This window comes from Capricornis sumatraensis, chromosome 8, assembly GCF_032405125.1.
Source record: "Capricornis sumatraensis isolate serow.1 chromosome 8, serow.2, whole genome shotgun sequence".
NCBI classification, from domain to species: domain Eukaryota; kingdom Metazoa; phylum Chordata; class Mammalia; order Artiodactyla; family Bovidae; genus Capricornis; species Capricornis sumatraensis.
In genome coordinates, this window is record NC_091076.1 from 104,560,089 (window position 1) to 104,628,894 (window position 68,806).

Below are 68,806 nucleotides of genomic sequence, written 5' to 3' on the forward strand. Positions count from 1 at the left end.
CCAACACCTTGAGAAGAGGAAAGAACGTTGCTGCTCCAAGTTGAGGAGCCAAGAGAGAATCAGGAGTCAAGGGCGAGATGTAGCAGCCGGGACGGCCCCGCCGCCTTGCCCTGACTCACCTCAGGTCAGGCGACTCGGTCACCTGACCGCAACCGAGACGCCGGCCGCTAGGCTCGCTGGGAATTGTAGTCCAGGGCGGCCGGGGAAGCGCAAGCTCGCGGCTAGGGCTCCCGCATCCACTCGGAGGGAGCAGGGAGGACCTCGAGGGCTCCGGAAAGGCGGAGGCTAAAATGTGGAACCCAGCGAAGGAGTCAGGAATTGAGGAAGGAGGCCTGGAGGCCGCGAAGCCGGTCTGAGGAGACGGAAACACAGAGGGGCAAGGTGAAGGAATACCCCTTAACGGAGACGGCGGAGGTTCCAGCCGCAAAACTGAGAGATTAGAAACTGGCACGAAAAGAAGGCGGAGCCCAGCAGGGGAGCCCCTCCCTTTCCTCCTGTCACAACGGGCCTCGCAGCCGGAAGGAGCGTTTCGCGGGCTTTCCAACTGTCGGCCAATCCCGCTCCCCCTCCCAGCAGCAGTGACTCCGCGCTTTTCGACCCACCCGCCGACTCTGCGCAAGCGCGCCGGACAGGGGCGGGGCGCGTGGCAGGGACGTTGAGGGGCGGGGTGAGATGAGCCAATCAGAAGATTCATTTCCGGGTGGCGCGGGCGCCATTTTGTGAGGAGGGATATAAATGGGCGCTGCAGCCGCCGCCGGCCCAGTTGCTTCTCTGGTGGAGTCGGTTGGCCCTTATCTTGTAGACGTTTCCAGTTCGGCCTTTCCAAACGTTTCCACGCGGAAACCAACCGCCAGGAAAGAGGCGCGGCGTCGAGCCGAGCTAACCTGAGGAAACCGCTGCCGCTGCAGCCGAGCTCGCGGGCCCGCCGGGGCGTTAGTTCGTCGGCGCGCAGCCCCGGCCCGACTCTCCAGAGCCATGAGTTACGGTCGCCCGCCTCCCGATGTGGAGGGCATGACCTCCCTCAAGGTGGATAACCTAACCTACCGCACCTCGCCCGACACCCTGAGGCGCGTGTTCGAGAAGTACGGGCGCGTCGGCGATGTGTACATCCCGCGGGACCGCTACACCAAGGAGTCCCGCGGCTTCGCCTTCGTCCGCTTCCACGACAAGCGCGACGCCGAGGACGCCATGGATGCCATGGACGGAGCCGTACTGGACGGCCGCGAGCTGCGGGTGCAAATGGCGCGCTACGGCCGCCCCCCGGATTCGCACCATAGCCGCCGGGGCCCCCCGCCCCGCAGGTACGGGGGTGGCGGCTACGGACGTCGGAGCCGCAGGTAAGCACGCGGGCGTCGCGGCCGGGGCTCCGGGAGGCCCTGGCTGACTCACAAAGGCCTACGGGGACACGTGGTGGCGGTCGGGCCGAGTCGGCGGGGCGCGGGAGGGCGGGGACCCGGGCTCGCGACCAGGGAAATGGCGTCTGGCGGCGAGATAATGGCGGCCTGGGCGGGCGGGGCCGCCGAACCCTGACGCGCCGCTGTCTCTGTCCGCAGCCCTAGGCGGCGTCGCCGCAGCAGATCCCGGAGTCGGAGCCGGTCCAGGTCCCGGAGTCGATCTCGCTACAGCCGCTCCAAGTCCCGGTCCCGCACTCGCTCAAGATCGCGATCCACCTCCAAGTCCAGATCGGCGCGAAGATCCAAGTCCAAGTCCTCGTCGGTCTCCAGATCTCGCTCGCGCTCCAGATCCAGGTCTAGGTCCAGGAGTCCTCCACCTGTGTCCAAGAGGGAATCCAAGTCCAGGTCGCGATCCAAGAGTCCTCCCAAGTCTCCGGAAGAGGAAGGAGCGGTGTCCTCTTAAGCAAATGGTAAGGTTCGTGCGACTCCGAGACTTCACGGCCCGAATTCAGAAATGGGGTTTGGAGTAGCTGTTTTGTTCCGTATTAACATAAAATTGGCTCCTGATGTTAGGAGTACTGCTCTGAGCTAACTCGGCTTTGGGAGTTATACTGAAGAGGGGTCTGCAGAAAGGATGTGTATAAAGCTTAGATAATGGCTGTTTCATGAACTGTTTTGAGACCTATTAATGAAAATGACTATTTCTTGCTGTTTTTATCCAACGTCTGCATTTTCCCCTTTAAAGCTGCGGTCTCCTGTTTGATAAAAGAATATTGGCCAGTATTGCAGATTTTAACTGATTTGGCTGATCCTCCAGGGACCAGTTTCTGTGGGCGTGTATTGGAGCAGGTTTGTCTTTAAATGTTAAAGATGCACTATCCTCTTAGAGAAAACAATCAGTTCAACTATTGTTGTACTGACTGGGACTTCATATTTTAATGGATGTGGCAAACGAATTGTGAAAAAGAAGCAATGAACTTTTGGAATCAAAAGTTTACAGGTATTGATTGCACTGGGTGGGGAAAGGATAGTGTGTCTTTAACTCTCAAATTGTTTGGTCCTATTTTTTAAAAGGAAAGGGCCCTAAGTAGCTCAGATGTTAAAGCATTCTAAAATGCCAGTGGTTTCATTTGAAAACTAGAAACTTAAAATATACTGACTAATTGTTTTGTTTGGATACAGCCCAACCCTCCCCCCTCCTTTTTTTTTTTTTTTCTACTTTTTTATCCCCCCTTACCATTTTTCACCTTGGTGATTTGGCCAAGAATACATAACATAAACACACATTTTTAGTGCTGATGGTAACCTTTGTGAAAGTTTCCTAATTGGGCCTTAAAAAAAATGGATAATGGCTGGTTGGAACCTTTCTGTAACCTACTGGTTTCACCAGATCCTTAGTAAGTACTGAAATTGAAACCATGTGCACTTTTGGTGATTTTGTTAATGGAAGGTAAACTGAGCTTGTTTCTTTTCAAACCTAGATGTGTCGACAAGCAACATAAAGAAGGACGTGGGGGAAAGGACCACTTACCTGGTAGTACTCAGTCCATCAGAAGAGTCCTTGGAACAAGCAACTGGCTATTGAAAAGGTTATTTTGTAACATTTTGTCTAACTTTTTACTTGTTTTAAGCTTTGCCTCAGGTGGCAAACTCATTTTATGTGCCATTTTTTTTTGCTGTTATTCAAATTTCTTGTAATTTAGTAAGGTGAACGACTTCAGATTTCATTATTGACTTGGATATTTGAGGTAAATTTTCCTTTTTGTTTATATAGTGCTGACTTTTTTTGTTTGGAATTAAACAGATTGGTAACCTAATTTGTGGCCTCCTGACTTTTAAGGAAACGTGTGCAGCCATTACACACAGCCTAAAGCTGTCAAGAGATTGACTCAACATTGCCTTCCTACCTTAAAATTAAAAACCTACAAAAGTTGGTGTAAATTTATTTGTATATGTTATTTACCTTCAGGTCTAAATGGTAAACAGAACCCAAATTTGTATAAAGACTTTTCAGGTGAAAAGACTTGATTTTTTTTTTTTTTTTTTTTTGGGAAGGATTGTTTACCAAACACAATTCTAATCTCTTCTCTTATGTATTTTTGTGCACTAGGCGCAGTTGTGTAGCAGTTGAGTAATGCTGGTTAGCTGTTAAGGTGGCGTGTTGCAGTGCAGAGTGCTTGGCTGTTTCCTGTTTTCTCCTGATTGCTCCTGTGTAAAGATGCCTTGTCGTGCAGAAACAAATGGCTGTCCAGTTTATTAAAATGCCTGACAACTGCACTTCCAGTCACCCGGGCCTTGCATATAAATAATGGAGCATACAGTGAGCACATCTAGCGATGATAAATACACCTTTTTTTTTTTTCTTCCTCTTCCCCCCAAAATGGTAAATCTGATCATCTTCATGTACGAACTTAAAATATGGAAAATGTTAAGGAAGCAAACAAATGGTTTGTAATTTTGTAAGTACTTATAACATGGTGTATCTTTTTGCTCATGAATATTCTGTACTATAGCCATTGTTTCTGTAGTTTAATTAAAACGTTTTCTTGGTGTTAGCTTTTCTCAGAATATGTGTTGATCTTTTTTCCCCTCATTTATTTGAAAGACCTGTGCAATTATCTTGTGAATGTTACTGACTGTATAGAATGAAAGTGAATGTTTGGTAGTTGATTCCCCCCCCCCAAGTTAAAAAGTGGAAATGCCAGGTCAGCACCTACTCTCCTCAATGCTCTAAGGTAGCACTTTGTTAAAAGTTGAATAACCCCCTTCTTATAACCTAATTTATGCCCTATTTTAGTAATTTAGGAACAATCCAGGTCCTTTTTATTATAGTTATAATTTTTTGTCTTAATGGTTATGTGACCCATCAGTCTAAAGCCAGCAGATCTGACCATCTTCAAACCCACTGTACTCAAGAAGCTGAAGTGGTCTGAGTCACATAGTTGGCTTGCCAGGTTTCTGAGCAGTATTGACATTGTCCCAAAACAGTTTTTAGGTGTAATTCAGATTGTCCTTTGCAAAGGAGATGACCAGCATTTCAACAGTATGTCTTCCTGGAAGGGCAGATTCTGCTATATCTTCTTTGTCTGCACCAAAAGACTCCAGAGGAATATGGACACATTTCATGTCCCACTTGTAGAGCAAAGCTTCAAGTGACCAGTCAGCACTGAAAAAAATAAATTACTTTTAAAAAACCAAGCTTTTCTTGTTTTACTTTAGATATGTTCTCATTTTATCCTTAAGTTAGACACTGAATGAGTAGTAAGGCTTGCGTTAACTTTAATAAAACTGGGAGTAAACCAGGATTCAGGCTTACCTTCTTACCTGGTAAGTAGACCACAATTTCACTTTAGGGTTCTTCTGCATCAAAAAGTAAACTGTAGTTAGAATGTCCTCAAAGTCTGGGAAGAAAAGACTTCTTAATAGACTTAATTTCATTGTATCTGTGGTTAAATTGACTTGAGAAGAAAAAAAAGATTTACCTTCTGGTTCAAAGAATACATCAGATGCAAGAATAATGTCTTGTGGTGGTAGAGCCAGAAGATCCCGAGATACATGACCCCAGGTGAGTCCTACAACATGGACTTGAGGCAGATTATTCATTTGGCAGCTTTGCCGACAGATTTCTAGGCAGTGAGGCAACTCTGAACTGTCTGACAGTGTAACTTCAGCACCACATTTTGCAGCCACAATTCCTGGAAGGCTCACTCCAGCACCAATCTAATAAGTTTAAAGGTTTTGCTTAGAACTGCAACAAGTTGTGGATCTTGGCAAATGATTTCTCATTTCATGTTTGCGTTGGCCTTTTAAGTACAGGGTCTGTGTGTAAATTTGAATTTTCCATGTCTATTAAAACACCATTCAACACTGCTTTACTTCCTTTAAACTTAATGACAGTTCTAACTGGGTCAAAAGAGTTGGTCTATTTCACCATTTTAAAGGGCCCTCAACTGCAACTACAGGTTTGAACTGGGAGGTTCTGTAACTAGGACTCTGCAGTCCAGTTTGTTGAGTCGGGATGTGGGAGCAACCACCTGTTTTACGTGGATTTTGAGTTTTGTGGAGGGTGGGTGCTCCAATCACTGAGCTGTTTGAGGATCGACCAATTCCAAATGGGACCATATCTTGAGCAGTTCCATTGTTTAGGATGTCCAGGGCATTATAGCACTATAGTGACCTTCAGTCACTTTAGTTCTCATGATCTGTAAGGAGCTCCTAATTATACCAGGTCTCTAGAAGCTCAGTGGGTGACTTGAATGTACAACCAGCCATTAAGTTACTACCAATTTTAAGTAACATGGCTAAAGTCTGACAGGTCTACAGCATGACTTTACTTGGGATTTTTCCAGTTGGGTCTTTAGAGCAGCAAAGAACTTAAGCATACTTTGCATAATACCAAGAAGTCCCTTCATAAACATTACTATTGCTATGGATTGAAACATACTTCCTGTTCAAGGATCAGCACTGATTCCCAACCTTTTTTGAGTAGCTAAAAACCGTCACTACTTTGAGCCCGAATTATGCACCAAATGCCTTCATTTCATTTATATGCTTTTGCAAAAGATAAGTGTCCTTAAGCTTCTGATTTGTCTTCAGCCTTTGGGTTTAAGCATAGTACCATTTCTGCAAATGACTTAAGTTTACTTCTGTAAGCCTTCAGCAGTTTTAAAGCCAGGTGGAGTAGTGAGAAAGCACTGGATACATTTTAAAACTAATCTCAAGATTTCCAAAGATGAAAGCGGTTTTTCAAGAAAGGCTGCAGTGGTATAGTACAGCCTGGATGACCCTGTTGGGACACCCTAGAAAGATGGCCTCAAAGACTGCTTCCACGCCAAGATTCCTTAAGATTAGTCAATGGTTTTCACTTACACTTGAAAAAGTGTTTTTAACTCACCTGCCATGGAGACTGGCCACATCATCCCTGACTTAAAAATATCTAACAAAACCCAATAACCAGCATACAGACTTATAATCTAGGATTTTTGCAAACCTCAAGGGCACTTTTACCTCTAGGACAGCCTTGCCTGGCAGAGATCCTCTGTGAAACCACAAGTACTGGGCCAGGACCACAGCACAGGGCCAAACATACATTCCATATTGAAGATGCAGGACCTGAAAAGAAATTTTTTGTATCCCATAAATAACAACATAAACATGCTGGAAGTCAGAATATTTATACAACAATTACTGACTGCCTGGCACTGGCATCCATTACAAAAATGACAATTCTTTGTTCTCTAGTTTACCTCCTATGGGTGGGTAAGTGAAGTGAAAGTCGCTCAGTCATGTCTGACTCTGCGAGCCCTCGACTATAGTCCATGGAATTGTCCAGGCCAGAATACTGGAGTGGGTAGCCTTTCCCTTCTCCAGGGGATCTTCCCAACACAGGCCTCCCACATTGTAGGCAGATTCTTTACCAGCTGAGCCACAAGGGAAGCCCAAGAATATTGGAGTGGGTAGCCTATCCCTTCTCCAGTGGATCTTCCCGACCCAGGATCTCCACTGAAGCGACTTAGCAGCAGCAGCAACTCCTGCAGTGCAGGTGGATTCTTTTACCAACTGAGCCATCAGAGAAGCTCCTTGCGTGGGGGAGAGGGAATATAAAACTATAATACAATGTGATAAGCACTTTTTTTCCTTTTTGTGATAAGCATTCTTTTACTCAACTAGAATTTATCCAGGGCCTGAGTGGCTTGTGGCTTAGTGGCTATTTTAGGCTAAGGATGTAACTCATGGAATATGTGTGTATATATATATGTATGTATGTGTGTGTGTGTGTGTATCTTACTGTGAAGAGACAACAAGCAAATATTTTCAGTAACAATGCTACCAGCACAGTGTAACAGGGTGATGTGAGAGTAATGGGGGTGGGAAGTGACCACAAAGTGGTTGCTCAAGATAGGGAGAGGATGATTCAAGCAAAGGCCAAGGCCTCTCCCAGGGCCCTCTCCCTGGCAGTGTGGGCCTGAGGGCTGGTGGCAGGGTTGCATAGTACAAGCATAGGTCAGAGAGGAAGCAAAGACCAGACTTGGGGTGTCTTGTAGGCCACGAGAAGTTTAGCTTTTTATTTAAGTGCAGTGAGAAGATACTGGAGGGTTTTAAGCTAGGCATAACCTGGTAATGGGGTAATGGGCTTCCCTGGTGGCTCAGGTGGTAAAGAAGCCACCTGCAATGCAGAAGGCCAGGCTTTGATCCCTGGGTTGGGAAGATCCCCTGGAGAAGGAAATGGTTACCTATTCCAGTACTCTTGCTGGGAAATCGCCTGGACAGAGGAAGCTGGCGGGCTACAGCCCATGGGGTCACAAAGAGACAAAACTGAGCAACAGCACAAGCAGGAACGTGCTAACGCTAAGGAGGAACAGGGTGGTTCTAGGATGGCATCTCAGATGAGGTCTGAGTAGAGCTGTCCTGGAGTTAGGAAGGCAGGCAACTTGTAAAGCCTTTGGGGAGGCACTGAATCATGAGGATGGTATTTAGGGAGGCAAGGTAACAGCTCACAACTCTGGAATAAGCCTGCCTGAGTTCAAACTTGAGAAAGGTAATTTATCAATACTAGCTGTGTGACCTCACTCAAGTTATTTAACCTGTGCTTCAGTTTCCTCAACTGCAAAACACTATCTTCATAGAATGTCAGGAAAATTCAATGAAAACTAGTCAGTACAAAGCATACAAAGTTAGTGACTGTTAAACTGCAAAACTGCAAGTCTGTTTGGTAAAGGGTGCCCCTGCCAGGGTGATAGGCTGAAAAGGTAAAAATATCAAAGGTGAAGGAACTGAAGGTCTAAACATAATCATTCAATACACTCAACAAAAATATTAGTGTCTAGGCTGCACTTGCCCACTGAAATGGCCCACTCTTGTCTGTGGAGTGTGTTTCTAAATAAATACACTTCTTACCTAAAAAAATATACTAGGTGTGAATAAAACAAAAATGCCTGCCCTGGTGGATTCTACCCTGGAGTACAATGAAGGAGTTCTGATCTCAAGTGTGAGTTATCCAGATTTAGGTAATTAAAGAAAAAAGACATATCTTCAACAATACCCCATTACAACATTTTTTTTAAATTAAAGATGTATCTTTTCACAAGGTGTATCTTCACGCACTTCCTAAATCTGGGAAGAAATCCAAAGGAGAATTTTAACACGAAGGATTTTAAAGACTGCCAGAAACGGATTCCACACCAGCCTTCAACTCTTAACCTGTTTCTCATATTCAAAACCGTTACTGCCAATGTCTACCCCACCAGCTGCTGTTAAAATCAAATGAAAAGCTGCAACGTGAAAATGCTTTGAAAAATCGGACGCATAAGAAATATATAATTGCTATTGAGAATTTGGGGGCAGCCATGAGCTGAAAGGAAGCAAGGCCAAGCCCCAGAAACTTTATTTGATCAATGAGTGTTGGAATCCCCTGTCCCAGATAAACCTCAGTTAACACGCCCTTCAACAAGATTAAAAAAATTAGGTGTCAAGAATGTCACTTTCCCAGCAAGAAGCATTAGGTATGGAGAGGTTCCCCTTCAAACTGTTTGGCTCTGCGGGTTCACCCGAAGGCTGAATGAAAAAGCCCCTGACTCCTTCCCCTATACCCGTCCCTACCTCCCCAAGGCGATTCCCGCCGGGTGCCTTGGCACGCACCTGCGGGACGCACACCTCCAGTATGGCGCCCCCCTCATCTTCCAGACCCGGCCCCTCCGAGAACCGAAAGCGCTGGGCCCGGACCACTTGCGCTCGGAGGCCACCTTCGTCCGAAGAGGAGTCGGTGGCCTCCGTGCGGGCCGGGAGCAGGGGAGTGCGCCGGGCCGCCAGGCTGCCAAGCTGCACGCGCGAGGGCCCCCGGGTCGGCTCAGTCCTTCTCCCCGTAGCACGTCAGGTCGCTACTACCCGACAGCAAGCGGGGGAAGCACCCCTCGAGCGACGAAACGACCACGCAGCCAGAACAGACCCCCACACCAGGCAAACGAGACACTGAGAACAGGTGGAGCAGGCGGCTAGCCGGCCGGAAGAGAGCCAAAAAAGACACCTAGGGCCGCCGGAAGTGACCAACCGGAAGCGGGCGCGGGAGAGGCGGGGCCGCAACGAAGAGTTAGTTCGACTGGGCTGACCTTCCCAACATGGTGGATATCCGGCCTGTGTGAGGGCTGGCCCCGGAGACGCAGAGGCCAATGGCTTATCGCGAGAGGCCGGAGGGCAGGGAAGACAGCAGCCACTGGTCCAACCGGAGGCTCGGGAGGTGGTTACGGAGTGAATCTTCTGGAAGGCGACTTTAAAGGCGCCGGGCCGGAGCGAAGGGCGTTTTGGTGCTGCCGTCGCCCGAGTCTGGGAGTGTGTGTGTGTGGGGAGGGGGGCGGCGCATTGGTGGCAGGAAGCGAGCTGCGCCGAGGTCGTCGCGGAACCAGCTGGTGGTGACCCTGCAGGATGAACCACAAGAGCAAGAAGCGGATCCGCGAGGCCAAGCGGAGTGCGCGGCCGGAGCTGAAGGACTCGTTGGACTGGACCCGGCACAACTACTACGAGAGCTTCCCACTGAACCCGGCGGCTGTGGCGGTGAGCGGGCCGCGATCGCGGGCAGGGCGGACCACGGGCATCCGCCGGGGGCTGTGCCCACCTCTCCCGGGACCGAGTTCCGATGGCCTCGCCCGCACCCAGCGGAGGTCGGGGTCTTCGGCGCCCGTTCCAGGGCGGGCCTCCTTTCTCCTCGCCGCAGCCGCGCCTGCCGGGGGCATCTGGAGCCCCACGCCCTTGACGCCCTCCACGAGGCCTGTCACCCCTGCACCCCTTTTGGGCAGCAGGGCCATAGGGAACCTGGGTGTTCAAGGCCACAAGTGGGAGACGCGAAGCCCCGCTTCCTTGGTGGGATGGCGGTTTTGCTGTGCCCGAATGCACGCAAGTCCTTTCCCCTCCCTAAGAGGAGCCAGAACTAGAATCTGGCTCCTTGGGCATATGATTGCTAATTGGCTTTGGGGAACACCCTTACCTGCCACTGGGCTTTTCTTTCTCTCTCTCTCTCTCTTTTTTTTAAATTTGATGGGTCTTTTCTGATTCCCTCAGGACAATGTGGAAAGGGCAGACGCTTTACAACTGTCGGTGGAAGAATTTGTGGAGCGATATGAAAGACCATACAAGCCCGTGGTTCTGCTGAATGCCCAAGAGGGCTGGTCTGCGCAGGAAAAGTGGACTCTGGAGCGCCTCAAAAGGAAATACCGGAACCAGAAGTTCAAGTGTGGCGAGGACAACGACGGGTACTCGGTGAAGATGAAGATGAAATACTACATCGAGTACATGGAGAGCACCCGCGATGACAGCCCCCTTTACATCTTCGACAGCAGCTACGGGGAACACCCCAAAAGAAGGAAACTTTTGGAAGACTACAAGGTGCCCAAGTTTTTCACCGATGACCTTTTCCAGTACGCAGGGGAGAAGCGCAGGCCCCCTTACAGGTAAATACTGGGCAGTGATGTGGTTATAATCTTGTCTCTGGCAACTAATCTTTTTTCTGAAACAGTGAATGGTTCTGCCTTGGTTGCATATGGAACTTAGAGGGCTTCCCATACCTGCCCAGGGACTCCTGCCTGATGCTGCCTGGGCATCAGATTTCTGAAAGCTCCCCCACGTGATCCAAGCATGCAATTGAAGTTGAACCAGTGATCTGTAAGGGACATTTTATTTTACTTAAATATTTATTTATTTTGGCTGTGCCAGGTCTTGGTTGCGGCATGCAGGCTCTTTTAAGTTGTGGCATGCAGGATTCAGTTCCCTTTTGTTGTTGTTTAGTCGCTCAGTCGTAGCCAACTTTTTTGCCACCCCAGGGACTGTAGCTCTCCAGGCTCCCCTGTCCATGGGATTTCCCAGGGGAAAATGCGGGAGTAGATTGCCATTTCCTACTCCAGGGGATCATCTCAGTCAAACCGCCATCTCCTGCATTAGAGGCGGATTCTCTACTGCTGAGCCACCAAAGAAGCCCCTAGTACCCTGACCAGGGATCAAACCTGGGCCCCCTCCATTGGGAGCTCATAGTGTTAGTCACTGGACCATCAGGAAGGTCTCTGTTAGGGACATTTTAATAGCTAAAGTCCAGCAGTAAGCCACATCAGTGATTTTTCTGTTAGGGATCAGCCCATGTCTCATTTACTCAGCATTTCTGTATATCAGAATTTGCATAGTTTTCAAAATAACATTTGTATAAAGCTGAAAGCTGCTTTTGTGGCATGTATGTAGTTAAATTACACTGCACATCTTGGATGCTTCCATCCTTTAGGTGGTTTGTGATGGGGCCACCACGGTCCGGAACAGGAATCCACATCGACCCTCTGGGAACCAGTGCCTGGAATGCCTTAGTTCAAGGCCACAAGCGCTGGTGCCTGTTCCCTACCAGCACACCTAGGGAGCTCATCAAGGTGACTCGAGAAGAAGGAGGGAACCAGCAAGATGAAGCTATCACCTGGTTTAACATCATCTATCCCCGGACACAGCTTCCAACCTGGCCACCCGAATTCAAACCCCTGGAAATCTTACAGAAACCAGGAGAGACTGTTTTTGTACCAGGTATACTTTCTTTGATTTCAGTAATCTGTCATTTTGGAGCACAGTTTATACAGTGAGTCAACGAAATCCCTCTGCATGCTGACTCTGGGTGAACTGACTGGGGCCTGCCTCTGGCTGTGACGTGTTGCTGTGTAATCACCTGCTCAGGGGGCTGCTGTCCAGCTTTCTTGTAGCCTGTGTGTATAATGACTATTGAAAAACTTCTTATCTGCTGGAGAGCGTATTCATTTTTATTCCTACTAGTTACCCAGTGTCTTTGTGTGTGTTCAGTGACTTGTGCTTATTTCCATAAATGGGGTTTTTGACACAGTGTAGCACTGGGTGGATTGAGGCAGGAAACAGTTACTTAAAAGCCAAGAGGCGGGAATCCCACACTTGAAAATTACGCTTTGTTTTGATAGGCTAAGTGTTAGAATTGAGGGTATTTAAGATATGCACCCTCTTCCTAGAAACCGAAGAACTTGCTGCCTTTACAGTTTTGGTCACAGCTTTGGGTGGACAGGGCTGGACACATTTGTTCTGTAAAAGAGCCAGAGAATAAATATTTTAGGCACTGCAGGCCGGATGGTTTCTGTCGTAAGTGCTCAGCTCTGCCCAGGGGGCAGGAAAGCAGGCGTGTCCAGGCTCCAGTGAAACTTTGCACAAGCAGGTGGTTGGTGGCTCCTGCCTCAGGAAGACTGCTAATCACACCAGGTCCTGGCTTTCTTAAGACTCTCCCTTGTGGACAGGAATCCCCAGTTTCTGAAGTTTGTGTTACATGTTATGTGAAATTTGTGTTGTAGGGCGATTGTGTGTAGAGCCCATTCCTGTTTAACCGTTTATTTGTTGGATTTCAGGAGGCTGGTGGCACGTTGTCCTCAATCTTGACACCACCATTGCCATCACCCAGAACTTTGCCAGCAGTACCAACTTCCCTGTTGTCTGGCACAAGACGGTAAGAGGGAGACCAAAGTTGTCAAGGAAATGGTATAGGTGAGAGACATTTTTGTTTTCTTATTTTTTGCTTTTGCTCCAGCTTCTACCCCAGAGATACAACGGCAAGAGTCCACTGCTGCTATAACATGTGCTGAGTTTAAGTCAGGCCTGGGAAGCACTGGGGCTGCAAAACCTCATGGGTAGAAGAGAGTGGGTCCAAGGTCAGGGCCAGTTCTCAGGATGCTTGCCAGCCTCGAGGTGACAGGCTCAGAATGCATGTTTGATCGAGGCCAGCCAGTCCCAACAAACACGGTCATAACTGGGATTGTTTGTCATTTTCTGTTTTCGTTTCTTTGGTTTTCGTTTTTTTTTTTTTACCTCAAAGCTAGCTTTAGCAAAGGAAGCTATTTTTGTTTGGGTTTGATTTTGGTTGTTTTCTTTTCCTTATTCCAAAAGCTTTACCCCCATTTGAACTTATTACCTTCAGTTCTCGTGAGTGAGGTGACTGCCCTGGAGACTTAGCTCCTCTGTTTATCCACAGAACAGATACAGCACGGGCAGCGGCAGTGCAAGCCACCCCCAGCCACCCCGTGCCACTGTGTCCCAACCCTGACGTGGAGGGACCAGCTCTCGGGGTAAGAGAGGGATCCCGGCTTGCTCAGTGCTCAGCCTCCCTGCTGAGAGGGCCAGCAAGGGTGGTGGCTTTGTTCTCCCCGGACTCTCGGGCGTCCGAGGCCCACTGACTCCATCCCTCAGGCCGCTGTGTGCTGCCATCTGGTCCTTCCGAAAGGCCTTCCCGAACAGTGTGTCTTTTGTCCCCGGTTGCAGTGGCCGCCAGACAAGGTCCCTGAGGGGCGGGCTGGCGGCTGCCCCCCTACAGTCCCGTCCAGCTTTACCTTCCAGTGAGGGGGGACCCTCTCTGTTACCCGACGCTTCTTACCTCTCACAAACCTCGTTGTTTCTGCTCTTAACAAATAGAACATTAACCGAGCCCAGCTCCCATCACTGAGCACTGTGCTGTGGAAAGGAGAGGTTAAAAAACATCAGCTAGGAAGGTGCAGGGAAGAGTACGAGGGAGAGAGACTGTTTCTCCTGAGACTGACTCAGGGACGTGCGGCCTCGTGTGGGCAGCACACGTGGCTTGTGAGCTCAGGTAGCAGCAAGTCGCGTGCGGCTAGTTTTCCTTTCAGGAAAGCCTGACCAGCAGGGGGCTCTGTGCCCGGCCTGTGGATCCTGTCTATCCTCAGCACCTTGCCGGCACGTCTAGCAGAGGCAGGGCTCAGCCCTGAGTCTGGGGCTCTGTGGGTGGCTGTCGCCACACTGAGAGCACGTGTCTCGTCCCTCAGGATCTTGAAGCAGGAGCACCCAGAGTTGGCGGTCCTGGCTGACTCCGTTGACCTGCAGGAATCCACAGGGATCGCCTCCGACAGTTCCAGTGACTCCTCCAGCTCCTCCAGCTCCAGCTCGTCCGACTCAGACTCAGAGGTGAGGCTGCGCTCACTCCCCAGTCCTCCAGGGCAGGGCACCCTGGAAAAACCAGAGGGGACTTTGTGCCTCCTTCCCAGGAGGGAGCGGTGTTTCACCTTCTTTTTCCAAGAACTACAACTGCCCCCAGTCCTTCTGTGGGGTAAAGTTTGCCCATTTTATAGCTCTGAAGGTGTTTGTTAATCGTTAAAATAGTCACTGGGCTTCCCAGGTGGTGCTAGTGGTAAGGAACCTGCCTGCCAATGCAGGAGACATAGGAGACACAGGTTCGATACCTGGGTTGGAAAGATCCCCTCAACCCACTCTAGTATTCTTGCTGGAGAATGCCGTGGACAGAGGAAGCTGGCGGACTATGGTTCATAGGGTCGCAAAGTGTTGGGGATGCCTGAAGCGACTTCACCTGCACGCACACGTGCACGCAGAGTGGTCTCTAGGGGTGAGAAGTAGCTGAAGATTCGGTGAAGTAAATGATGCAGGATGACACAGCTGGGGACAGTGGGGTCGGGATTGAAACTTCAAGCATTCTCCAGACCGAAAGCCCACGTTAGGAATTTCCGTGGATGGTAAATAATAAGCCTAGAGGGAGTTGCCTCGTGTCCAATGGTTAGGACTCTGCTTTCTCTGCTGAGGGCCCAGGTTCAGTCCCTGGCTGCCTCCGACTGACGCCTCGTTTTTCTCCTTCCGCATCCAGTGCGAGTCTGGCTCTGAAGGCGAAGGCACGATGCACCGCAGGAAGAAGAGGCGGACGTGCAGCATGGTGGGGAACGGGGACACCACCTCGCAGGATGACTGCGTGAGCAAAGAGCGCAGCTCCTCCAGGTGACCGCGCGTGGCTGTCGTCTGTGTGCGAGGACGCGCCTGCAGCCTGCGGCAGGGCCCCGGGGCAGCCCCGTGGGTCCTGCAGACCGGGGAGGGCCGGCGAAAGCCAGAGAATGAGGACCTCTGGGGCACGGGAGCCGTTCACTCAGTGTTTGCAACAGTAGCTTTCTTCTCTGCTACCATTGCAAATGCACATGGCTTGTTTTATGCATAAGGATGAGGATCTGTGTGAATGGTGCCAAGGGAAACCTTGACGTTATTTAATAAAAGTTAAATTCATCTTATATCTTTGAAATTTTTTTTCCTGGAGAACACCAGAATCTCCTCTCATTGCTCTTCTTGCTGTGACCTTGGGAGAAAAGACTGACTCTGCTGGTGGGTGGTGGCTGCCCTCGATGGGGAAATGATGGTTCGTTATCGCAGTAAAGGGGGAAACACTGAAAAGTTGTCCCCAAGCTTCTGAAGAGTCTGAGGCGTGGCCTCCTGCTTTTTCTCCCAGTTTGCCACTGCTCCATGGAGCACTTGCAGATTTTTTAAATAAAATCTTAATCATGTCTCCAGTGGGGTTTTGTTTTTGTGTTAAACCTGAGTGAGAGAATTCCCTGGTGGTCCAGTGGTTAGGACTCTGAGCTTTCACTGCCAAGGGTCTGGGTTCAGTCCCTGAACTTGGGGAACTTAGATCCCACAAGCCTAAACAAACTAAATTATTAAAAAAAAAAAAAATCAATTGGATCTAAATAAGTTAAAACTTCAGATAAAATCAATAAACTAACCTTTTTGCAAGTGGCTACCCCAGTGCTGTACACATGCCAGGCTCCCACTGAAGTGTGCAGACCCTGCCTGCGTCCCGGGTCTTTAAACCCCAGAGCCCTGTTGTCCACGTGCTGCTAGCTGAAGTGTCACTGGGGCAGCATTAAGAGGGATGGTTTCTGGGAAGACAGTGAAATCCTGAAGCTCTTGGGATTCTGTCCGAAGTCCCTACCTGCTGCAGCTGATGCCGCTGTTAAGTTCTTGGTGTCTCCAAGCAGCCTGGCACTTGCTTCAATGTGACAGCAGTGGAGGACCCACATTCCTCTCTGTCATCTCTTCCTCATTCTCTGGGGTCTGGTTGGCATCCCTTGGGGGCTATTCGGGTGTCCTAAGCAGATGAGTTGATCCCACTGGATCATGCAGTTCTCAGCCTTAGTTGTCCTTTCCAGCCTTAGATTTCTCTTTTTGCCTGGTTTCTATTGTTGTAGACTTTTATCTGCCCCTGGGGTATGACTTTGTATTCATGCCCTGTAAGGAAAGTGTTTGGAGAAGGCCCTGCCATTGTTTCAGCCGGGGCCCTTGGGGTTCTGCTTGTAACCTTTCCTTCCCCTTTGCAGCAGCCCTGCTGTCCACCTGCTGATCACCGGCGGTTGTACTTTCCTTGACAGGATTAGGGACACTTGTGGAGGCCGCGCTCACCCCTGAGCTGAAGCTCTCCCTGAGGGGGCTCCGTGGGAGCTGTTGGCAGCCACTCACCTGTCTTCCTGTCTTCTGCTCCTACCTTCTCCTTTGTCTTCTTTGAATTTGGATAATCCTCTCTGGCCCAAGCTCATGTCTCCGGTCAAATGCTGTTTTTTCTCTGCTGACTGAGACTAGATTGTCAAGAAGTTAAAAAAATTCAGCACGCTCGGCGAAGCACCGAAGGCCGCTGTGACGTCAGGTGAGAAGGTTCTGTGCTGCTTTAAAACCGTGCTGGTCGACCAACTGCAAGCCTGGAGGGCTCTGGTCCTTTGAATGTCTTGGCGCCTTGCTGGTGTTGGTGAGGGACTCCCACCATCCACACGTAGCCGGCTGCACGCAAGCAGAGATGCCAAGAGTGGTGAGTGGACTCTGAGTCCCGTGTGAACCAGTTATGGAAACGAAGGACCCGGAGAGCACCGCCTTCCTGTGTGCCATTATCTGTCCAGAAATGCAGTTGGCAGGAGAAACCTGCCCGGGGGCCAGCACCACTCATTCACCCACTGCCTAGTGCGGTCTTAGCGTTCATCACCTTTTCTCTGTGGTCAGAGAGGCTGTGAGATTCCAAGGATATTTTCATGTGGTGTGTTTTGTGGGGGAAGGATGACACATTGGGCTTGTTGGGTTTATGATCAGAGTGGAAAAGGTGTTCAATGTGTTGTCATCACAAAACTGAAGTTATAAACGACCAGGTTCTTACAAATTTGTTCCTGTCTTTCCCACCACGTGTGTGACCCCTGAGTCAGAAGTTTTTCGCTCTCCAAGAGGCTTCATAATTAACAGCCTCATATCTTGGACCTGGAGACATTAGGTGGGCAGTCCTGTTAGTAGCCAGGAATAAATGCAGAGGTGGTGCCTCTGGTCTTTGGGATCTGTTTAGGTTTCTAAATAACTCTGGTTTAAATAGTTTGAGGTTGACCAGCAGATTCCATCTCTTGCCCTCTCGATTCACCTGCTTGCCTTCATCTGTCTCCAAATTCAACTAAAGTGTTATAAAAATAAGAGGAGGCTGTCAGGACACATCCAGTGACAATTTCCAGGTTGGACTGCGGGAGGGAAGGGCACCAGCAGGTGCAGGCAGAGGAGCCTCACCAGCGCCAGCAGGCACAGAGGAGTGGGCCATCAACTGGAGTCCTACCCATTGGCTCTCAGAATCCTCCCTTAAAGTGGGTGTGATCAGGGAATCCTGTTTACTTGTCTACAGACCAGTCGTCCCTTCCTAACTCCCTGGGTTGGTTGTGTGGCTTTACTCTAGAAGGCTGGTCCCCTATTTTGTCTTTGCCCAAATTTCTGCATTCTGAAAGGCCAACCAAAACTCATGTGTGGATTGGATGGAACTTCTGCTCTTTTCCTAGTATCAGTCTACCTACTACCAGTCTACCCGCCCCCCGCCCCCCAACACACACACACACACCCTCTGGCCCCCGAGCGTTGTCTGTGCCTGTGAGTGCTCGGTCACTGAGTGGTATCTGACACTGTGACGCTATGGACTGGAGCCCTCCAGGCTCCTCTCTCCGTGGGATTTCCCAGGTGAGAATACTGGAGTGGGGTACCATTCCCTTCTCCAGGGGATCTTCCCAACCCAGGGACTGAACCCGAGTTTTCTGCATTGCAGGCAGATTCTTTACCACTGAGCCACCAGGGAAGCTCGGGAAGTGTCTCTAGGTGTGAGGAGTCCAGACTCTGAAGGGATCATCCAGAGATCGAGTTCATATCTGAACGGCGTTCCTCCTCCTTTTTAAAAAGCTTGTCTTGACATCTTGAAAGTGCTTCTTTTTTCCCCCCAGGGTTGCTGCCGGACTGTCACACTCCCTTTCCTCTCCAACCCATACCAACTGCTCCTCCCTCAGCTTCAGTGGAAAGGATCAAACCACCGGACAGGCCGCCTGCCGCCAGGGGGCGTGGTGGGCACGGTGAAGTAGAAGTTAGGTTGGAGAGCCTAGCCACCCAGTTTTACTTCCCCAGATGCCAAAGGTAATTCCTGTTTGATAAACAACATCCGGAAATAAGAGATCCAGCCTGTATGACAGGCCCGCAGTCCCCTCTCCTGAAAGTGCCTGGGTGGCACAGGTTACGCCACTTGGTTCCCGCCACCCTGTGAAGGACTGTGGGACCCTCCTTCACTGTCTTAGCCAGGTGAGATTCAGCAGCAGCCTTTTACTGTCACTGTGCCAGGCAAACACACCGCTGTGGGCGAAAAGTAGGAAAGAAAGCAGTGGAGTGTGGCCAGGTGGTCACTGTGAGGCAGGAAGTGGGGTCCAAGGGCCCATCTGTTCTAAAGCCAACCCTTCTACCCACCTGGCATGAGCTGCTCCTTTGAGTGGTGTCAAGGACAGTAAGGAGAAAGATAAAACATTAAACTGTTTTTAGAGATTATTCTCTGAGATGACAACTGATGTTAAAACCAACAGCGGGGGGGTTGGCGGGGGGACGTCCCTGGTGGCCCAGTGGCTATGACATTGGACTCCCAATGCAGGGAGCCTGGGTTCAGTCCCTGGTCAGGGTAACTAGATCCCGACATACCGCCACTAAAGATCATGTTTACCCCAGGAAGATCGAAGATCCCACATGCTGTAACTGAAACTCAGTGCAGCCAAATAAATAAACGTTAAAAACAAAAACCCAACAAACTGGGTCCTAGAAGAAAGGATCTGGACTAATAACTACTGAAGAGGAGGATCGGGGTGCGTGAGACCAGAGTCGGGGACCTGAGACATCTGGGTCTGTGGAGACGAGGGAGGTCACGGAAGGCTTTACCATCAGCCCGAGGTCGCCAGTGTCGCACACTGGTAAGTGCTTCTGAGGTCCGTAGTGCCGTGATGTTGAAGGTGACTCCTGTGAGGGGAGAGCCACCAAAAACAGGAACAACGTTCACATTTTGCTCAGCTTGTAGATGCCCATTTGTTCATTATTAAAACATTCAACAAACGTTGGAGCTCCAGGCTCTGTTCTAGGTGTTGGAGACGCCACACGGACAAGCCCAGATCCCTGACCTCCTAGATCTTCACGGACTGTGAGGGTGCTGTTGTTCATAAGGGCTACGAATGGGTCAGGGCAGGGAGAACCGTACATGTCCATCTCCATGATCAGAAAAGCAAGTCTAACCCTTACTAAGTACAAGTTAATGAGATCTTCATAAAGGAACATAATTCTAATTTTAGCTGTATTTTTAACTGAGGACACAGCTTCTTTGTAAATCAGCTAAAGGTATTTAAGGAGCAGCACAAAAATTGCTGGTACAAGTGCTTTACAAATTTTTTAGAGGTTCTGCCTCTATGTACTTTAAGACGCTAGATAAGAGTTGGAGTGGACAGGGATTTTGTGGTAAACGTAAAAAGTACTGTTTAGGAAGTAGACATTTAAGCACGCAGCCATATATTTCTTGAATTGTATGTAGCATTTCCACAAATAAGTGTTTTTGTCACGTGTACTGGGTCCTGCTGATGGTTCCACGTGGAGTCTGGTTTCTTCTCACTCCTGCCTCCCTAGCTTCTGTCATGATGATACATCAAAACTGCAGGAGCCCTCCCAGGATGGCTTTTAACTTTGTCTCATCTGTAGTTCAAGTTCAAAAACTTTGAACACCTCACACCCATCCTCTGTTCTGGGAGCAGGAGAACTGACCTCGCCTGCTCTCTCCACGGAGACTGGACACTACAGAGGAACTGGGACCATCTGCCGCGTACCTGGTGCCTCCTCAGTCATTAAGTCAAGCACGCTGAGCGCCTGCTGTTTCTGCTTTACTTTTTCTTGTGGGGACTGTCACCAAGTCCTGGGAGTGCTGGGGGACAGCCACCACTGGATTGGCATTTTTAACTTGGACTGCGATGAAACTTGTTCATTTTAAATAAAGCAACTTGATTTGGGGTTGGGTTTTTTGCATTGTCTTGTCCTTGTTTTCATTCTTACTCATCTGAAAGTTAACAGAGTGTACTGAGTTTGTCCGCACAAAAGGACCTCTTAAAAATACACTTGACCCTTGAACAACTCAGGGTTTAGGGGTACGATCCTCCCTATGCACAGTGGAAAATCCAAGAAAAGCTGAGAGCCAGCCCTCCATATCCAAGTTTAACAGTTCTTCAGCCAGCCTCGGATTGCATAGTACTGCAGTTCCTGTTTAATGGAAAAATATCAGCATGTAAGTGGAACCATGCACTTCAAACGCATGTTGTTCAAAAGTCAACTGTACACTTTAAAACAGAGGACACAGGTGACAAATATAAGGCCCAAACACTTTGAGTGAAAGTCCCCCAGTGGTCAAAAGCTAGCAGCCAGGAGAAGAACCTCATTCCACATTTCAGAGTAGTGGGCATTTTTATCAACCTCCGCTAAAATTCCCTTTGTGTGTCCCCCTAACGTTATGTGATGTTGCAGGATTAAGCTCACCCTGCTGTTGGAATCTTGTTTGTTGTAACTAGAGCTCAAGAGGAAGCTTAAGAGTGTTCTTGCATCTTCCTTTTAAAAAGAGGCACTGGGTGGGGCAGGTGATGGGTGGGTTGGACCTCATGGTCCAGTGGTTGAGGGCCTGGGTTCCATCCCTGGTTGGGGAAGTAGGCCTCACATGCTGCAACTAGGAGTCTCTATGCCACAACTAAAGAACCTGCAGCGAAGATTCAGCGTGCTGCAACCAAGACCCAGCAAAGCCAAATGAATAAAAGTAAAATATATTTTTTAATTAAAAAAGAAGCATTCCTTCCAGGATCTTACATCAGCTATCAACTCAGACACTGCTTTTCCCAAAAAAGAATGCATCCTAAGCAAAAACCCGGGGCCTGGTTTTTTCAATATTAGTCCTATGCTTGGCATGGCACCTTACAAACTTTGTCCACTGTTTGTTGTTTTTTTTAAAGAAAAAAAAAACTAGGGCAGGGTTTGGGAGTGGAAAGGGAAAAAGGTTTTCTGTTACATTTATCTCCAAGCTACACTGTTCAGTAACAGCCCTGGAAGGGTCTGGAGAAGCAAAAACGGTAGACGTCTTTTTTTTCATTCTACCCTCTCCGACATTACAGAATTATTCAAAGAAGAAAGACTGTAGAGAAAATCGAATTTGACCTTGAAGCCCGTCTTTGGGGGCAGCCTCCACACGCTGAGGCTGTACGGAGGCCTGCTGGGTCCAGACCGGAATGGGGCATTCACGCACCAGCACCTGGAAAAGTTCTCCGTGAGAATGAGTATATCAAGGCAACCCCAAAGAGTAAAGCCGCAGGCCATGGGTCTAGAAAGCGGCTGAAAGTAAGCAAAGCTGGTGTTCGGCTTTCATTGTCCTACAGCCTTTACCTTGCCCCCAGCATTCCCTGGCTGTGCTGTGCTTAGTCACTCAGTCGTGTCCTACTCTGTGCGACCCCATGGACTGTAACCTGCTAGACTCCTCTGTCCATGGGATTCTCTAGGCAAGAATACGGGAGTGGGTTGCCATACCCTTCTCCAGGGGATCCTCCCGACCCAGGGATCGAACTCAGGTCTTCCGCATTGCAGGCAGATTCTTTACCGTTTGAGCCACCAGGTAAGCCCTAGCAATTCCAAAATGCTCAAAAGATTACTTGTGCGGGGCTAAAATGATGCCGAAAGGACCCCGGAATGCTGGGTATTTCATCCTAGTTTTAAAAAGAAGCCTAAGCCTAAAGTGTCGGGCCTACCTGGGTCTCAAGAGCGCTTCCCAAGGGGCTCTTGTCCCCAGCATCTTGAGTCACCGGGGGATCGAGGACGTCGGGGGCGGGCGGGGGGCGTGGCGCGGCGGGGACTCCGCCCCGGGGCGTGGCGCGGGCGGGGCGAGGCGGGCTCCCTCGGGGTCCCCGCGGGCGGGCACTCGGGTGGCCGCGGCGCGATGGAGGCGCCGGCCGAGCTGCTGGCCGCACTGCCCGCGCTGGCCACTGCGCTGGCCCTGCTGCTCGCCTGGCTGCTGGTGAGGCGCGGGGCGGCCGCGAGCCCGGACCCCCAGGAGCCCGCGCCCCCAGAGCCCGCTCCTCCGGCTGAGGCCAGCGTGAAGCCCGCGCCGCCCGGCCCCTGCGCCGCGGAGCCGGCGGCCGCGCCCGAGGGTCTGGGGGAGCCCGCGCGGCCGGACGAGCCCGAGGCCGCGCCGGCGGAGGCGGAGGAGCAGGCCGCCGAGGAGAGGCAGGTACGGACCCGCCCTCCCGGGCGCCCCTTCCCACCCCGGGGCCCGGTTCCACCCGCGATTCGGCGCCCCCGGCCGAGCCGAGAACCGGGCCCCCAGCCTCGGGCCGGGCTACCCCAAGAAGGGCAGAGCCGGCGATCGGCAGGAAGGGAAGGTCCCGGCGTGCAGACTCTCAGCCCTCCCTCGAAGTGTGGCAGAGCCTCGGAGTTGTGGGTTGTCGCCAGGCTGGCTTTCCTCTGCTTGGCCTCTCCTCCCCTGGCACGGGTCACACCCACCCCCCTCACACACACACGCACACACACACACACACACACATCCCTCACCCTCCAGCCCACGGGATTTCAAACGCACGTGTATGTGGCTTGTTTCCAGGGCTTCAAGGATGGCGGTTGTCCTGATAGTAATATAATAAAATAGAATACTTAAAAGAAGGAAAACTGCGTTTTCTTTTTAGGCCAATTTGGAATTCGGATTCCTGAGCCATTTATGTGTGAAACCCATTGGGTGGGGCTGAAAGAAAAGTACGGGACCATTGCAGTCCTTTTTGTTGTCCTTTGCAAACTGCAGGGTGCTCTGCACACCTCACCTGGGGCTGCAGATAAGCCTGGCCAGTGTGCAGTGAGCAAGCAGGATAAAGCCTTCCTGCAGTGCAGCTGAGCACCCCCAAAGCCCACTCTCCTGCTTTTGCTGTCCTGCAGCTCTGTCCTGACCCCTCAGTATTGCTTCAGGATAGCCAGAGAGGTAAGTCCTTAGTAGAACTAAGAGCTTCAGGATCTTAGTTCCCCAACCAGGGATCAAACCTGGGCCCCCAGCAGTGGAAGCGCACACAGAGTCCTAACCACTGGACCACTAGGGAATTCCCCAATGTATCTCTTGACATTGGAAATCTACTTGCTAGCCGCACATTCCCAGGATTTCAGCGCCCTTGGACCTTTGGGGCCAGCGCCAAGGGACCTGAGCCTGATCAGAACGCCTTGTTCTGACTCCTAGGCTCCTTTCCTTGCGAGGGAGGCTGGCCGGGACGGTGGAAACCATGAGCAAGTGGTTTTGGTGCGTTGTCAGCGTGCCTGCAGTGCCCACTCTGAATTTTTCTGGACACAATGGTTTATACTGGAGAGAACCCTTTGACGGGAGGAGGAGGCAGCAAGGCTGGGTGGAGGCATGCTGAGTAATTGTTCCAGACCCCCTGTGAGCAGGCGCTTTGCTTGACAAGAGGGTGACTAATTGTGTCATTAGAGTGTATTCTAACCAGCTTGAGCAGGGCTGCTGTATTATTCTTCCCAAGGAGCACGGAGGCCCTGCTGTTCTTGCTGCCCTCACCTGTGGTATTGGCTTGTAGGGTTTGGACACGTGCTGATGTGTTAGCTTTGCTCCCGTGTTTAGGATTCTCTTGGGAACAGGAGACGCATAGGGGCTATCCTCAGGATGCCACTTGCTCTCAATCGGCCATGCTCCTACAGTGAACACATTGGCCCCTTTTCATCCAGAGGCAGGTTCTGGACTGAACTTTAAAATGTCCTTTATGTTCTTCCCTGGCGGTCCAGTGGTTAAGACTCCACATTTCCTCTGCAGAAGCCTGGATTCAATCTCTGGTCAGGAAGCCAAGATTCCGAATGCCAGGCAGTGCACTCGTGCGGTGCAGCCAAAAATTAATTAATGAAAAAATTTTTAAAGTCCTTTAGTAGTGCTCGGTCATCTCCTGATCTTCCAGATTACAGTGCTTCTGAAAGAAGTTTCTACAAGGCCTCTAGGCTGTCAGCAATAAGTCTAGGTAACGGGTTTCGTGGTGGCTTAAAAAGAAGCCGTATCTGCCTCTCCCTAGGAGAAAGCAAGTCCTGTGAGGGTGAGTAGAGGCTCTGAAGGACGAGGCGCCTTATGGAGGCTCACGTGTTGGGCACAGACTCGGAGCTGAACCCGATACACTGCCCGAGCGGATGACCGTGACAGCTGAGGCTTGTGTGTCCATCCTTCGTCTCCACGTCCTGACCTGACGTGATCCAGGCAACAGGAGAATTAAGTCTGTTTTCCTCCCTTGGAGGTCTTGCCCCTCCCTTTTGGGTTCAGGTCTCCAGCCTCTTCTAAGCTATCAAACCCCTGTCGACTCCAACTGTGCATAAGGCCCAGGGCCAGGTGCTGGGGACACGTATCAGCTGTTCCCGACTCCTCTGCCTTGCTGCCTGTGGGATTACCCTGGAAGAAGCTGCTAAGAAACTGTCCGGAAATGGACTTGGGGATTTTCAAGAGCGGGTCCCAGGGACTTCCCTGGTGGACCAGTAGCTGGGACTCCGAGTTCCCAATGCAGGGGGCCTGGGTTCCATCCCTGGTCAGGGAACTGGATCCCACATGCTGCAGCTAGGAGTTCAAATGCTGTGACTAAGACCCAGTGCAGCCAAATAAATAAATATTAGGGGAGAAAAAGAGCAGGTCTCAGTACTTTCTCCTGATGACCGTGCTGCCCCGTCTTGGAGAGCAGGCCAGAAGGCCCGCCGGGAAAAGTAACTCACGTCTGGGTTTGGGGCTGCCGTCAGCCAGCCTCGGGTCTATCTGTCACTAAGGAAACGGCAGCAGTGGGAGAGCAGACGGGCCCAGCCCCAGCCTGGCAGAGCAGCACTTAACTCCCCTCTCCCCTCCCCCCTGCTTTTTCCATTAACCAAGCCCCTTCTAATCCAATCATCTTCCTTCCCAGCGAGGCCTGGGAGGCCCCCGGGCAGCTGCTGCCCAAGCTCACAAAGCTGATTATTGAGAAGCATCCAAAGCCCAAGGAAGCCGCCTTCCGCTGCGGCTGTGGGTCACGGGGAAGCGACCCCGAGGTGCAGGAGAATCAAGTCGCATGAAGGCCCTCGATGGGCTGGTAGGCTGAGCAACCGCTGAGGGAAAGGGGGTTAGATCAGGCAGGCTGGGGAGGCTGAGCGGAGAGCAGTGTTGTATTATTAAACTGCCTGTCATTTCTCTGAGGAATTAGTGTGGAAGTGTGCAGGGATGGAGGCGGGCATGCCCACCGTCACCAAGAATTATGGAGAATGATGTCAAGAACAAAGCTGGTCCCTTGTAAGGCCAGGAAGCAGTGCTTTCCGGTGCTGAGGTCATTGTTGTTTAGTCCATTCAGTTGTGTCCGACTCTTTGCGACCCCATGAACAGTACCCCACCAGGCTTCTCTGTCCATTGGATCTTCCAGGCAAGAATGCTGGAGTGGGTTGCCATTTCTTTCTCCAGGGGATCTTCCTGTCCCAGGGATCGAACCCATGTCTCCTGCATTGGCAGGCAGATTCTTCACCACTGAGCCACCTGGGAAGCCCACAAGGTACAGGTTAAGATTTAGGACTTGCAGACCTCTCACCTAATGGAGATGCGGATTCCAGCAGGGCTGTATCATACGATGCCAAACAGAGGTCATGGACAGAGGACCGATGTCACTCAGTCGTAGTAGAGTCGAACCACTCTGTCTTAGCCAGGACTCAGACATCCTGGTGCTCAGGCCCTCAATCAGCTCAGAAATGGAGAAGGGACTTCCTCTAAGGCTGCTGGCCAATGCAGACGCTTGAAGATTGAAGGAGACTAAGAGACAGGAAAGACAAATGAAATACCTGGTCCTTGATTGGATTCCAGATGGGGTGGGAAGCTATAAAGAATATTTTAGAGATAACTGGATCATGTTTCAAATGAATGATTTATTAGATCATTTTATTGTATCGATGCTCACTTTCTTGAGCGTGATGCTGGCATTGTGGTAATATATAGAAAAATGTTCTTAGGAAGATGCATGCTGAAACATCTAGGGATAACATGTCATGATTCAGATAGTTACACACACACACACACACACATGTCATGGATGTGTATGGAGAGAGAGTACAGAGATGGAAAAATGTTAACAATTGGTGGATCTAAGTGAAAGGGTATAGGAGAGTTCACTGTATTATTCTTCTCTGTATGTTTGGGACTTTCCAACATCCAATGCTGGGAAAGAGGAACCTGATGGGGAATTTCTCAGGAAAGGGCTTGGTGTTTCAGGCACTCTGAGGGTGCCGATTTGATTGAGCTGCACAGCCTCCTCTGTCTGCCCTCACCATGCAGCTGGGCCCCTGTTCGCCTTTCTGACATTATCTTGCTGTTGGGCCCATCTTGATACCAGCCTTGTCACCACAGGTCTGTCCCCCAGGGAGCTGCAAAGCCCCTAGCCTTCTCAGAATGACCAAGAAGGTAAATCCCATCCCCCATCATCTGTCCTGACCTTTGTTAATTTTTTTTCTTTATTGTGTTTTCTTTTCTTTTTCTCTTTTGTGTCCTGAGCTTTGTGATGTCAATGTAGCCCCACTTTCTGTTCTCCTAACAGAAGTCCGTTTAGTGGATGGCCAAACAGGTATCTGGCAGTTGTTCATACCACTTTGAGTCTTGTCCTTTGGTCCTCTCAGGCTCCTATAACACAGAGTACTACTATAGATTGGACTTCACTGGCAGTCCATTGGCTCAGAATCCATGTTTCCACCACAGGCGGTATAGGTTTGATCCCTAGTCAGGGAACTAATATCCCGAATGCCCTGTGGAGTGGCCACAAAAAAAAAATCATTAAACAACAGACATTTATTTCTGCCAGTTCTGAAGATTGAGGAGTCCAAGATCAAGGTACCAGCAGATTCGGTTCCGGATGAGAACCCACTTCCCAGCTAGCCGACTGCTGTGTCCTCACACAGCACAGAAAACAGTCAGGTGTCTTCCTCTTCTACTAAGGGCCTAATCTCATCATGGGGGACCCAAGGTCATGACCCCATTAAATCTAATTGTTGAAAGCCCCACCTCCAAGTGGGGGTTCAGAACTGGGGTTCATATGCTGAACAGCATATGAATTCTGGGGGATACAAAAACAGTCTGCAACAGATCTAGTGATTTTCTGGGGGTGAAGGGACAGAATCCAAATATTAGCAAACCGGTAGACGTAAGTAAGGGAAAAAAGCTGAACACAAAACAGGAATAATGGGACTTCCCTGGTGGTCCAGTGGCTAAGACTCCACATTCCCAATGCAAGGGGCCCAGGTTCCATTCTTGGTCAGAAAACTAGATCCCCCAGGCACAACGAAGATCAAAGATCCAGCGTGCCACACGCAACTAAGACCTGGCACAGCCAAATAAATAAACATATATATTAAAAATTAAGAAAAAAATCACGGGAATAGTCTCTTCACAATAATTACAACAATGTACATCAACAGAGGATGAGATGGTTGGATGGCATCACCGACTCAATGGACATGAGTTTGAGTAAACTCCAGGAGTTGGTAATGGACAGGGAAGCCTGGGGCGCTGCAGTCCATGGGGTCACAAAGAGTCGGACACAACTGAGCGACTGAACTGAACATCAACTAAAAAGATGATGCAGAGGGCTGTAAGCAGAGTTCCACATTTAGTCGTGTACAACGGTATGTTTTGTAAAGTTCTTTGAAAGTGAAAGTGAAAGTCGCTCAGTCCCGTGGGACTCTTTAGGACCTCACAGACCACAGTCTGCCAGACTCCTCTGTCCATGGGATTCTCCAGGCAAGAATACTGGAGTGGGTAGCCATTCCCTTCTCCAGGGGATCTTCCTGACCCAGGGATCCCAGGTCTCCTGCGTTGCAGGCGGATTCTTTCCTGTCCGAGCCACCAGAGAAGCCCAAAGTTTTTTAAGTCCATAATTTAATTTTTTTCATATGAGATGAGAAAGAAAATGGGGCTTTCCTAATAGCTAAATTTTGTTATTTCTTTCAGCGATAGAGTTTTGTTTGCATGTGGAAAATGTAGCTGTCAGTTTAAATTTTTCTGCTTAGTAGGAAAAATAAATTCCTAAAGAACATACCTTAAGGGGAAGAAAAAAAAAGTGCCTGGCTTCAAAGAGTTGGAAATAAAATATTGAGCGTGTTCACTTTTAGACAGCTTCTCTTCTGTAGCTCTTTCCTTCCCAGACTACAACGTGGGAGGGCTGAGATCAACTTAGACCTCCGGTGGACATTTTTTTCTGAGAAATGCCAAGTCCCTAGTGGCCAGAGCATTTCTGGAACAACCTGAGTCTGACCGCACTCGGTTTTGCCCTTGGTGAGGACAGATAAATGGAACAGGAGTCCGGAAATCTCCTCCTATCAGGCCCTGATGCAGACAGAGCCACTGGCTGTCCTTCTGATATCTCGCTGCTTGGTCCGAACCAAAAAGGAAGGCTGGTATGCTAATAGCAACCATTCCTTCTCTCTAACCAGGGAGGTGGGCACATGGGTCCCTTTCTCCTGGCTACAGTGAATAGCTAAAGAATAGCCAATGAGATTGAACGGCCTGAAGGAAATCGAAATGCAAGAATTCAGGGAACTTGCTTATCTAGTATTTTTGCCTCTGAATAGCCTTGGAGACTTGGGGAAGCCGTATAACTTTGGGTATGAGTTTTCCTATCGACAAAACGGAGGGGTTGAGCTAAAAGGAGGTCTGCAGTCTGGGACTGTTTGCTTTCTAGCCATCAGTTCTTGTTTCATGACCTGGGTAGCGAGCATGTGTGTGCGCACATGTGTTTACTTGGCAGTGCCGAGCCTTAGTTCTGGCGCTCAGAGTCTTTGTTGGTCACGTGGGATCTTTCGTTGCTCACGTGGGATCTTTCGTTGCGGCACGTGGACTCTCTAGTTGTGGCATGTCAGCTCAGTAGTTGTGGCACTTGGCCTTACTTACTCTGCTGCGTGTGGGATCTTAGTTCCCGGACCAAGGATTGAACCCAAGTTCCCTGGCATTGCAAGGCGGATTCTTAACCACTGGACCACCAGTGGTTGTCCCTGTTTAGTATTTTCAAGTTAGAAGTCCTTGCAGACATTGCTAACCATCTGGTCAACACAGCCCTGAGCCTGGCCTCAGCGAGGGTCTAGTTCTGTGACCTCGGCATTAACACTCTCCCGGCCAAGTTCTTACTTGCTGAACACTCCGAGTCTGAGATCAATCTCAGGACAAGAAAATACCTCTGGCCCAGTGGCCTCCTATGAAAATCAATAAGCCTACTCTAGGGTCAGACAGTCCTTTTTCTTTATTCCTCATGATCTAAAACTGGTTTCCCTTCCTTGGGTAGAGATCTTAAATGCTGGCCATCTGTGTTCTGTTATTATCCTCGGAGTTAGTCATGTTCAAAATTCTTCAGCCTGGCTTTCCCCAACACAATGATCTCATTTCTTCTGACCCTCTCAGATTTGGTCAGTCTGATTTAGTCAGACTGATTTGATCAGTCCCTTGGTTTTCCTCCCTATCCTTGACCTTCTCTGTTAATCCTGAAATATAGAGACGAGAATTCAACCTAATTCTCACTGACTGAGGGTCTGGTAGATGCCTGATTGCTGCCTCAGGGTTTTTGTGTGTGTGTTTTTTTTAATGAAGCTTTTGATGTCCTCTAAATCCTATTTGTAGGAACAGTGCCAAAACCCGTTAATCTGATCGGATTGAATCTGGCAGGCTGATGTCTGAGCCAGACAGAGTGGCTTAGGGTTAGTGTTTGGGGCTTGTGAATGTGCCCTCAATTGGGATCTGAGGTCAGAGTCCAGGATGGTCCTTTTAGTCTGGACGTTTGACCACACCATCCTGCGGGCTGACTCCTGGTGCCCTGGGGTGACGTGCAAGTTCTCAATCTCGGTCCCCTCTCCCCCGACCCCTGCCCCTTGAGTCCAAGGATTACCCGGTGCTTTCCTTTTGCTAGAAAAGCTCATGCTCATAATATCAAGCAGAGGACTCACATCTGGTCCCGGGCCACCCCTGCCACCTCCCAGAACACATTGGCCAATATGGGCCTCCCGGTCAATAACTGCTGATGCAGGACTTCCCTGGTGCTCCAGTGGTTCAGAATTCACCTTCCACTGCACGGGGGGCTTGTGTTTTATCCCTGGTCAGGGAACCAAGATTCCACGTGTGCCACAGGCAACTAGGGAACCTGTGTGTGTGTGTGTGTGTGTGTGTGTGTGTATGTGAGTCACTCAGTCATGTGCGACTCTTTGCGACCCTATGGACTGTAGCCCTCCAGGCTCCTCTGTCCGTGGAAACTTCCAGACAAGAATACTGGAGTGGGTTCCCATTTTCTTCTCCGGGAGATCTTCCCAACCCAGGGATCGAACCCAAGTCTCTTGTGTCTCCAGTGTTGGCAGGCTGATTCTTTACCACTGTGCCCCCACACACACACCGCAGCAAAGACCCAGTGCAGTCAAAAATTAAAGTTAATTAATTAATTTAAAAATAGCTGAGGATGTCAAAATATATACACCCAGCCCAGCACCATCCCAGTGGCCTCTTGGACATCTCCCTTCCCCTCTCTAATGAGCACCACAGGTAGCAAATCCATTCTCCTGCGTAAAGCCCCTCAGTGGCTGATAGAATAATCCTCACCCTCTTACCCAGGCCCCTGAGGCCCAGCAGGACCTCGCCTCAGCCTTTGCTTCAGCTTCCCCCCTCTGCTCAGCCCAAGCCCCAGGCCTGGCGGACCCTCCCCGACCTGGATCCTCATGGTTGCTCCTCCTCCCCTATCAAGTCTCTGGGTCCTTGACCACCTTGGCGGATGTGAATTCCCCCAACACGTCATCCCATCTGGGCTGACTTCCTTCTCAGCGCTCAGCACGGGCTGAGGTCATCTTTTGTTTCAGCCTGTGCTGTCTGCCGCGGCGGAATGTCAGTGCGTGAGAACAAGGTCCTTGCCTGCCACATCCAGAGCCACATCCCCAGCTCCTAAACAGACTTGGCAGACACTGGCACCCCCAAAGTACCTGCTGATTGAATAAGCTGCAATAATAACAAAAAGACAAGAAAACTCTGTCGGTTCCTGCTGACAGGCAGGCTCTGGGCAGAACCGCCCTGGGCAGCAGGAGTCTACTTCGCTATGCCCCCACGGCCTTGCGTGTCGCCCGCCTGCAGAGCATCCCTAAAGTCGTGTATTATGCTCCATAGAGGCAGACGGCTCTGTAAGCTAGTGATCTCCCCGATGTAAGACAAGTTCAAACACAGACTGGATAACTAGCAATTCATCAAAGGTTTGATCAACAGGCGTTTTCTGTTGGGTAGAAGCCACATTAAATCAGTGGCTTCCTAACATTTTTGATAAAGAGTTATTCACTTATTTTTGGCTATGCTAGGTCTTCCTTGCTGCACGGGGGCTTTCTCTTAGTTGTGGCGAGTGGGAGCTTCTCTCCGTTGCGGTGCGCAGGCCTCTCTTGCTACGGGGCACAGGCCCTAGAGCTGGAGGGCTTCAGTAGTTGCGGCCCGTGGGCTTTGGAGCTTGGTCTCATTAGTTGTAACACGTGACAGGCTTAGTTGCACCATGGCTTGTGGGATCTTCCTGGACCAGGGGTCAAACCCTTGTGCCCTGCATTGGTAGGGGGATTCTTAACCACTAGACCACCAGGGAAGCCTGCCTTCTAAGATTTTTTAAAAGTCTCAATACCTTTTACCCTCCTCAGTCTTATACAGACGGAAGTCCAGTGCATGGAGGAAAAGTGGAATTGCTCTGGGTGGTGGTGGTGGTGGTCTCAGCCCCTTGGCTCCTCCCTCTCCCCTCACAGTGGTCCCTGCGGCAGTTCCACGTGGCTCCAGGGCTCAGCCGACCGAGGGTAGAATAACTGAGCTCAAGATGGTCCAAGTTGGATCCAGTGATCTCAGAAGACCCTGTTCAGGGGAAGGAGGAGGGCTCAGGGATGAACAGCCAAGGACAGATCAGTGCCTGAGGCTGTGGTCCCAAGGATGACCCTGTGTTCCAGCCTATCCTCTCCCCACCAGACATGCATGGTGGTGGGAGGGGACAGCACTTCCCAGGAAGCTCTTAGACACTGACCTCACTGAGTCTGGAAGCCAGAGAGCTTCAAAAGCCAGGGGAGTTTTGGATTGAACTTGGCAACCACCATTATGGGGCTTTGAGAAGGAAAAACATGATAAAGTCATCATTTTAAGATATCCTCAAGAAGAGATGATTGCAGGAGAGTGGAGTGCCTGTGGTGCCCATGAAGGTACTGAGTGATTGAGGCAGGAGCGGGGAGAAGGAGGAGGTGGATCCCAGATGGCTTTCCAAGGTTGGGAGAGCGGGTTCAATCCCTGGTTAGGAACTAAGATCCCACCTGCCACGTGTCTTGGCCCCATAGAAAGGAAACGGCAGGTTGGCATCTACATTCCCAGGCCATGATGAAGGGTCAAGATGCTGTGTCTGCAGGGGAAAATTGGACAGGTTGAGAAGGGCCAGTTTGAAGCATGAGATGTAAGTTCCTCATCGCAGGGGATGAGCCTTTTCTAGCTGCACGTGTGGAGCTGGCCCGAGCGGCCTCAGCTTGCAGCTCTCATCTGGAGGCAGGGGTGGCAGAGTTGTTTTGATGGTGCAGGCAAAGAACTGCCATGACCTCTGCCGGCCCGTCCTCCCGACCCAGCACCCGCCCAGCACCAACGCCCCGGGCACTGGCGCCGGCTCTGCTGCTGTCTCGGCTCACCCCACAGCCGACACTCCCCTCTGAGTGCCGAAGATGAGCAGCCTGACTGCCTGATGAAATCCTCCTGGAAGGACTGCCAGCAATGTCGAATCTGCTCCCGCCTGAATGGGAGCCGGGAGGCAGCCCCTGAGCCTTGCCTGTTCTCGGGGCCCCTCTCAGAAGCCTTCTCTGGAGACCGGGCAGTTGATTGGTCTGTCCCAGGGCAAGGGATGCTGTGGGCCCCTGAGAGCTTCCTGTTACCTCAGTCTTTGCCTCCACAGAAGAGCTGGGCCTCCTCGATGCCTGCCTGGTGGAGCCCTGGTCCTCCAGGTTTAAAATCAGTCTGGATTAACTGGGAGGGGGATGGGGACGGGGGTGTTGGTGCAGCTCAGGTGGGTGGTCTCAGGGTCCAACAGACCCTGTTTGCAGGACCCCAGGGCAGACTCACCTCCTTAGGCAGAAAGAGAGACAGACAGACAAAAAGACATCTGTCTCTGCAGCCATCTCTCCCTACCTCTGCTCCACTTGAGCCTGTGTATCAGCCAGGGCAGCCATAAATGGCAATGAGCTGTCTGCAGCGTGTGCCCCTGGCTCCTAGGGGCTCCAAGAAGCCTCCTTCCAAGCCCCTCTGCCCTACAACCTCCTCCCTGTCCCCTCTGCCACCCCTGCCCTTTTGTCCTCTGGGGGACCCCCGTCTTGGGCTCCTGGCCTTGGTGAGGCTGTCAGGAGGCCGTCCCTCCACCTGCCTCCATTGATGGAAAAGCTGAATTAGAAAAGTAACCCAGGGACTTCTCTGGTGGCCCAGTGGTTAAGACTGTATGCTCCCAATGCAGGGGGCATGGGTTCAATCCCTGGTTCGGGAACTAGATATATAAGCTTTGATATTTGGTCACCTGATGCAAACAGCTGACTCATTGGAAAAGACCCTGATGCTGGGAAGGATTGAGGGCAGAAAGAGAAGAGGATGAGGTGGCTGGATGGCATCACCAATGCCCTATATGTGAACTTGGGCAAATTCTAGGAGATGGTGAGGGACAGGGAGGCCTGGCATGCTGCAGTCCACGGGCATGGGGTCACAAAGAGTCTCTCTCTATATATATATGTATAGAAACTAGCAGAGAAGGCAATGGCACCCCACTCCAGTACTCTTGCCTGGAGAATCCTGGGGACGGGGGAGCCTGGTGGGCTGCCGTCAATGGGGTCGCACAGAGTCGGACACCGCTGAATTGACTTAGCAGCAGCAGCATATAAACCAGTCTCTAAGACGCTGGTCAGTGAGCTGACTGGGGTGTGGTCTTGGCCTCAGGCCTGCTGTGGGGGACCAGCGCGGATGAAACCCTGCACTCAGTCCCTCCTGCCTCCTGTCTTGCCGGCGCATCCCCATGTACTGCTCCCAACTGCAGCTCTTATCTTCTTTCTCCCCATTGTTAAATTCCCAGTGGCTCCTCAGTACCTTGTCCCATGTGAGTTCTCTGGTCCAGGCCTTACTTTCCCGGCCTCCCACACCCTCCCTGCGGTCACACAAGACGCCAAGGAGTCACTGAAAAAGCTGTGATGTTCCAGGCCTGGCCAGCTCTTCTCAGACCCAGCTCAGGATTCTCATCCCTCCTGAGGCCTCCCCTGCACCACTCGGGCTCAGCTGAGCGCTCCTCCTTAGCCCCCACCCAGGGATCGAACCTGGCCCAGAAGTGAACGTGCTGAGTCCCAACCACTGGACCACCAGGGAATTCCCAGTAAAATCCTTACTGAGACAAAGGCTCCGGCATTTTGCACACGGTCTCACTTTATTCTCTTCCCTCGTGGTTGTGCACACAGCTCACCACCTTGAAGCGCAGAGCCCTGGACTGAGGCTAACAGCTCCCACCTCCAGGAGGGCTTCCACGGTTGTCTCAGGCGCTCTGTTTCTGAAACCTGCCCCTCTTGTTGGTATCAGCACATTTGGTTTTTTGGGTTTGCTCTGTTTGTTTGGGGTTATTTTTTGGCCCCAGGGCATGGCTTGCAGGATCCTAAGTTTTCCAGCCAGGGAATGAACCTGCACCCTCCACAGTGAAAGCGCTGACTACTAATCACTGGACCACCGGGAAGCCCCCAGCACTTTTGTTTTACTGCTGGATACACACTTTTTATAAACTAAGGGCAAAATGCAATTGAATGATTTTTTTTTTTTTAACTTTTTTCTTTTTTTAAATAATGGAAGCCTTTCCATTATTCTGTTATCTAAAAGCCCGGTAAGTAACCACCTCCCTGGAGCAGCCCGCACTCCCCACCTCCCGCTGCTGAGCAGCTGGTATATCAAACAGGCAACAGCCTCCTGGCAGAACTTGAGATGTTCTGGGCTTGCAGAGAGGGATGTGAGTGGACAATGACAGTGGTCAGGACTCTGGGTGTTGGTGACAGAAACTCAGCTTAGGTGAGCTTTCGTGGAACCAGGATTTGAGTAGCTCACGTACAGCGGAGGCTGGGGTAGAATGACCTCGGGGCAAATCACAGCCAGGGACTCTCCACCCGGTGACCCTGGGTCACCCCCGTCTCCCAAGCTCTCAGCTCTGGGACCAGAGGTTCCTTGTGCCCAAGCAGAAATCGGACCCATGGTTCATATCTGCCTGTCAAATCCATCACAGGGCATGGCGGGGCTGGGGTGGTCTGACTGCCTGTCTGGCAGTTCCCACCAGGACCACAGGCTTCAAAGAACACCTTTTGAAAGAAGAGGGTTTCTGAGCAGGCAGAAAAGAGTAAATGGCCGATTCAGCAGTGTTTTCTAAATGTCAAGTCTCACCATAAGAAATCTATTTAAATTGCACCCACGTTTATAAAGTCACAGAAGCTTTTTAAAACGGTATCTGCCTCTACCACACGTACACACACACCAGTATTTGTCTTTAATTTAATTCTGGGATACAGGGTGCCCTCAAAGTCTTGTGCAGTTTTAAGTCTTAATAAGAAGTGTAAATGCTACAAACCCACAAAACACATCGTTTGAGTATTTACTTATTTAAATTCCTTTTATACTTAGTTTCCTGACATTTGAATGCTATATTTTTCCTTTTAAGTCTTTGTAAGTGCCAGAATCCAGACAGACAGGGCAGCTAGAGGAGTTTCCTCTGGGCACCTCAGACACCGGGTCGACCTCCCTTGAGGTCACGTCCAAACTACGTGTGCATCCAATCCCATAAGATCACAGGGCTGAAATCACAAAGGCAATCCTATTAGTCACTGACCATCCGCCCATGAATGTTTTTTCAAAGTCTGAAAATCAACTAGAGCTGCTGGACGGTGGTATTATATGAGCTTAGATAAGAAACGTCAATATATTTTAAATGTAAATGACCTTTCAAATGTCATTTGGGGAGCTGTTTGGAGCATTTGTGCTCCTAAAGTTATTAAATCTTAAAACCACACTGAGACATTGGCTGCACATTTTTAAAATGCTAGTAGCAACCTCTAAGTTGCTTTCATGCCCCACCGATGGGTTAGAGCCAGTTTTTTTTAGATTTTTTTTTTTTTTTGACATGGGCTATTTTTAACGCCTTTATTGAATGTGTTACAGTATTGCTTCTGTTGTTTATGTTCTGGCTTTTTGGTGGTGGGCCATGTGGGATCTTAGATCCCCAACCAGGGATCAAACCCGCACCCCCTGCGTTGGAAGATGAAGTCTTACCACTGAACCGCCAGGGAAGTCCAGTTTTGAAAAGCACCACACTTCAAAAGTCAAGAGCAGAATTCAAATGTAAACCAGCCTTTCCCCGAGGGAGTGTTGGCAGGTCAAATGACGCTGCCTCCCTTTGGACTAAAGAGGTCTGCATCAGTTCTTGAATTTCCCCTCTTGCGTGGCAATTATCTGGGTTTATATCTTTCCTACTGGATGGTGAGTTCCTTCACAAAGGGAGTGTGCTTGCTTTTTTGCTGTTTTTCCTTTAACCTTTGTGTCCCTCACACACAATAGAATTGGTCTCCTCTCTAGTCTTGATATTGGACTTATTTCTGGGCTACAGCTCTGATTAGATTCATCTTTTTTTTTTTCCTTTTCCCTTCTTTCTTTTCTTAAAGGAAAATATATGTACAATAGCCTCAAGCTCACTGTTCAGCGATCCCTGTGTAGCATTTTAGAAGTGCAGTTCATGTTTATTATTAGAAAATCCAAATTATACTGAAATGGGTAAGATGGAAGGAAAGGCCGCCCCCACCAGCTCCTCTTTCCAAAGGCAGTCTCGGTTAATGGCATCTTGCATGTGCTTCTAGAAAACATTTCTCCACATTTATGAGTGTGTGTGTGTGTGTGTGTGTGTGTGTGTGTGTGTGTGTGTCAGTCGCTCAGTCGTGTCTGACTCTTTGCGACCTCATGGACTGTACCCAGCCAGGCTCCTCTGTCCATGGAATTTTCCAGGCAAGAATACTGGAGTGAGTTGCCATTTCCTTCTCCAGGGGATCTTTCCGACCCAGGGATCGAACCCGTGTCTCCTGCTTGGCAACTGGATTCTTTACTACTAAGCCACCTGGGAAGCCCCAGGTGGTGCTGAGCTGCATGTAAACTGCTAAGTGGAGAAGAACCAGCTCCCGCCTCCCACACTGCTCCTCCTGGAGGCATCTTGTGGGGTCCATCAAGAGAAAGTTACAAGAGACCCAAGGGAAACCTTTTGGGTTTGCCACTTACAAATGGCTTTTTTTAAAAAATTAATTATTTTGGCTGTGTCAGGTCTTAGTTGCAGCATGTGGGATCTTTTAGTCCGGGGACGTGGGGTCTAGTTCCCTGACCAGACATCGAACCCGCTTCCCCCAGAGCATGGGGTCTTAGCCCCTGGACCACGAGGGGAGTCCCATGACTTGCTGTTGGCCTTGTGCAAACTTCGTCTCCCAGCTTGGCTTGCTCTGATTTGGCCGGGAGCCTGCCTGCGCAGTTTGCAGAGGCTGCGGATGCTGGACCCCAGGGCTCAGAGCCTGAAGGCCTGGGTCTGGCTTGTCAGCTGTGCTGCCCTGCGGGGCGGCCGTTCGCGTCTGCGCTCCCCTCTCCTCCGCCTGCCCGCTCTGCCCTGTCTGCCGCTGGGCTTCCTCGGTCCCCTCGCTGCGCCCTCCAGTCCCTCAGCTCTGCCACCTCCCTCTCATCCTCCAACATTCCTGCAAGTTGAAGTCACTCCTTCCTCTCCACCAAGGCCATCCCGGGACATTCCTTCCAGCCTACTGTTTATTTTGTCCGTGCGTCCATGGGAGAGAACTGGGCTGAGGGAGGTGGAGTTCCAATTTTGGGAAAAATGCGATCTGAAACGGTCAGGGACGGAGAAGAGGTTGGAGGAAGCAGAGGTGGAGACTGTGAGCGCAAACATGGCTGCTCTGTGATGCTCGGCCCGGCCCGGACTCCAGAGACCCCACCAGCTTTCCTCTCTTGCCTTTTGGATTTTGTTTGTTTGGGTTTTTTTTTTTTTTTGGCTGTACTGTGTCTTTGTTGCAGCACGTGGGCTTTCTCTAGTTGTGGCACACGGGGGCTTCTCTTTAGTTTTGGCACACCGGCTCCAGGGTGTACACGCTTAGTTGCTCTGCAGCATGTGGGATCTTAGTTCCCAGACCAGGGATCAAACCGGCATCCCCTGCATTGGACCATGGATGCTTAACCACTGGGCCACCAGGGAAGCCCCACGTGTCTTTTGTTCTACTCACTGTACTGGGAGGCGGGAGGCGCCCAGTCCACTTATCAAAGTGGCACCCACCACTTGACCCACCTGAAAAAGGCAAAGGAGCCAAAGTGTCAAGGTGAAAAACACAGGTCCTTGGCCTAGAGTCTCCCCCCATCGCCTCGGACAACTGGCACTCATACTGACATCCCTGTTTCCACCTGCTGTTGACCGTGGCCCCTTCTCAGGAAGGACCTCCCAACCATGCTCAAAGGACAGTGCGGGTGCTGTGCGTGATCAGGCTGTCCCTGGGTGGCCCCTGCCTCTCCCCGAGACGTCCTGTCCATCGCTGCCCCATATCCCCGAGGTCCGCTTCCAGTCCACAAGCACATCTCTCCTAACAGCAGATCCAGGGGTCAGGTTGCTTTGACCGAGGGGTCAAACACCGAATGATGGGATCTAAGAGTAACCCGGGTGCCTGGGCACTGACCCTTCTCCTTGTCTTGCAGGAAGAGGAGCAGGAGCTGGACGGTGAGGAGGCTTCACCGCAGGCAGGGCCTGAGGAGGAAGACGGTGAGTGGGACCCGGCCTCCAGGTTGCACAGCGCTGCCCCTGGAGGCCGACATTACCGCCTTTGGCTGTGGGGGCTGGGCTTTGCGTGGTCCATTGGATTCCCCAGATGAGGATTCGAGTGGCAGGAAGAAGGGGAGTGGATGGTAGAGGGGGAGAGGTGAGGGAGAAGGACTGAGAAGTTGGGTCTGATGCAACCTGGAGAACACTGAGGTCGGAGCCTGCTCCTCTCTGACCCCACCTTCGCACCCATCTCCCTGTTCAGCCGCTTTGCTCCTTCGGCCATCGCTTTTCTATCTATCCGGTATGCGTGCCTGCATGCTGAGTTGCTTCCGTCGTGTCCGACTCTTTGTGACCCTATGAACTGTAGCCCACCAGGCTCCTCTGTCCATGGCATTCTCCAGGCAAGAATACCAGAGTGGCTTGCCATGCCCTCCTCCAGGGGATCTTCCTGACCCAGGGATCAAACCCGAGTCTCTTACGTCTCCTGCATTGGCAGGCGGGTTCTTTACTACTGGCACCACCTGGGAAGCCCTCTATAAAATATGAGTTGCCTGCAAATACAGACGGCCCATCACTGACCTTCTATTTCCTGCGGTGCCTAACTCCCTTCTCATCCCCACTTTGTGCATTTCATGTTTCTCTCAAATACCTCGGACCTATTTTACAGAGACTAAAGCCACTTTCAAGGCCGCCTCTTGGGTTCTGCAGGTTAAAGTTCCCTGGAGAGGAAATGTCTGATTTCCAAGTAGCTCTAGCTGACCAGCCAGACCTGTGTGGCCATCAGATCCTAGATAGCCAGTGGAAGAAACAGAGTGACCGGGAGCCTTGAGGAAATGGACCAATTCAGACTTAGCTGGGTGGAAAGCAATGTGTTTGCTCTGGGCACGGCACCGACGAGGACCAGCGCCCCAGACAGATGGGACCCAACACAGGGTGGGGCCTCTGCTGGATCTGTCATGTTTTATTTCTTTATTAAAATAAAAAAAGGAGGAAGAAGAAGCTGAAGCAAAAATAGGAAAATGTCAGCATTGGTCAAATCTATATGGCATGCACACCGAAGACTTATTGCTTGCTGTGCTTTTGTGTACGTTTGAAATATTTTAGGCTTTTTTAAAAGGAGGGATTGTTGCTGTGATTTTTAAGTCAACAGCTGGCAGGGCCCCCGGAAAGAAAGGGCTGCAGGAATGCAGTAACTGGGGCTGGTGGTGTGGGCCAGGCGGCCAGGGTTGGGCTGGGACTGGGGGAGGGGGTGTGTGAGGAGGCTTCCCCTACCAGGAGGCCCTGCAGGAAAGGGCCTTGGGTTTCTATCCAGACAGCTTTAGAGGAAGAGGGTGGGGCAGAAGGCTGGGGCAGGGGAGCGGGGCATGGGGGGAGGGGTGTCATCAACCCCTTGCTAGGGGCTCCCGTTCCACTGCTGCTGGTCTCTCAGATGGTCTGCAGGAACTGCGGCCCTGGGGCCTGTCCCTGCCACGTTATTGGATCCTATTAGTGATTTGGGAACGCAGAAGGTAAAAGCTGAGGCTGCTGGTGGCCCTGGGGGCCAGGACAAGGGGAGGCTCAGCAGACCCCTCTTCTGGAACACTCTCAGACGTGCAGCCCCACACCTAGCCATGTGCAGGGTCAACGGGGCCCTCCCTCCTTATCTGGCTGCTGCTCCTGGACCTTGCCCATCCCCCAGGCCGCCTCCTGGCAGCCCTCTGGAGGCCGAGGCAGGAGAGGCGTAGGGCCCCAGCTGTCAGAAGCGCACAGGAGAGGCCCCCAGGCCCTCTGCAGTGAGCAGTTCCGCTTGCTAATTAATTAGTGTTCGCCAAGGTGCTTTCCCTAAGTGACTGGGCGGATTCACAGAAGATGGCAAAAGGAAGTCCCCCTCCCCGGGGGGCTCTCACGACGTTGAAACCCTCCCTGGTCTAGCCGCCTTGGATGTGTCTGTGTCCCTCGGTCACCATATGGGATTAAGCAAAAGTCTTTTAAGTGGTTTGTTCTCTCCAGCTCAGGAGAGAAGCATCATCAGACCCGCCCCACAGGTTGAAAACCTTGAGTAGTACCCAGCTGGCAGCATTTTTCTGCTTTATGTTTCTAAAACAGCAACACCATGACCTTGACGTCGAGGTTAATCCGTTTTCTTTGTCCGTTGCCTCTTCCTGAGGTCCAGGAGCCAGCATGGCCGCAAGCTCGTTCTGAGACTAGCTCTGTGTGATTTTGCCCCTTGGCAGGTTCTTTCCCAACCACCAAAGACCCCCGGCCCCTCAAACGATGGCCCCAAATTGCTCAGCTTGGCTCCCAGATCCCCAGATGTCGCACTCCAAGCCCTGAGCTGTTGGAAGCTCCTGATGATGCTGTGGCCCCTTGGCTCATCAGCCTGAGCTGTGCTCAGCCTGGAGGGAAGAGCAGCTGATGGGAGCGGGGGGTCTCCAGGGAGGGGGATGGGCTCATCCAGTCTCAGCACCAAGCCCAAGCCCCAGCTCACCAGGAGGAAGAATGTGCTCTTCATTCTTTCAGCAAGTACTGCAGAATAAATGAAGAGCCAAGCGCAGAGTGAAGACCAAAAAATATTCAGCTGGTCTCTGCATTTCCCATCCTCAATTCTTTATACCTTAAGAGAAATGTAATAAGGCCTCCCCTGGAGCCCTGGCTCCTCACCCCATGTCCTCCTGTCCCCTTGCTCCCTGTCACCCGGCCTCCTTGCTTTGGTAGATCTGCCTCCCCAGACCTGCAGCATCACCTGAAAAGCCCTTCCTGACAGCCCTCCCCGCTGCCATTAAACTTCCAAGCAGCCCTCTCCCCACCTTCCTCTCTCCTCCCACTGTCCTTTGCTGAAGAGCTCTCAGGACCTACTGCAAACTGCTATTTTGATTACTCATCTTTGCCCACTGTATGCTTTCTTCCCTGCTAAACCCCCAGCACCCAGCAGAGTGCTCACTGAATATCAATATTTGCTGAATAAACCCTGTCCAGGCGTGGGGTGAGGGGAATGCTCAGCCCTGGGGGCCAGATTCTCCTGCAAAGTCAGTCAGGTTATGGTGAGAACAAACATTACCCCCACAACAACCCCCGGGTTCTGAATTGCATCCAGAACCTTCTTCCTTTGGCCCAGAGAGAACACGAGGCTCAGAGGCTGCAGCCCTTTCCTGCCTGGAGCCCACGCCAGCCTGTCTGATCACTGGGGACAGCCGCCAGCTGGAGACCGTCTGGGTGGCCGCAGGGCAGGATGTGGAGGTGTTTGAGATCCCTGACTTTTGAGTGACATAGAACAGAACTGAAAAAGAAGACATCTGTGTGGGAAGGTGATTTGCTGGTCTCTGCGTTTCCCATACTCAATTCTTTATACATTAACGGAAATTAGATAAGACAAGCTGTTCAGCCTCGGTCCCCCAGGCTGGCCGGAGGCTGTCTGCCCTCCACCTGCTGAGCTGAAGGTCCATGTAAGGGCACTGCTTCCCAAGGGAATGCTCTCCTTTGGACACTTGGCCAGGAGAATGCTCACAGCTCTTTCCTTTTCTGCCCTGCAGCCTTCTCCCCACATCACACGTGCCTGTTTTCCTCTGTCCAGACCCCCTGGTGTGCCCTCCTCAGGCCTCTAGAACTGCCCTTCTGTACGTTCCAAAGCAGCTACAAGGTCTTACAAAGGCTGCTCTGGGTTTGGCAAACCCGGGAACACCCATTCAGTAATAAGTACTTTAAAATATATATGAAAGTGAAAGTCGTTCAGTCATGTCCAGCTCTTTACGACCCCATGGATTATACAGTCCATGAATACAGTTCATGGAATTCTCCAGGCAAGAATACTGGAGTGGGTAGCTGTTCCCTTCTCCAGGGGATCTTCCCAACCCAGGAATCAAACCCAGGTCTCCCTCATTGCAGGTGGATTCTTTGCCAGCCACTTGGGAAGCCATTTATATAAATACAGTTATTTATTTGGTGGTACTAGGCCTTAGTTGCAGCATGTGGGATCTAGTTCCATGACCAGGGACTGAACCCAGGCCCCTCTGCATTGGGAGCTCAGAGTCTTAGCCACTGGACCACCAGGGAGGTCCCCCTAAGTACTGGTTTTAATGACCTATTTAAACACGCCATGGACAAGCCCACATTATCCCTTGTCCCATTGTGGGCTGGATGCTTTTTTTTTTTTTTTTTTTAGATTTTTAGTCACCGGTGGAAGGAGGGGCATAGAAGGGGCCTGCTGACATGATGCTCCTAGATGGCAGGGCGGGCACTCTCAAGCCCAGGAGGCCCAGGACCTCGGCAGGAGGGTCGCAGGTCCCTGTTGCCTTCTATACCCGGGACCCAAGGAGAGGCAGGGAACGAAGTGCCCAGGCACAGCCTGCTTCCCAGAGATAAGTGACCTCTGTCTGACCGTGTAATGAGCACAGCAGCATTGGGAAGGGAGGGTCAGGATGAGGGGGAGAAAAGCCCTGGGGACAGCTGTTTGGCCAGAGCCCTTGAGGGAGAGGGGCCGACAGGCAGCTCTGAGGATGGTCCAGCCTGGTCTTGGGAGAATGCATGTGTGCTTGCTAAGTCGCTTCAGTCATATGCAACTCTGCGACCACATGAGCTGTAGCCCGCCAGGCTCCTCTGTCCATGGGATTCTCCAGGCAAGAACACTGGAGTGGGTTGCCATGCCCTCCTCCAAACACTGGAGTGGGTTGCCATGCCCTCCTCCAGGGGATCATCCCTACCCAGGGATCCAACCAGAGTCTCCTGCATTGGCAGGCAGATTCTTTAACACTAGCCTGGGAAGCCCCTTGGGAGAATGGATGGAACCAAATGGCCTGGGGGGGGGGGGGGCTGGTGTGTGTGTGTGTGTGTGTGTGTGTGTGTGTGTGCGTGTGTGCAGGTTTCATTCTGGCTACCTCATCCCCGGGTGAAGTTCCTAAAAAGAGTTCCTGAGTGGAAGGGGTGTGGGGAGAACCTTCTAGGCGCAGGGCTGGGGTGGGCATGGGGCCCCGTCTGCCCCAGAGCCTGAAGCGGGCGCCGTCTCTGGCCCACGTGGTTCTTTGGAAACTAAGGAAGGGAAAGGGGACTAAATTTGCTGGAGAGCCCGGCACGCTAACCGGCTCTACTGGGTGTCGTCTCCGCAGGGGGTGAGGAGGCCTTCTCCTTCAAATACAGCCCTGGGAAGCTGCGGGGAAACCAGTACAAGAAGATGATGACCAAGGAGGAGCTGGAGGAGGAACAGAGGTAGGCCGCGGCCCTCCTCCGGGCTGCTCAGCTTTCTGGGGTTCTGGTGCCACTCCCGGAGGCCCCTTCGTTGTACCGCGGAGAGGAGGCGGGCCTCCTACAAGCCACGCCCCCACTGCCCCATTTCCGTTTTAGAGTTTTTCTCCCCCCCTGTCCTGGCTCTATTACCCCCTAACAGTACCCTTGGGAAACTCTGGAGGAGCGAGTGACAGGGAGGAGGGAGAGCGGCCGAGCCCTTTCTTGCCCCCCCACCTCCCCCACCGAAAGGGAGAAACCGAGATGCTTGGGAAGAGCCTGAAGCAGATCCGGCTGTTCCCGTAGAGTTCATGACAAAACCAATCCATCACTTCAGGACAGAGCACGATTCTTCCTGCTCATCCGCCTGGCAGCCAAGCGCCCCCGCCCTACCCCGCCAGCACCGTCCAGCTCCCCCCACCCCCACCCCAGCACCGGGCCAGCAGTCCTTTTTTATCTGTTCTGCTCCGTGGAGCTCTGAGGCAGCTGCAGCCACAGCAGCAACTCATTTTTAGGACTGGGTTCTTCCCCCGCGCGTCGCCCGCAGGACACCCACGCTGACCCATTGGCTTCCTTTAGACCCATGGGCTTCCCTCCTAAGGAGCAGCAGTACAGCGGGGACGCATCAGGGGGAAAAACCGCTGGTCTGACACAGGCCAGCCTGTGGTCTGGGGTCCTTTTGGTTCAGGCACACATCTATTAACAAATGGGGGCGTGTTTCCTGAGCCCGGTAACCCGGAGGGGCTGGGCAGTCACTCCCCACTGGCCCCCACAAGCTGGGTTCTAGGGTCAGGAATGGAGGCTCTGTTATTCCAGGATCTAGATTCTGTTATTTCCAACCCACCCAGCATCACTCAGGAGTCAGAAGGTGCTCTGCCCACGAGAACCCCTATTCCCCTCCTGGAGCTGCCGCCAATCCTTCCGGAAGGCTCTTCACCCAGGGTTGGAGGGGTGGCAGGGTGAGCCCAGACTGGGGGAGGTGTCCCCCCACTCCTTGGTGCCCACGCGCTGCGGCCTCTGGGTGTGACCCGGTTTGCTGCCTTTATATTTCAGGATTGAGCTGACTTCTGACCTCACTTCCCTGTAGCAAGTTCCTTAGGTCCTGAGCCACAAATATTCTTGCAAATCCTTTTGGTAAGGAGATTGACTTCTTAGATTAGCGGTGCCTCCTTCACCCTGTCTGTGACTGGCCCCATCACGACTGTGATCTAAATCTCTCCTCCTCCGCCGCCTTCATAACCGATTAATTCATTTCTGTGCACCCTGGCCGGCTCATTCTCATCCAGCTCAAGGCTCCTGGGCCAGTAGGCTCCTTTCCCACAGCCGAGGGGTTCTTGGAGGCCCAAGTCCCTCCTGGACCTAATGAATCAGCTGCTTGGAGGATCAGCGCCCCCTTGTGAGGCTGGGGGGAAACTGTCGTCCCCAGGAGGTGGTGTTCACCCCTGCAGCGTTAGTCCTGCCCTAAGAAAGCTCCAATACTTTGGCCACCTGATGCAAAGAGCCGACACACTGGAAAAGACCCTGATGCTGGAAAAAACTGAGGGCAAGGGGAGAAGGGGGCGACAGAGGATGAGATGGTTAGATGGCATCACTGACTCAATGGACATGAGTTTGAGCAAACTCCGGGAGATAGTGAAGGACAGGGAAGCCTGATGTGCTGCAGCCCACGGGGTCACAAAGAGTTGGATACCACTTAGCGACCGATCAACATCAAAAGAAAGTAAAACAGTGCCCAGCAGAAACCCTGTGCCAAGCTGTGGGTCAGGCGGGTAGTTATGATCAGAGCAAGGGCTGGCAGAGGACCATGGCCCTGTTTTTGTAAATCCAGTGTGATTGGAACCCGGCTGCATTCACCTGCTTTTCTGTGGTCTGTGGCAGCTTTTGCAATGCAGGGGCTGAACTGAGTAGTAGCAGAGGGACCGCGGGGCCCATAAAGCATAAAAGAGTCGGAACCTGGCCCTTTCCAGAAAAGGTGTGCAGCCCAGCATTAAGGATGGAGGGGGCTTGACGTGCCTGCGGGTCCCTCGAAGGCCCCTGTGGGCAGAGGCTGTGGCCAAGACCCTGAGCTTATTTTGTGTCCGCTGCAGATGTGAGGGACCATTAGAAAGGGAGAGGCCAGTTAGCTGACTGGATTGCAGGATCGGGCTGGAGTCAGACTGCCACCGTCCCTGGGCTCAGAGTGGGGATGTCGGGCAGGAAAAAGGAAAGTCCTTCCTCCATGGTGTCCAGAGAGCAGACTCTGTGTTGCCCCGGGCAGGATGGGTCTTTCCCGGCTGGATCTTTGGGGCTCTCCAGATGAGTGCTGTTCTAGGGGGGTGGAGACTGCCCGAGTGCTGCTGTTGGGGTGAAGGTTTCTCACCTCCTCACCTGCAGGCTTGGTTATCACAGCCCTGCCCAAGCTGAGAAGGAGGGACTGGCGGACTTCATGGCCCGTAAACACGGTCCTCCCAGGACGGGGCTGGAGTTCATGTTCATTTTCATTACCACCCGTCCCAGCATGCTCCTGGGGCTGCCCCACATGTCTGCCTGCGGGGTCTGCTTGCTCTCTCCCTGTACATGGTCCCTGCACGTGGTCAGCCCACTCAGCACTGCATGGGGCCCCATGACGCCCACCCTTCTCGCATGGTCCTCGCATGGTGATGCTTGGGGTTGCAGAGGCTGGCAAGTGTGGCTTTGTCTTTCCATCTACAGTGAGATAGATCCCCTGGGGACCAGGAGAGCTGACGGGCATGAGACAGCTCTGGTCCCTGTTGGGTTCAGAAAACTGCCTTGGGATTGTCAGGGTGAAAAATACTGTCAAACCACTAAAGCCAGAGGCCAGTGAAAAGTGTGTGCCCTTCTTTGACTGTCAAATTCTAATCAACCAAACTCTGCTTGTTTCTAATTCCTTTCCTGGCATTCAGGGTCCCCATCACATGGCAAGCAGATTAAAAGCCCATGCTGCAAATTCTTGACTGTAAATTCACTAAGCCGGCCAACACAATAGTATGGGTTCCCCCCGCAGCTCCTCTGGGAGGTGCCACATGCAGCCTCAGAATGTGGCTGGGATGGGGGACTTGCAGGTTGTGACTGCTCCCCGCAGCAAGACACCGCTGCTCACACCCAAGACTAGTGAAACTGGAGAGCTTGGCTGGCTTCTAGCTTGGCAGCAAAAAGAAAAAAAAGAAAAAAGGGACCATTGGGCACTCCTTTCGTTGTACACCATCCCGTCTTCCCATCTTCCGGACCAGGGAAAAGTGGAACCCAGGGGGTAGACCAGCTAGCTCTGATAATAAGGACCCAGGACCCAAGTACCCACTATGTTCTGAATGTCCCCAGGGCTGGCCTGACCCTTTTGGGAGTGGACACCACTCTAATGAATGATGTTTTGAAATGCATAACTGGCAAAGGTGAATGGATCTTCTGTTTTCTGCCTCCTGACGTGTTCGTGAATCATCCACCAGCGTGAATTTCTAGAAACACATGCTGGCTTATGTCCACATGAGGGCGCCAGAGGGATAAAGTTGGGTTCCCCCCGGGGCTCCCTCAGCGCTCACTTGGGTAGAGTGCTCAACTTGTCCCTTACGAAAGGCGCACACACCATTTGCCTCATCTGGGGAGCACATGTCCTTAGAAGCCACTGTCCCCAGAAGGGACAAAACCCACGTAGCAAGGACAGGAAATAATCTCTGGTGAGAGGACCAGTTTAGAACGGCCACAAAGCCAAGAATCTGACCCTTGCAGTCTGATCTACCTAACTAAATATAGGTGAGGCCTCAGCCCACCCACCTACATTTGGCCGCCCTGCTCATTGACACTTGGGGGACCCTCCCCGCCAACTACCTGCTAAGGGACCTTCCCTGTTAAACTAGGTACAAGGGAGCCCCAATCTGCCCAGCTACCTAACTGAGGACCCAACCTGCTCAACCCCTTACATGCGAGATCCAGACTGCTCAAATACCCAGTGTGGGACCCTCCCTGCCAACTACCTACAATTGGGCTTCAACCTGCTCAGCCATCTACATGGACACCTGAACCCCCCAAATATCTAAGTGAGGGACTCTACCTGCCCAACTAAAGTCTGAGACTCATTGCCAACACTCTGCAAGTGGGACCTGCCCTGCTTAACTACCTACTTGTGCAACTTGACCCACTCAGCTCCTACCTGTGGGACCCAACCTGTACAGTTACCTGAATGAGGGCCCTGACCTGCTCAGCTACTAGTGTGAGCAACCCCTACCTGCTCAATTACCCACTGGTAGCACCCAACCTGCCCAGCTACCTACACGTGGACCCCTTACTTGATCAACTACCCACACGGGGACCCGACCCACCCAGCTACCCAACTGAGGGATCTAACTTGCCAAATTACCCACGTGTGGGTCCCAGTCTGCCAACTACCTACAACTGCTCAACTATCAATGTGTGGGCCCTGACCTGCCCACTTATCTAACTGAAAGTCCACCCTGACCAACTACAAGTGGAACCTTACTGCGAAACTACCAATACCTGGGCCTCTATCTGCCCTACTGCCTAACTGAGGACCCTCCCTGCCTAACTACCCATGTGTGGGACCCCAACCAGCTCGGTCCCCCACACTTGGGACCCTCCTTGGGACTGCTTCACTGTCCATTTGTGGGACCTGAACTAAATACATACATGAAGGACTTGACCTGCCTACTGACCTACAAGTGGGAGCTTTTGGCCTAACTACCCACACATGGAGCCTGACCTGCTTCCTGGTAGGCCTGGCAGAGGGTCTCAGGCTAGCTTTGGTTAGTGGGCCATCCTGCTGCAGGTGACTCCCCTGGGGTCTGGATCCTAGCGTCTGGGCTGGCTTCTGCAATTCCAAACGTTCCCCTTCCTCACCCTATTTCCCCCTCTCCTTTTCCCACAGTAAGATGGTATGAGTGAAATCAATGATCTTTTCCCCTTATTTCTCTTTACAGAACCGAGGAATAATGAAGTTATCCTTAGGCTCCTCCTAAAGGCTTTTCCTTTTGGCATCTTAAAACTTGAGCAATACCGTGGAAGCCCCAGAGAGGAGCAAGTGGGCTCCTGGGGTGCATTTTTCTACATAAATCTTCCAGGAGTCGACCCCCACTCCAGGACTTTCCTTGGCCGGGAGGGTCCACAATGCCTGGGGTGATCCCTTCCAGAGGCGTTCCTCCCTGTCTGTGTGGATTGCTTTGTTTAGCTGAAGGGTTTTCCTGGACTTTTATTTTCCTTGTCACTCAATGTTCCTGTCGTCCACACACCCTTTACACCTGAGATATCACCAATGTCACCAATGCCATCATTTTAAAATCAGTATAGTTTCATGCCAGCCCTTCTGCTTTTCATCACCAAAGCCAAACCAAGAGAGACATTGAGGTGTGATGGACACGTGATGGGGTGCTGCCTGGGCCCACTGGGTGCTCAGGGGGGGTCGACTGCCCTCCTCCCCCTTAGGGCCCACTTCCCCTCTGTCTTTAGCTGGCTGGATTGGTGGGTGAGGGAGACAATGGTTGATGCGTGGGCAGCAAAGCACCAGAACCAGCTGTTGATTTCCTCTGGCCCTTACCCTCCACTTAGAGCAGGCTTGGATCCAGCCTTCTTGTTGCTAAGAGGCCTTTTCACCATGTTCTTACCAGCTCAGCTGCATCTCCACCTTCGCTTTAGCAGAAGCAATAATGATAGTGATCGCTTAAAGTGGCCGTATCAATTCTGCCTTTTACTCAGTTTCTTAGATGAGTTAGAACTTCACCAGATCGTCAGATGGGGTCCCAGATCCGTCTCTTGGAATTTTATATTTGATGATATTTATACTATACCAAACTAATCTGCAGTTTTTAGACTTATTGGTTAAAACATTTTTAAAAGCACTAAGTTTATAGGAAATTTTCTTTTTTTATCTAATGCAAGGCTGGGAAATGTTCAATGTCAGTTCCCAGGGCATGTTACATTCCCAGGGACCTTGTCTTCCGGGTCTAGTACTTTAGGTTCATGGGCTTAGGACAGAACAGAGAACAAAGGAAGACCACACAGAACCATGTAACAAATAGCAGATGTGCTCTTGTGAGTAGTCCCTGCCCCACACAGCGGTAGTAAGAGATGTCCTTGTCCAGGCCAGGGTCTGACTGGAAAAACAGGTGACTCTTTCCAGGTTATGAAGTTTGTCTGGACACTTTCTGAATATGGCTTGCAGGCACCAAACCTCATGTACTCTTTATGGCTTGGATTTTTGTATTCAGCCTTTGGTCCAATAAACTTTGAGTAGATGGTCTTGATTACTGCGTGTTTATTTCCGTTTTGCTTTGTCTTTCAAAAATAATCTTTTTGAACCCATTAAAATTCGAGCTCTCTCTCTCTCCCTCTCTCTCTCAATTCGTGCCTGTTACTCTCCAGCAAAGTACGACGTTCTAGGACGCGCAAGCGCCATGGCCATTAAGAGACACATGGAGGATTTGTGTTCCTTCGGGGGTGCCCACTTGTATATCTGGATTCCATCCAAGGAGTTCAACTCACAGCCTCTTGACCCATAGTATTCCTTTCTTCAGGCAGTAGGATACCACGGACTTCTCACAGGTTCCTTTTCCTCTGGATAGGAAAGCAGATTGTAGAAATAACATCTCCAGGGTGACTGAGAGAGGCTTGGATGTGGGACTTCAGTATTTCAGCTTCTAGCTGCTGGTCTAGTCAGAAAACAAACGACCTGCTGTTTGGAGATAGAGGATTATTGCAGAAGGAATATGTTAGGACAAGTGTAAGACCAGACATGGATCGAGAGCCCCTCTAGGCAGGGTAGAGGTGCCGGCTGGGCAGTGCTGTGCCTTGCAAAGCCAGGGTCCCCAGAGGCTGTGCTGAGGCCCTGCCTCCTGGTGGGTCTGCAGGGACCAGAGCAGACTTGCCGTTTGCTTGACATCCTCTGAAGGTGGTCCGTGCCGATCTGCTGGTACAGGGTGGAGGGAGGAATCACAGAAGCCCGAAACTGGCGTGGTGAGCCCGTGCCAGCATGCAGGGCCCAGCCAGGCTGACAGCACAGCACAGCAGAGCAGAGCCAACAAGAAAGCAACCCGCGGCAGCTGAGCGTCTCCCCACCCTTTCATGTTTGCACTGCTGGGAGGTGTCCTGTGCTGGTCAGATGACATGGCCCAGCTTCACAGAGATGACAGAACATCAGTCCCAGCCCCCAACCCCCCAGCCCAGGTGCGGTGAACAAAAAACTGATCTCTAGCCGGGCCTGTTCCCTGGTAGGAGGGGCAGAGCCCCCACTGGCTCTAAGGTGTCCTTGTGCAAACTGGAAAAAGGCGCCCCTTCCTCTGGGCAGTGAGACCCCACACCCACCCTTGCCCTTGGGCCAAGCATCCTGCGCACACATCTGTGCGTGCCCGTTTCCCAGCCAATTGTGTTTTACCTTCCTGCACTTCTGGCTCAGCCGCCTAAACTAGCGGTCCCCAACCTTTTTGGCACCAGGAACTGGTTTCGTGGAAGACAGCTTTCCCACGGACTGGGACCGGGGGTGGGAGGAGGTGGTTTCGGGACGATTCAAGCACATTACATTTATTGTGCACTTGACTTCTATTATTATTACATCAGCCCCACCTCAGATCATCAGATCCTGGAGGCTGGGGACCCCTGCTAAACGAAGGCTGTTTCTAACATGTCTCTTCACAGGCTCTCCAGTCACCTAGTGGAACACCTCTCGTCCCTTGTGGCCCACCCCCGGGGGAGATGTGCAGTCAACATTAAAGGGAGGCCTATGGGGAAGTGCAGTGACAAGAACCTGAGTGATAACCTGGGGTCCCCAAATCTCCAGGGTAGACCCCAAGACTTAGAACCCCAGTTAGTAGAAGGCTCTTTTTTTTTTTTTTAAAGACCAAATGAGCTCCTGTGTTAAGAGCAGGTTTTGTCTTTGTTTCATTTCCTTATTCGGACTCTACGGGATACACAAGCCTCTGTCTCTCCCTGGCTTGGGAGCACCTTTTTCCTCTTTATCCTTTCTTCTTGACAGAGTTCAGAAGGAACAGCTGGCTGCCATCTTCAAGCTCATGAAGGACAACAAGGAGACCTTTGGCGAGATGTCCGATGGTGACGTGCAGGAGCAGCTCCGGCTCTACGACATGTAGGCCGCCTCCGCCTGGCAGGACGCCGTGACAGCTGGGTTGCGAGAGCTGGGCCATGACAGCTGGGCCGCGACCGCTGGGCCATGACTCTGCCCCGACCTGGGACCCACACCCTTGCTGTTCTCAGACTTTTGTAGGCTCCCTTTTATCTTATACACGTAGATGTAGGGGTGTAGCATATACAGAATTTCTCAGATCTCGCAGTTTAGATATCATGTTGCAGGAGTCAGGACAGTTGTCCTCAGAGGAGAAAAAAATGTCCCTGAGTCCTTTGGCTTCTGTTTGCTGGGGAGGCCCCAGCTGTGACATGGGTTCCCCTCTGATCCCAATTAGATCCTAGGCAAGCACCTGCCCAGAAGGGCTGGCTCGAAGCCTCAGTTCCCCACCTCCTGCATCCCCCTCCAACCCAGCACATGGTGTGGAAAAGATTCAGGGATGCTGTAAGGAAGAGTATCAGGTCCCGCTGCCTGAGTATCCAGCCTATTAACACTACAGCGTCCTCTGCCTTGGAAGAATTTCTGGAAGCTTCTGTCACTGTATGGAAGCAAGCCGTAGGGGAGCATCTCTAAAAAAGCGAAAAAGTCTGATTCAAAGACTCACCTTCCATCCTGGAACAAAGCAACGGTATCAGAGTTAGGACCCTCTAAGAGTGTCTCTTATTTAACCATGACACTTACTTTATATATAATTAAGATTTCTGTGAGTGCTCGTCACGCAAATGCTAGACACTGTCAACAGAAATAAAATACGCAGCCTAGTCCCTACCTTGAGAGAAATTAAAGTCCTGTGGAGGAGAATTCCCTGCTGGCCCAGTGGTTAAGAAAGGGGGATGCCGAGGATGTGGGTCTAATCCCTGGTCAGGGAACTAAGATCCTGCAAGCTGTGAGGTACAGCCATAAACAAACAAATAAAAATCAAGACCTTTGGAGAAGCCAGGTGCACATGCAGAGAAAGAAAACCTCACCAGTTAGCATTCAATAAAATGCCAAAACGACCTCATGAAGAGTGTCTGGGCCACCTTAGCACGTCAATAAAGTTCTGTGAGTCAGTGAGTGCACAATGATGACAATAACAGCGGTTCTTCCATGCTGTCCAGATCCTGCTTCTGATCACCCCACTGGCAGAAAAATCCATAGCCAACTGAATGAAGGAGGGTACGCTAAAGGGATAACCTAAGAAAGTTCTTGAAAATATTTTTTATTTGCTGAAATAAAACTAAACACACGGAAGTAAAAGCAGCAGTGGCATTTTCTGAACCTCAATTTAATAATTACGGGGAACACAGTGAACTTTCTTTCCTCCTCTCTTGCTTGTTAGAGGTTTTCCCAGGCCCCTTCCCCCATCTGTCACAGTAATTGCTTTAGCTTCTTTGCTGACAGTTCACAACAGGAGGGTCTGCTCTCTGTGTTTGTTGTTGTATCCAAATGTCAGTACTTTTGTTCTTTTTTTAAATATTATTTTTATCTTTTGTGTCACCGCTGTTTTAAAATGTTATGATTTAAGTATTGTTTGTTTCCTCTCTCGTGTCCCAGGGATGGCCCCCCACCCCGGCCCCGCAACCAGGTTGTCTTCTGTCTTCCTGCCTGCCCTGAATGCATGTCAGCAGAACTTGCACTGCCATGCAGCCACTTTATGTCTCTTTCCTCGCCTCCTTCTTCCAGTCCTTCTCTCATCTTATCAAACAAACAAATGACTTGTGGGTAATTGAGTCAAAATTCTCATGACTGCAGAAAAAGTAAATTGCAGGAAATTTTCTACACTTAGTGCAGCTAAGATGTTCCAACTGCAAAGAACTGAAAAGTCCAACTCAGGTGTCTTAAACGAGAGGAGAACCAGGGCATGAGAGGGGTCCAAAAGCAGAATGGCTGCAGGTCCAGAAGAGTCAGGGCCCAGGCTATAACTCTCTTAACTTGGACTTCTTTGCACTGTAGGCTTTTGTCACAAACCAGCTCTCCTCATGGTTGCAAGATGGCTGCAGGAGTTCAGACGTCACGTCCAGAAGCAGGAAAAGGTACATTTCTTGCTTGTGTCTCTAGGAGTAAGGCAACTGATTCAGGTGCCCCTGAATCAGGTACGCCAACTGGCCAGAATGTCACGTGTCCATTCCTTCACCAATCGCTAGCAAGGAGATGGGACCACCATGGTTGGCTGAGATGTCTGGGGCTGGGACCAGCATCCTCTAAGCACATAGTCATGCAGAGGAGCAGGTCATTGGACCTCACTGGGGCTCTGTGAGAAAGGGGGTAGGGTACAGATAGACAGGATCACTCTGTCACCTGATGGTGACTTGGAAGCCAGTGTCTGAGTGTCCAGCATACATGACACTCCTGAGTAGTGGTTCTGTTGCCCAGGATCTGTGCCTCTAATGGTCTGCAGAAGCACTGCTGGCTTGCTACCATCACTTGGGTGGTTTTGACGCCATTTCCAGATAAGCCCTGGCTTCTGTTTATATAGGACTTCCCTGGTGGTTCAGACGGTAGAGCGTCTGTCTACAATGCGGGAGACCTGGGTTCGATCCCTGGGTAGGGAAGATTCCCTGGAGAAGGAAATGGCAACCCACTCCAGTACTCTTGCCTAGAAAATCCCATGGACAGAGAAGCCTGGTGTCCATGGGGTCGCAAAGAGTCAGACACGACTGAGCGACTTCATGTTCACGTTCGTTCTGTTTATATGATTTCTGTCACTTCGTCTGCTTCACTGGGACACCAGTGGCCAGAAGAGTCCACTTAAACCCATTTTCAATTGACACCCATATGTCCTACCAGATATCAACATTGCTAGAGATCAGGAAAATCAAAGCCCCTTCGGGAAAATGTACTTGCAGAATCAGAGCTTGTTCTTAGAAGTTTCTGGGAGTCAGTGCAACAAACACATAGCCTTCTCTGCAAGCTGAAAGCAAAAGGAAACAACCATAAGCGTCTGGAGGAAGAAAATTAGATTCCAACAGGGTCATTGCATTGTCCTTAACAGAGAACCTTGTTGAATTTTGGACTTCTGCCAATCTCATAGGTCAGAATGTTAGCTCAGTAAAATTTTAATTTGCATTTTTCTTATGAAAAAGTTTGCACGTCCATTCAAATGTTCAGGGGTTTCTGCGGCACAATTTTCATCCGGTCATTAATCGCCTACATTATATAGTCTGAGGAACCACGCGCCCGCAGATTGGACCAATCGCTTTCCAGGGCCAATATCCCTTGCGGCGCCTCAGTGGCTCAAGCATCTGCTAATCTATCGTGAAAGGCGGAGCCCTTGATTGTCATTGGGTACTGCGCCCTCCCATCCCTCCCCGCCTCCCTCCGAGGCGGGAAGTCCGGTGAGTCCGGTCGCATCCTCAGTGTCTGGTTAGATTTCCTCAGTGATTGACAAGAGCCTTTGTCCAATAAGGAGCGCAGGCTGGCTCATCTGGCCCTTGCCATGCTCCTGGGCGGCGGCGGAGGCAGCCTGGAGCGGGTTCGGGAACCAGATCTCCGTGGAGTGCGCGCCCACAGGGCTACCTTGTAGTCCAGCGCCTCTCGGCGGCCACGCCCACTGAGCTCAAGTCAGAAGATCCGTCCCCTCACCGAGATCCCTGAGGCTTAGCGGTGCGACATGGCGACCTGTCCCGTCTGGGGCCGCTTTCCAGTTCCCTCCTGAAGCCAGGCTCCCGCAAATGAGCGAGCCGACCACCGTGTTAGACCAATGATACGGAGATGAATTCGAGCTGGTCCCTGCACCCCAGTGACTCTCCAAGCCCGCCCTGGACTCCCAGGCCATGGTCCCGCCTCTGAATCCAACACACCCTCGACCTCCCTCGGTGTTTAGGCAAAATCCACCAAATCCTCCGATCAAGCAACTCTACACACCCATATATTCTCACCAAGGTGTCTGGTATTACCTTCAAGCAGGGGCAAAGTGAAATGAGTCACCTTCTTTCATCTGTGCTCGCCCTTTCACATTATGCCCGAGGCGCTTAAGCTGAGGTTTATCAAAGCAAGCGCTGAGTTAAGTGTGAGATCAAGTTGGACTCAGCCTCCTGGAATGAATGGTCAAATTGTTTCCATTCTGACACCCAAGTCCGGCCCACTGGAGGCTCCACAGCCCTAGACGGGGTTCCACCGACAGCGAATCTTTGGGCCTGATGGCGGCCTGGGTCCTCTACAAAATGAAAAAGAGACCCATGCCCCAGAGCATGCCGAGTCATCAGAGGTTACTGAACTGTTAAGTAATGCACAATCTGCAATCAGAATTTCTTTATAAATTTCTCCTCCCCCCGCCCCACCACCTCTTTAGGTGCCTCAATTACCTTTTGTGAGCGCTCCAATAGGGGACAGGTTAAACTGACAGGTTGTCAGTTATTTAGCTTCTTCAAAGGTTGATCACACTTACTTCAGAACTGTGTGAGATGATGTCTTTGGTTCTCTTGTAATTAGCGTCAATGATGCTCCAAGTTCAGTTTTAGGAGAGGAAGCAGCTGGCAAGGGGAATAAAATTAAGAAAATTGTTCCAGGAAGAAAAGGTTTAATGGAGGAAATGAGAGCAAGGGAGTCAAAGCACATAGGATTCAGATCTGAATATTGAGTGATGTGAATTGGCACATTTACCCTCTCAGACATTTATTGAGTCTGGCTACAAGCGCAAACGCTACGCTAGGTGATGTAATGCAAAATGCCTAGCTGAAAGGCAAGGTGCGAGATAGGTTCCCTAAGTTTTCAGAACACTTGCTGAATGCCTTGCCAGTGTTCTGTCATGAATCTTCACAACTCTGTGAAGGACATAACATTCTCCTACAGAAGAAAACAGGATTCAAAAAAGACTGATGATCCAATTTTTAAAGATGAGCAAAGGATCTTAATAGACTTTTCTGCAAAGAAAATATACAAATGGCCAATGAGCACATGAAAAGATGCTCAACATGCAAATGAAATGTAAATCAAAACCACAAGGAGACGTCAATTCAGGACCACTAGAATGACCCTGGAGAAGGCAATGGCACCCCACTCCAGTACTCTTGCCTGGGAAATGCTATGGACGGAGGAGCCTGGCAGGCTGCAGTCCATGGGGTTGCTAAGAGTCAGACACAACTGAGCGACTTCCCTTTCACTTTCACGCATTGGAGAAGGAAATAGCAACCCACTCCAGTGTTCTTGCCTGGAGTATCCCAGGGACTGGGGAGCCTGGTGGGCTGCCGTCTATGGGGTCACACAGAGTTGGACATGACTGAAGCGACTTAGCAGCAGTAGCAGCAGAATGACCCTAATTTAAAAAGACAATAACAAGTGTTGGTGAGGATGTGGGAAAATTGGAACTGTCACACACTTTTTTTTTAAATTTTTTATTCCTTTTTAAAATTTTTATCCTCACTGCATGGCATGTAGGATCTTAGTTCCCTGACCAGGGATTAAACCCACATCCTCTGCAGTGGAAGTGCAGTCTGCCAGGAAAGTCCCCTGCCCCACACTCTTGATGGCAAAGTAAAATGATACAGCTGCTTTGGAAAACAGTGGCAGTTCCACCAAGTATTAAACAAAGAATTGCCATGTGACTTCACAATTCTACCTATATACCTGAGTGAAATGGAAACATACCCTTACACTCACCACAGAAAAAGAAACAGCAATTATGTGATGTGATGAGGTGGAAAATTATGTGACATGATGGAGGTCATGCAAATAATTTTGCAATATATACATGTATTAAATCAACCCATCATATGCCTTAAACTTACACACTTTTATATGTCGATCATGTCTCAATAAAGTTGGAGAAAAACAAAAGACATGTCCATATAAAAACTTATAAATGAATATTCATGTAAACATTATTTGTCAGAGCTAAAGAGTGGAAACAACCCAAACATTCATCAACTGATTTATGGACAAGCAAAATGTGATAAATCAAAATAATGGAATATTCAGGTCAGTTCAGTCGCTCAGTCATGTCCGACTCTTTGCGACTCCATGAATCACAGCACGCCAGGCCTCCCTGTCCATCACCAACTCCTGGAGTTCACTCAGACTCATGTCCATCAAATCAGTGATGCCATCCACCCATCTCATCCTCTGTCGTCCCCTTCTCCTCCTGCTCCCAATCCCTCCCAGCAGCAGGGTCTTTTCCAATGAGTCAACTCTTCGCATGAGGTGGCCAAAGCATTGGAGTTTCAGTTTCAGCATCAGTCCTTCCAATGAACACTCAGGACTGATCTCCTTTAGGATGGACTGGTTGGATCTCCTTGCAGTCCAAGGGACTCTCAAGAGTCTTCTCCAACACCACAGCTCAAAAGCATCAATTCAGCTTTCTTCACAGTCCAACTCTCATATCCATACATGACCACTGGAAAAACCATAGCCTTGACTAGATGGACCTTTGTTGGCAAAGTAATATCTCTGCTTTTCAATATGCTATCTAGGTTGGTCATAACTTTCTTTCCAAGGAGTAAGTGTCTTCTAATTTCATGGCTGCAATCAGCATCTGCAGTGATTTTGGAGCCCAAAAAAATAAAGTCTGACACTATTTCCACTGTTTCCCCATCTATTTCCCATGAGTGAATGGAATATTATTCAGTGATAAAAAGGAACAAGGTAGTTACTTGCTACAGCATGGATGAACCCTGAAACTTTTAAGCTAAATGAGAAAAGTTAGATACAAAAAAAAAAAAAAAAAAACCACGCACACTTTGGGATTTCCCTTGTGGTCCAGTGGTTAAGAATCTGTCTTCCCATGCAGGGGATGCCTGTTCCATCCCTGATTGGGGAACTAAAATCTCACATGCCACAGGGCAAATAACCTGAGCACCACAACTAGAGAGATGCCCCAACTAGAGAGACGCCCCCATGCACCACAACTAGAAAAAGCCCATGCCCCGCACAAAGATCCAGTGTAGCAAAAAGAGAAACCCCAAATATTGCATCATCCGGTTTATATGAAATGTCCCGAGTAAGTAAATTTACGAGGCTTTCTTTTTGACTCAAAGGTAAAGAATCTAAATCTGCCTTCAATGCAGAAGACTCGAGTTCGATCCCTGGGTGGAAAGGATCCCCCGGAGAAGGAAATGGCAACCCATTCCAGTATTCTTGCCTGGAGAATCCAATGGACAGAGGAGACTGGTGGGCTATAGTCCGTGGAATTGCAAAGGAGTCAGACATGTCTTAGCAACTAAACAACAACACACAAATGTATAGACGCAGGAAGGAGATTAGTGGTTGCCTATGGCTGAGAATTGGCTCAGGAGGAGGATGATATTTGGGGGAAGAGATGAAAGCACTCAAAATTGATTGTGATGATGTTTACACAACTCCGTGTATATACTAAAGAGATGAATGGCATGGTATATGAAATATATATATATTTGATTCTGATATATATAGTTTTTGCTTTTGTTTGTGTTTGGTGGCATTTCAGCCCAAATGGCAACATGAGCACATATTGTGGATGCCTCTTTAATCTTTTGGTTTTTTTTTTTTTTTAATCTATAACCATCAGGGGATGGAAATAAATACATGCCTTGGGTGTGTAACAATTTACAACTAATGTTTCTTATGAGCTTGTGCCTGGCTCTGTGATGAGAACTTGATGTTCTGTGTGATATAGTCCTTATGGAAAAAGTGGTGTGTGGCAGCTTGGGCCCCTGGGAAACCAATTCTAAAGTGGAGATTATCATAGAAGAGGTTCATTAGGAAGTCCTCCTGGAGTCAACACCCATGGTGCGAAGGGAAGGGGGCAGGACTGGAGTGAGGGAGAATTCAAGTCCAACACAATCTCTGTAGAGGCCAAAACAGACCCTGTGGGGAGTTTTCAAGATGGGATGGCCCTTCAGAGCCTATGGGGTGTGAACACCAGCTTTTAATACCACTTTGCCCATCAGTCATAGGATGCTGGCTACCCTGAGAAGAAGCTTGTTCCCCAATGGGGCAGCTCACCATAGGGAGGGAGCTTTACTTTATTTATGGTTTTATGTGAACAAGTTATAGCATTTGGTAATAGATTTCCAGGCTTCCCTGATGGCTAAGGTTCTTTTTTTTTTAAGTAATTTTATATGGAAAATTTCAAACATATGCAAATATAGAAGGAACCATGTCGTAAAACCCTCCATATAAACTACTATAAAGGTCCTACTGTATAGAATATTTAATATCTTATAATAAACCATACTGGGAAAGAATATGAAAAAAGATGTATATATATAACTGAATCACTTTGCTGTACACCAGAAACTAACACAACATTGTAAATCAACTATATTAAAAAAAAATTACAAAAACAAAACAAAACCCTCTGCACTAATCACTCAGCTTCAACAATTACCAATGTTTTGCCAATCTTATTTCATTTCCTCCCCTCACCCCGGCAAGTCTTTTTCAGCCAAACCCAGACATTATGTCATTTTACCCATAAATACATCAACATGCATTTTTAATGAGTATTTGAAAAAAAAAATAATCATGTGCAACTGTTCCGCTTAATAAAATTAATAATTCCTCAGTATCATCTAATCTGATTGCTTAGCTGTTTGTTTTTTTTTTTTCAGATCAGAATCCAAACAAGGGCTACACATTACATTTAATGATTGTGCCTCTAATCATTTATATAATAATCTTTCCTCCATTAAAAAAAATCACATTGATTTGCTAAAGAAGTGTCATTCATATGTCTTATAAACTCTTGCACCAGATTTGGCAGGTGGGGACCTCGTGGTGTAGTTTCCCCAGTTCGTTACACTCTGTGTTTCCTGTGACCTGGTGGTTACTCCCGGCCGCTTGCCATATTCAAGTGCGTTGGTTTTGGCCAGAACTCTTCACAGGTGGTACCATGTTTAGCGGTGCCAGGACTGGCCAGTGAACTTGGGTGGAGACAGTCTTATCTCTCCAGGATCCTACCTCATGGCTTTAGCCTTGATGCTTATTGCCTTAGGGGCTGCTAAGATGGTGGTTTTCTAATTCTGTTATCCCTCCTGCACTTATTACTGAAATTCTATAAATAGCTTTCTTTTATCAGTTCTTTCCTTTCACTAAAATACAGTTTGAACAGGAGAGAACATTTTTTACATCGACTCCTGGGAGCCTTTTTCCCCTTTGGTAAGTTTTTAAATTTTTGAAATAATGTTTGATTTACAAAGTAGTTACAAGAGTAGGGCAAAGAACTCCCACAGACCCTTCATGTAGATTCCCCAGTTGTTTGCATTTCACCACTTTTGCTTAACCATTTTCTCTCTCATATATACAACTTAAAAAAAATTTTATTGCAAGGTATTTGCTTTACAATATTGTGTTGGTTTCTGCCATACATCAACATGAATCAGCCACAGGTATTCATATGTCCCCTCCATCTTGAACCTCCCTCCCATCTGCACGCGTAATGTTCCTTTACCTGCAAATACAACAGTGTATGGGGGGGCTTCCCTGGTGGCTCAGGTGGTAAAGAACCTGCCTCCCAATGCAGGAGACGCAGGAGACATGAGTTCGATCCTTGGGTCAGGATGATCCCCTGGAGGAGGAATTGGCAACCCACTCCAGTATTCTTGCCTGGAAAATCCCATGAACAGACGAGCCTGGCGGGCCACAGTCCAGAGGGTCACAAAGAGTCAAGACGGAGTGATGGAGCAGCCACACACGATAGTGTATATTTCCTAGGAACAAGGACGTGCTCTGAAATAACCATGACCTTAACATTGATACAATGCTATTCTTCAGTCTATGATCTTATTCAAGATTTGCCAGTCATCCCGTCTTTTATTTAAAAAAAAATTTCTACTTGAGGATCCAATTAAAGGTTAAGCATTGCGTTTAATTATCCTGTCTCTCTAGTCTCCCGTAATCTGGAATGGCTTCCAAGTCTCTTGATCTTTCGCAACCTTGACATTTTTGAAGAGCACAGGCCAATTATTTAGTAGATTCTGTGATCTGCTAACACAATTAGTCTTTGATAGCTTCCTTGCTTTCTGGCAAAACAAGATGTCCCAAGTTCATCTGTACCTTAACTATTCCTTATCCTAATGACCATTTCTCTGAAGATCCCTGGTTTCCTTCCATGTGAACCAGGGCTTTGAGATGGAAACTGAATTCTGATGATGCTGCTGTTGATGGGGAATGAGACCACTGGAGCAGGGCTTCCCCCCGCCCCCACCTACCATGCCCCATCCCCCTTGTCTGGGGGAACAGCAGTTTCAGACTGGCCTTTGCGGATCAGTTTTTCTGACCAGGAAAATCAGGGAGGAACATACGGCCGTTGTCCACTGGCGTGGCTTGGGGTATGGTTCAGCCAGTATAATCCCTGAGTACACTCATTTTTCATTTTTCGTTTGATGGCCTGGAAGGTTTCTTTGTCTTTTCTTATCTAACACTATTAATTTATTGTAGTCAACTAGAGGTACAAACACAGACCTGGGGCATCCAAGTCTGTCAAGGAAGGGTCAGAACACCTGTATAAACATTAGGTAATTGAGCAAAACAGAACTCCAGCCATAAACACATACAGTGCCTCAGAGGAGTCGCTTTGTCCCAGTTCAGTCAGCCCGCCTGTGCATCTCTGGAGACCATTGTTCTTGGTTAGAGTCCTTCCCGTTGTGGTTTAGAAGGGCTCCTCAATGGGGAATGGCTATTCTATCAGCCATCCTCTCTCTTGAGCTCATGAATTATCTGAAAGAACAGACGTCTTAAGTGATGCTGGGTGCTGGGTTTCTACTATTCCCCAGTCCTAAGGACCACAGCTCCCAGGGAAAAACGGGAAGTCTGAAGTCAAAGGACAAGAAGAGGTTGCCTCCCCTTGGGATGCTAAAGAGCCTGTACATTTGACTGCTGCTGCTGCTGCTGCTAAGTCTCTTCAGTCGTGTCCAGTTCTGTGAGACCCCATAGACGGCAGCCCACCAGGCTCCCCTGTCCCTGGGATTCTCCAGGCAAGAACACTGGAGTGGGCTGCCATTACCTTCTCCGCATTTGACTGCTAAGTTTCCAAATGGAAGCGGAGCAGAAAATGCTCCAGGGCCGTCTCGGGACACAACTGCAGGTATCAGAGAGGAGGGAGACTGGGGAGGAGGGGAACTGTGGTCCAGACAAGAATCTAAGTGCAGCTTTTTCACTGAGCCTCAGCTCAGTTCTCTATTTTCTAAGCACCACCTCCCCACCATTCTGGCAGTTGCCCTTCCTGTCCCTTGCAGTGTCTTGGGCAGGTTCAGTCACTTTAGGCTGTTGAAACTCAAGCCAGCTGTTTCAAATTCCACTTGCATATCTGAGGCAGAGCTTCCTCAGCTCCTCTCCCGGGCACAAGCTGGGGCACTGACCCTGGCAGCTGGGAGGACAGGGGAGACGGGGCTTGGGTGTGGTCTGGCTCTATGGCGCCTCTCACTCCCTCTCTTTTCAAGGCCTAACTTCCTAGCTTCTCTGGTTTGGACAGCATGAAATGGAAATCCCTGGGTTGGGAATTAAGGGGGAACCAGGTGGCACAGTAGTAAAGAATCTGCCTGCCAATGCAGGAGACGCGGGTGCAACCCCTGGATTGGGAAGATCCCCTGGGGAAGGAAATGGCAACCCGCTCCAGTATTCTTGCCTAGGAAAGTTCCATGGACAGAGGAGGCTGGTAGGCTACAGTCCATGGGATCTCAAAGAGTCGGCCACAACTTAGTGACTAAACAACAGCAACAGGGAGCATATGATTACCTTTTGGGATAAATATTGGTATGGTTATTGTTGTTGTACAATTGTAATCAGGCATTTAAAATTCTATGTATGACAAAGCCAGTAGCTGATGCAGTAATGAAAGGTGAGTCTGTTGCTTCTCTTTATGCACTGTTGCACCTGAAGAGTGATGCTTCTGCATGGAGGGGATACAACCACAGAGATCATGGTCTCACATCACTACCTCCCAACACAGGTAGTTCATTTGGGGTAAATGGATTGTCCAACTGTGCCTTATAAACTGGAGGGTGCTTCTGGTAATTTCTTCTGAGTACCTTTGGAAAATTAAAATTTACCGAATCTTTCTGTTTGCCTTTAGGTTAAATTTTTTTAAGGCTTACGGATCGTACACCACAGTCTGCTTGACAGCATCTGACTTGTAAACATAAAAATAGTTGAATTCTTCCTTATGTATCATTTTTGGTAAAGGATATAGTTACACTCGTGCAGATTTAATCATCTGCTGCTGCTGTTAGTCCCTTCAGTCGTGTTGCTGTGGAATCCGGAGGCGCAAAACACGCCTCGGAGAAGTGGAGTACAGTTTATTACGCCAGTGGGTCCAAGGGGAATCAGTTCCCAACAAGGACCCTGATGTTTCTGAGAGGCCCAGTTTTATACCTCCCACTACACGACTGGTTACATGTTAGCAACCTCTTTGTTGTATATGATTGAGTTTTACAACAAGTGGGTGCTAGGAGAACAAACAATTAAGGTTAGAGGGGGGAAACAATGATTATGCATCAAGCGGGGATGTCTCCACAGTTAATCTAACGGGGGCAGCCTGACCTTATCTACAATCTCCGTTTGCCATCCGTAGGGAGGGAAGTCTCCAGGAGACCTGGTTTTCACTAGCAACGGTTTCCTCACTCTTGGGCAGGGTTCAGGCCCCATTCAAATCCTGTCTTTAAGACGGAAGACAGGCTTCAAGATGGGGTCTCTCTTGCTTTCCTCACACTGGCCCCAACAGTGTCTGACTCTTTGCGACCCTACGAACTGCAGCCCGCCAGGCTCCTCATTTCATGGGATTCTCTGGGCAAGAGTACTGGAGTGGGTTGCCATGCCCTTCTCCAGGGGATCTTCTCGCACCAGGGATTGAATCCGGTCTCCTGAATTGCAGGCAGATTCTTTACTGCTGAACCGCCAGGGAAGCCCATTTAATTATCTAGCTTTTATCACTTAAATTGTTTTTAAGTTTCAAACATCATGTGTTCATACGCATTTTAATTTGCTATCAGAGCCAAAACTTGAGTTTTTTCATCTAGCCTTTATGGGTAAAATTGATATCCCACACTAAAGAGTTTTAGCTATGATCTTGCAGAATTCAACACTAGTAATGGTGAAAATTAAAAGCAAAGTAAAAGCATCATTTGTTGAGTTGTGCAATCATTTTTCAGTGTCTCTATCTTTTTAAAATTGATTTGTTTAGCTGCACTGGTTCTTAGTTGTTCCATGCAGGATCTAGCTGCCTGACCAGGGATCAGACTTGGGCCCCCTGCATTGACAACGTGGAGTCTTAGCCACCAGACCACCAGGAAAGTCTCTATCAGTCTTTTAGTATGACTTTAAAAACAGGAATTCTCAAGAAACCGTTTTTTTTTTTTACGATGTGTGTGTGTGTGTGTGGACCAGTTTTACAGTCTTTATTGAATTTGTTAACAACATTGTTTCTGTTCTACCTTTTAGTATTTGGCCATGAGACATGTGGGGTCTTAGCTCTCCAACCAGGGATCAAACACATACCTCCTGCATTGGAAGTTAAAGTCTTAACCATTAGATTGCTAGGGAGGTTCCCCATTGTCTTTTTAAAGGGCAATAGTTCCAGATTCAGTATTCAGGGAGAAAGAAAGTATTGTTAGGAAGAAGATCTGAATTCATGACAGAACTCCAGGAAATGCTACTTGGAAATGCTAACTAATATACTTACTGTCATACCCAACACTTATAAGAGTGTTAAGATCAGTCACTGGAGTCAGCAGGAAGCCAGGAAGGAACGGTGGAGAGGCCCAGACAAATAGGCTTGAGTAAGGAAGAAAGATACCAACGTCAAGAGTGAAGGGGAACAGAGAGCTGAGACTGACCATCACAGAAAAGGCTGAGGAATGTAGAAAAACTGCCGAGGGTATCCTGGGGAGAACTGAAAGGGGAGACAAAATATTTGACATTGTCCAAAGGAGCAGAAGGCAATCAGAGAAAGCAAAGTATAGGCCCTGTGAACATACAGATCTCAAAGTTCCCTTTATGAGAATCTAAAGAATGAGATCCAACCAGTCCATTCTGAAGGAGATCAGCCCTGGGATTTCTTTGGAAGGAATGATGCTAAAGCTGAAACTCCAGTACTTTGGCCACCTCATGTGAAGAGTTGACTCACTGGAAAAGACTCTGATGCTGGGAGGGATTGGGGGCAGGAGGAGAAGGGGACGACAGAGGATGAGATGGCTGGATGGCATCACGGACTCGATGGATGTGAGTCTGAGTGAACTCTGGGAGTTGGTGATGGACAGGGAGGCCTGGCGTGCTGTGATTCATGGGGTCGCAAAGAGTCGGACATGATTGAGCAACTGAACAGAACTGAACTGAAAGAATGAGATACTGAAAGGAAGAGTCTATTGGCCCTTAAGGAGGGCGTCACTATCAATGCAAATCACAGAGGCTCACTGTGATTGAGAACCAGGGCTGGACATGCCATATCCTAGACAGTGAGCTCTCTGGAGGCAGGCCTGCTGCCGCCTTGTTTTTTGTTTGTCCATGATTTTGTAGTTATTTTGGCCATGCTGGGTCTCTGTTGCTGCGAGTGAGCTTCCTCTAGTTGCAGAGAGCAGGGGCCACTCTCCAGGTGTGGTGCTCAGGGGTCTCGTTGCAGTGGCTTCTCTTGTTGCAGAGCTCCGCGGCGTGTGGGATCTTTCTAGATCAGGGATCGAACCTGTGTCTCCTGCATTAGCAGTCTTTACCACTGAGCCACCAGGGAAGCCCCTGTTTTTGTTGCTTTTGCATGCCATGCAACCTGTGGGATCTCAGTTCCCCAATCAGGGACTGAACTCCTACCTGGAATCTTAACCACTGGAACAGCAGGGAAGTCCCATTGTAAATCATTCTTGTCATATGATTTGGTCAGCAGTTGCCTTTATTGGTGGCAATGGTGCAATTAGGTGATAAAAGTTTCCATTGAAAAGCCACTATAAACCCATGTTCTGTGTGCAATTAAATGTGCATTTCTTTCTTTTTTTTTTTAAATGTGCATTTCTGAGCATCAAGGCCAGGCTAAAGCTTAAGAACAAAACACAATAAATCTTCCTTTACAGGCAGAGAAAAGATTCCATGAACTTCTTATTTCTGAAAAGCCTGCTGGTCAAAGAAAGGGTCAGTGCTCTAAAATAAACATCAACACTCCCACCAAACGGCCAGAACCAAGCCAGAGAACGTGACACACCCAAGTAGGGCCTGAACTCCAAGGACCAGGTGGTTCTCAACCAGTGAGAATGAACTCCTAGCCTGAAAGCCAGAGCTGTCGATTTTAATTCTGTGTTGTGGAGTTGACACTGCAAGCATGAAAGAAACTGTATGTAATTAGTTTCTTCTCTTCAGAGAGCTGTTTAAATGGCGTATTCTACCAGCAAGTGGTTACATGAATGACAGCACAGCACAAAGAACCCAGGTGGGAAACTGGATAAAACCCTTCTGATCTAGGTACTATCCCTCTTCGCCTGCTTTTTCAGGCTCTGAGCAAAGTCAAGACCTTGCCTGGTGGTCCTGACAACACGAGTTACTGTTTGCCTTGGCTTGACTTTGCTGCACCAAGGTTCCCATTAGCATTTTCTTGTTCTGCATGCTTTGAACTTTTGATTTTTTTTTATATCAAAAATATAGCTCCTTAGGGGATTTCCATGGTGGGCCAGTGTCTAAGACTCCACGCTCCCAATGCAATGGGCTTGGGTTCGATCCCTGGCCAGGGAACTAGATCCCACCTGCTGCAACTAAAGATCCCACCCACATGCCCCAACTAGGACCCAGCACAGGCAAATAAGAGAATTTTTTTTTTTTAATTAACTGCTCAGAATTTATTTCCCAAAGCTTTTTACTTCACTTCCACCATTTACAAGAAGCTTGAGTTGTGTGAGAGAGGTTGTTCTGGAGAAATACCAGAAACGAGGAAGAAAGATGGATGTGTTCTCTGATGACCGCATGACACTTATCACACAGCAGTCCGAACAAGAAACAGAAGCACACGGGTTTAGCACCGCAAGTGCCATGTTTAGCAGACCTTTCAGATTATCTGGCACAAACCGTGAAGGAAACCAGCACCATCCACAACCTTCTGGAGCTCCCGTCATCCCCTCCTGGCCAAACCCGAGGGCCAAGTCTCCGCCGAGCACCCCCACCCCACATTTAGAACCCGCTCCAGCTCAACACCCGCCGTGGCTTCTCTTAACACGTAGAATACATTGCATGTTCTGCTTTTCTAGGATAAGGACAAATACAAGGAAAGAATAAGAGGCTTGATTCCCCTGTAGAAAGTAAAGGAAGAGATACCC

At 50.0% G+C, this 68,806-nt stretch overlaps 4 protein-coding genes across 10 annotated transcripts; 3 read left to right on the forward strand and 1 right to left on the reverse strand.

The window, feature by feature from the left end:
- Positions 1–759: 759 nt before the first annotated feature.
- On the forward strand, positions 760–4,545 carry SRSF2 (serine and arginine rich splicing factor 2). Its single transcript, XM_068976680.1, has 3 exons — positions 760–1,337; positions 1,554–1,864; positions 2,876–4,545. Exons 1-2 carry the CDS (start codon positions 976–978, stop codon positions 1,855–1,857), a joined length of 666 nt encoding a protein of 221 aa, XP_068832781.1. The 5' UTR covers positions 760–975; the 3' UTR covers positions 1,858–1,864; positions 2,876–4,545.
- METTL23 (methyltransferase 23, arginine) lies at positions 4,068–9,371 on the reverse strand. 2 transcript variants are annotated; one of them, XM_068976681.1, is made up of 5 exons: positions 9,033–9,371; positions 6,402–6,506; positions 4,877–5,114; positions 4,711–4,795; positions 4,068–4,560 (listed from the first exon to the last, which is right to left on the reverse strand). In XM_068976681.1, the coding sequence occupies exons 2-5, from the start codon at positions 6,483–6,485 to the stop codon at positions 4,386–4,388; spliced, it is 582 nt and encodes a 193-aa protein (XP_068832782.1). In that variant the 5' UTR covers positions 6,486–6,506; positions 9,033–9,371; the 3' UTR covers positions 4,068–4,385. The 2 variants fall into 2 exon arrangements, with proteins under 2 accessions (XP_068832782.1, XP_068832783.1); XM_068976682.1 differs by lacking the exon at positions 9,033–9,371 and having other exon boundaries at positions 6,419–6,490.
- Positions 9,372–9,679: 308 nt separating this feature from the next.
- Positions 9,680–16,613, forward strand: JMJD6 (jumonji domain containing 6, arginine demethylase and lysine hydroxylase). 6 transcript variants are annotated; one of them, XR_011145171.1, is made up of 7 exons: positions 9,680–9,941; positions 10,446–10,834; positions 11,653–11,939; positions 12,776–12,911; positions 13,396–13,489; positions 14,201–14,339; positions 15,031–15,140. XR_011145171.1 is itself a non-coding variant. In XM_068977197.1 (7 exons), exons 1-7 carry the CDS (start codon positions 9,813–9,815, stop codon positions 16,611–16,613), a joined length of 1,245 nt encoding a protein of 414 aa, XP_068833298.1. In that variant the 5' UTR covers positions 9,680–9,812. The 6 variants fall into 6 exon arrangements, 5 of the variants coding, with proteins under 5 accessions (XP_068833298.1, XP_068833297.1, XP_068833299.1 ...); XM_068977197.1 differs by lacking the exon at positions 13,396–13,489 and adding an exon at positions 16,577–16,613 and having other exon boundaries at positions 15,031–15,158; XM_068977196.1 differs by having other exon boundaries at positions 12,776–12,873; positions 13,401–13,489; positions 15,031–15,382.
- A 5,857-nt stretch (positions 16,614–22,470) lies between these two features.
- Positions 22,471–53,837, forward strand: MXRA7 (matrix remodeling associated 7). The gene is made up of 4 exons (XM_068977515.1): positions 22,471–22,761; positions 39,292–39,355; positions 44,434–44,533; positions 52,521–53,837. The coding sequence occupies exons 1-4, from the start codon at positions 22,471–22,473 to the stop codon at positions 52,633–52,635; spliced, it is 570 nt and encodes a 189-aa protein (XP_068833616.1). The 3' UTR covers positions 52,636–53,837.
- The last annotated feature ends 14,969 nt before the right edge of the window (positions 53,838–68,806 follow it).

Coding starts and splice junctions, on each gene's coding strand:
- SRSF2 (XM_068976680.1), top strand. CDS start 976: ATGAGTTACGGTCGCCCGCCTCCCGATGTGGAGGGCATGACCTCCCTC. Junction 1,338..1,553: donor TACGGACGTCGGAGCCGCAG/GTAAGCACGCGG, acceptor CTCTGTCCGCAG/CCCTAGGCGGCGTCGCCGCA.
- METTL23 (XM_068976681.1), bottom strand. CDS start 6,485: ATGTATGTTTGGCCCTGTGCTGTGGTCCTGGCCCAGTACTTGTGGTTT. Junction 5,115..6,401: donor CAGGCAAGGCTGTCCTAGAG/GTAAAAGTGCCC, acceptor TAAACTTATTAG/ATTGGTGCTGGAGTGAGCCT. Junction 4,561..4,710: donor TCTACTTACCAGGTAAGAAG/GTAAGCCTGAAT, acceptor TATTTTTTTCAG/TGCTGACTGGTCACTTGAAG.
- JMJD6 (XM_068977196.1), top strand. CDS start 9,813: ATGAACCACAAGAGCAAGAAGCGGATCCGCGAGGCCAAGCGGAGTGCG. Junction 9,942..10,445: donor TGAACCCGGCGGCTGTGGCG/GTGAGCGGGCCG, acceptor TGATTCCCTCAG/GACAATGTGGAAAGGGCAGA. Junction 11,940..12,775: donor AGAGACTGTTTTTGTACCAG/GTATACTTTCTT, acceptor GTTGGATTTCAG/GAGGCTGGTGGCACGTTGTC.
- MXRA7 (XM_068977515.1), top strand. CDS start 22,471: ATGGAGGCGCCGGCCGAGCTGCTGGCCGCACTGCCCGCGCTGGCCACT. Junction 22,762..39,291: donor AGGCCGCCGAGGAGAGGCAG/GTACGGACCCGC, acceptor CTTGTCTTGCAG/GAAGAGGAGCAGGAGCTGGA. Junction 44,534..52,520: donor GAGCTGGAGGAGGAACAGAG/GTAGGCCGCGGC, acceptor TCTTCTTGACAG/AGTTCAGAAGGAACAGCTGG.